Source organism: Capsicum annuum, chromosome 11 (assembly GCF_002878395.1).
Source record: "Capsicum annuum cultivar UCD-10X-F1 chromosome 11, UCD10Xv1.1, whole genome shotgun sequence".
Taxonomy (NCBI): Eukaryota; Viridiplantae; Streptophyta; class Magnoliopsida; order Solanales; family Solanaceae; genus Capsicum; species Capsicum annuum.
The window spans coordinates 61,128,576-61,200,664 of NC_061121.1; the positions used below are offsets into that span (position 1 = coordinate 61,128,576).

Consider the following 72,089-nt stretch of genomic DNA (forward strand, 5'->3'; position numbering starts at 1 on the left):
AATTAGAGACCGAGTAGTTTGCTTTAGAGATTACCCATCCTTGAGTTAAAGTGGGAGTGGGTTACTATGGACTCATGAGTGGGTTGCCTTGTACTTCTTGCGGTTCTTACAATATTTGGGTCATTATGGACCGGTTGACCAAATCATCCCATTTTATACCTATTCATGTTTTCTTTAGTCTAAGAGGTCAGCCCGTATCTATGTTCGTGAGATAGCCATCATGGGGTACCCGTGTCTATTATTTGAGACTAAGGCTCAGCATTTACTTCTAACTTCTGGCAGAATTTTTAGGAGGAGTTGGATACTCAGATTAATCTTAGCGCAACTTTCCACCCCAAGACCAATGGTCAGTCAGAGTTTGACTATTCATGTTTTAAAAGATATGCTCCACACATGTGTTATGGAATTTGGGGGTTAGTGGGAGAAGTATTTGGCATTAGCAAAGTTTGCTTATAATAATAGCAACCATTCAAGTATTGAGATAACACCTTTCGAGGCATTGTAAGTAGACTTTGTCGATCTTTTATTGGTTTGAGACTTCAAAGATTAGACCCCCATGGTACTGTCTTGCTTTGTGGGTCTTTGGATAGAGTTTGTATAATTCGGGATAAGCTTTGAGAAGCCCATAGTAGGCAAAAGTATTATACAGACTGTAGGCTTCGTGCCTTGAAGTTTGGGATTTGTGATTGAGTCTTCCTTCGTGTATTGCCCATGAAAGGCATGATGAGGTTTGGGAAGAGGGGCAAGCTTATCCCAAGGTTCATTGGACCTTTAAAGATTCTTCAGACAGTTGGGGAGGTTGCTTATGAGTTGGCCTTACCTTACATGTTTTAGTCGTCCGTCCAGTTTTTCATGTATCTATGCTCCGGCATTATATTTTGGATGAGTCCCACATGCTCAGTTGGATGAGAGTTTGACCTTTTTTTTAAAAGCTAACCTCTATTTTAGCAGAGATGTTAGACTATTGCATTCTATAAATATTCCTGCAGTTAAGTTTCAGTGGAGACATTGTTCTATTGATGAGACTACTCGGGAGGTCGATTCCAACATGCGTAGTAGTTACCTTGAGCTTTTTGCCAATTAGGTATTTGTAGCCTTTTAGTTTCAGGATGAACTAGAGTTTTAGTGATGGATATTGTAATGATCAGATTTATGAAAACCTTGCCTTTTATGTATCTTGACCATTTTGCCCTTTTTGCAATAGATTTTGAGGTTTAGAAATGGTTGGCACAATTTTTGATACAATAAAAAATGATTTGGATAAGTTTTTGGATAATAAAGGCTTCAAAAGCCATATAGTTGACTTGGGTCAAAATTTGATGATCCGAGTGTTGGATGGCAATTTAAATTGAGCCACCAGATTCAAAATATTAAATTTTTGTTAGTAACATAGTTGGTTCGAGATATTTATTTTTTCATTTCGATCCTTTATTTGGAAAATAGTGAAAAAGGGATCCCGGGGGTTAATTTATTGAAAAAATCTTTTTTAAAAAATTCAACATCTCCATTGAGTCTAGAGCATCAAAAATAGCCTAGTACAATATATGGTTTATTTCTATCAGATTTCAAAAGAATCTCCAGAGTCCATTTGGAGATTTTGGGAACCATGCAAAATCATATGGTTGCTTGAATCCGATGTAGGTGTAAAACTTTCTTCATGAATGCGGGACTCTGGTTGCAAATGCAGGCCTCTAGTTGTGAACGCGGAGAAAAAATTAATCCCTCATTGTGATTGCGATGGTAGTGGACGCAATCACAAAAGGTAGCCAAGTTGAGTCGAGTCTTTGCCTTACTCATGCATACGATAGGGCTGTTACATATGCGAGGGTCTGAGCTATGGACTTTTGCAGAGTAAAGCCTTGACCGTGAATACGAAGGACAAATTAATTATTAGGTTAACATTGAACCTCGTAAATGCGAAGGGTTAACCGCATTCACGAGGCACAATTCACTAAATAGTATAAAAACCCCATTTTTGTGATTTTACTCTTTTTTGGACCTCCAAGTTTCAAAAAAGGCAACAGTTGAGGGTTTCATCATCGATTTTTGTGTTTTCAATTTCTAAACTCATAATTCCACTATTTTCCATTGATAATATCTTCAAAAATACCTTTAAATCATGATTTCAAAATGAAAATTTAGAGTTTTTATCAGTAAAGCTTTAAAATGAGTTTTCTTCATTTTGAACCTCGTTTTCACGTTGATTCTTAATTGTAGACTCCTTTAATCTTGAGAATATATTTCTAAAATAAAATTTTAGTTTTACCCATGTTATTTTAGTACTCATTTTTTGAAATCCAGAAAAGTATGGTCTATATGGTATCATTAACCTTCTTTTAACATGTAGATATTATATTTGAATGTTGTAGTTGATTTTGAGGTCATTCGTAATGGGAAAGCTTCGTATTGAAGTACTTTAAGCCGAAATTTTATCGTTTTGAGGTAAATTTATGGCTTAACTTATTTCAGATTGAGTTGGGTAGTTAAGATATAAATAAAGCATGTTATGGATTGGGGAAAATGACTATCGGGTTTATACTTTGAGAATATTTTTACTGTTGTGTGTCCGCATGGGGACTTATATTATGTTGTTATTGACTTTTGATATTTGATGTTGTGTGTTGCCCATGTAGGAGTTTTATTGATATCATTGACCTTATCTATGCATTTAAATATCTTTATTCTAGATATAATGCTCGTGCGAGGGCTTAAATGATTAATATAGGTCTTACTTGAGCATTGGATTCCTTTTTCATGATAGAAATACCTGAGTTAGGGGTTGATACAATATAAATAATGTCTTATAGACATATTTATTCTGATGGTGCCTAAGGAGAGTTGTAATAATAAATTATGGACATACACGAGCGCGCGCACACACATATGTATGTATGCATGTATATATATATGTGTATGTATGTATGTATTCGTGTTGGATAGATTGGATATTTTCATATTAATTGATAGTGAGCATTACATCCACCTTTCACACGTATACATCTATGAGATACTGGTACCATTGTGGAATACTATTTTTGAAACAAAATGAAAAACTTTTACAAAAAAACCCTTTTCATGAACACAATCCAAAGAGGTGGGATAAGATTGAGATATGAGGTATAGTATATAGGTTTCAAACCCCCCATGGATCCTACTTGAAAGTTGTGAGCTCGGTGGGTGTATACGGAAAGTCATGCGATGACTTTCACCATTCATCCCATCCACATTGCAATGCATTACATTTGCGTATGCATCTTTCATGATTTCTTTAGTTTCCTTGATTGTATTTAGTTTCAGTATATTCTTCATAATTATCTGTGTTATTTTTGTCTCTATGTATATACATTAGAACTGTTAGTGGAGACGGTGTGAGCCATTATTTGAGACTTCTTTGTTTGTAGGTAACGTGATCATAGTGTTGTTTTACTTATATTATTTTTTGCTTTACTCAGTCTGCCTATGCTGCCTACTGAGTATAAATGGACCATACTCATCATTGTTGTGCCCTTTTGGTGCAGATCCTAGCATGAGTACGACACATTTAGGGTGAGATCGTGTTGTTGATTGGGGTATTTGAGGTACTAGATCGTTCTAGTGTTTAGGGTGGATTCCAAATCTCATCCTATCTTAACTTATGTCTTTATTTAATTTGGACCAGAAACAGATTTTTTTGAATTTTCAATTTCAGATTCGTACTTAGATTTCCTTACATTTTGACACCAGATTTTGGGTGGTTTATGTTATTTCTTCAGATTTTCATTTTATTACTATTCTGTGATTGGCCTGACTTCATTCTAAAAGTCTCGTCTTACTATTTTCATTCTTGTTGGGTTTTCTGTACTGTTTGGTGATTGACTTACTTGTCGAGATCGGATCGCGACAAATGCCAAGATGACCCCGTTTTGGATCGTAACAGTAGGTTAGCCATCATTCTATCCTACATTGAGAGAGAAAAGTCATATATTCTCCTTATTTTTTTGTTTTCGATACAAGTTGCTACACAAAAGCAATTGAATATTTCTATGTTAATTTGTATATAATATATTTATAAGTGACATGTTATAAATAAGAAACATTTTGAAATGATCGAAGGACCCTATTCCTTATTCTATCTTAGTTGGAGCCTATGGAGTTTGATGTTGATAGTTTCTCCATGCTTTTTTTCATGTCTAAGACTGTATTATATACTTTGCTCCACTATCATCAAAAAGCACATTTAATGATGGAAACATAAAATAAAAGGAAATGCGTTTATATGTAATAAGTTATGCATGATTGTGATCCACGAATCCTAGTTAATTAATTAGAAGTTCAATTCCACATGAGATTTGGTAAATGATCATTACGTGGAAGTTATGATTTAACCAAAAAAAGGATATAGTGCTTTTTGTTTCTTTTGCACGACAAATGAAGTAATGGAATTGAAAGTGGATAATCCATATTGGAATTGAAAGGGAAGTTCTAAAAATAGACATTCGAACTAACTACCATCAAGGTAACAATTGTTGAAAATATATTAAAGTAAAAAGAAATTCAATCAAGTAAGTAACATTAGGCTGATATTTTTTTTTTAATTTCACATAATTTAAGAGAGCTTTTAACCCTTTCAAACTTTTTTTTTAAGAAGAAAAAAGAAGAAAAAAAGAAGATGATAGTTGAAGGTGAGATCAAGACAGAATACATTGCATTTCTCGAGTAGCATGATATTTGACAGGATAATTAATTGGAACTGAAAGGGAAGAATAAGAAATAGACGTTCAAACTAACAATCATTCAAAATTATGAAAAAATATATAAAGTAGCATACTTAAGTATTAAATTACAAAAAATAGCAACACTTTTATTAAAATTACATTTTGTAGCATATGTATTTGTATGTATTTGTATTTTTGTAGCAACAGTTTGTAAAAATACAAAATACATATCGATCATAAAGACAGAACAAGGTCATTATTTTATTGATGAAGTAGGAGTTACTTTCATTAGGTACTTTATGATAATTTTATGCTATATATTTAAGGAAAAAGCTTATTGAAATAGAAAAAAAAATAAAAATTAAAGCAGCCTTTATTTTCTCCATCTTCATAATGCTCTTACTTTGATTTTCCTTGCCATCACCGGCAAAAGGAAATGCATATAAAAAATTTATTTTCCTTGTGTGTTCTAATAGCACTAGTTAAGAACACTTAATTTTTCATCAGAAGAAATTGGCAAAAGTCAAACGAAAGTATTTTCTAAAATTAACTTTTTTCTTCTTGAATTTGTTGGAAAATGACTATTGATCTTATGGACCAAGTACCACATTTAATTTTTATTGATATTTTCTCTCTTTTACTTTATTTTTCCTTTTCGATATAATTAGTTGTTATACAAATGCCATCGAATATTTCTTTCCTCGTTTGTTTTACACTAACGAAGTAATTAATAATCAACTATCAAAGCTGACTATTAATTTAAACTCAAAAAAATTATAAATATGTAAGTTTACCTACATTCTAATTTTGTTTGCAATATGTGACATTTCTACTAAATTATTTGTTAGGATAATTATTGAAACTGAAAGGAGTATATTATAAATAGACGTACAAACTAACAATCCTCAAATTAGTTTCTCCGTAGACTTATCTGGAGGTAACATCATTGTGTGCTTTAGTGCACCGGACTGTCCTTTTATATTGAAGGAAAAAGTTTGTTGAAAAAAAAAAAAAGAAATTAAATTAGCTTTTATTTTTTTTCATCTTCATAATGCTCTTTTGTTCAATTTCATTGTCATCACCGACAAAAGGGATTGTATATGTATAAAAAAATTATTTTCCTTGTGCGTTGTAATATCACTAATCATAAACACTTAATTCGTAGTACAAGAAATCGGCAAAATTTGGACGTAAATATTTTTTAAAAATAACATTTTTACCGTGAATTTGGTGGGAAGTACTTTGATGAACTAAAAGAAATCACTTTCCGAATTAAAAGAGACGCTAGACACCTGTTTTTCACGCCCCTCTTCCCCGTGCAAGATGAGATATCCCCTCCCCCCACTCCCTCATTGTAAACACGTTTAATTTGGGTCGCTGTTTTTTTGCTCTCTTTTCCTTTTTAACAATTCCCCACTTTCTTAAGCTCTTTATTTATTTTTCTTTTCGATATAAGTTGCTATACAAACGCAATCGAAAATTTCTTTCTTTGTTTCTTTTGTACTAACGAAGGAATAGTCAATTATCAAAGCTGACTAATTCATATAGGAATTAATTAATTGGAAGAAAAGTACTATAATAGACCTTTAGACTAACAGTTATCAAGGTCATAATATTCTGATCAATTACATGAATTTACAATTTACCGAGTAGTGCATTTTGACTATTATTGTACCAAAAACTCCAGAAAATTAAAAGATGTTACAAAATCAAGATATAATTTCTTTTTGGCTACAGTTTAATATAGCTTATTGGCAGATCTCTAATAATCACTTACAATTCAAATAGAAGAATGTAACTCAACAATTATTTTTCTATAAATTGCTTAAAGCTTTTTAAAATTTGAAACTGCTTTTGTAAAAGGGTTTCATATAACTAAAATAAAATTTGCAAGAAACGGCTAAACATTATTAAAGATATTTTCTTTCCAGAGGAACAAACGTCCAAGCTGCTTAAATCTGATTTTCGAAAAATGTTTGAGAATATATGGTCAAACACTAGCTTAATTAGGATGCTCTCTTTGCAGCTACGAGGTTCACTAAATCACTTTCATGTACATCACAATTTCAACTTGAAGGGCCAAACTACTCTTGGAAACATACAATACTTAATTTATGCCCAAGAAGTATTAGAAAATCACTTACTTAATTTTGCGCCAAACACATTTGTCAGCCCTTTAAACTTGGCATGAACTATTATTTTGACACCTTAACTAGTTATTGTTTATTTTAAACACATTAATTAGTGACTTACTGGATTATTTTGATACCTTTTCAACAATCAACAAAAATTACAACGAGAGTGTAATACACTTATGAATGACATCACATAATGACTAATTAAAAGCGAACATGTGGCATTTGAGTGTAAATAATAATTTAAAATATATTATAAGAAAAAACTAATTTTCATCAAAAAATTAATAAAAATACATATTTTTTAAACCCTAGCACTGAATTGATAACAGATGCATTTTTTCCCACATAATTACAAGACTACTTAAAAGATTATATTTTCAGCAACCCTCCCACCCCTCCCCCCCACCCCCCATTCCCCACCCCCACCTTCGGTTGTCTTATCCAACACACCGAAGACTTCATCTTTTGCAGAAACCAACCCGCCACACCAGCCCAACACCGTCTCTCCATGATTTTCCAAATAACTTATTTAAAGTTTTTTTTAGTTTTATTCTTTTGTTTGCAGATGGTGACTACTAGGTCGAACGGAATACGAGCAGCGCCCTCTGCACTGGCAGCTCCAGCTTTGGAGCCAACACTGAGGGCAAAGGGATGAGGAAGGGTATGAGAGAAAGGGAAAGAGCTGCACCCGCAGCTGTGGAGCTCAAGCAGCTGCTGGCCAAGCTCGTGAAAGGTCAGTATCACCTCCCCCACCTCAAGATCATATGGAGGAAATGGTAGCAGCAGAGGAGCAGAGATGGAGCAGGAAGCGAAGGCACTAGTTGGAGGTGCAGTCTTATCCCCATGTCTGTAGAGGTAATTCGGCAAGTGATGGCTATTCTGAGTAGACTGGCTCGAACTAGGACTACTGTACTGGCCGTTCAGGCTATAGGTGCTTATCCTACCGTTGCTATGGCTCCTAGAATGGTTGACGCTTTATGTAAGCTCCCGTAAAATTCTAAGCTTGACTCAGTCCTTTAAAGCGTACTATGGGGTCCTAGACTTAGAAAATTTTAGCTAAGTATCAAGACTTAGAATCAGTTTAGCCTTTCAAATTTGGAGAATTTTATTTCCGACCTTTTCGGCCTTAGTTAGTTTATTTTTAAATTGATTCATGATCAGGGTCACTTGTAGGTCATTCCAGGCAAGTTTCGTATTTTTCAGACTAGCGTAAGGGCGAGTTTGGATGCCCAAAACAGTGAAGGGTCACGACAGCCCCGCGTTACGAGGGCCAGTCAACCCAAGTAAGGGTCGCGCCGCGATGGCTACTTGACCCAAGTAGGGTTCGCATTGCGATGGCTACTTGACCCGAGTAGGGTTCGCATCGTGATGGCTACTTGACCCAAGCAGGGGTCACGACGCGAGGACAGCCCTGTTCAGCATTATTTTTATACGGTTTGTGGGGGGAAAATGGGTCATTTTCTTCACTTTATTCAGCCTTAACACAAAATTAATCAGCCTATAGGGCAAAAATCTCATTCTTTCTCTCAAACTCTCTCAAGAACAAGCATTAGGATTTTCAATTTAAGATTCAAATCTTAAGAATTCTACCATCAATCTTCTCAAAAACAGGCATAAAGGTATGTGAAGTGTTCATCCAAGGGCCCTTTCACCCTTGGAGTTCAAGAAACTCTTTTTAAAATCTTAAATCATGATTTTCATGTTGTGGGTTGTTTGTATTCATGTTAATCTTGTTGTGTGATTTCCAAGATGATGTCTTTAATGAATTGCAAGAATTTATGTTAGCATGTGGGTTGAAATCTTTGAAAATGAAGTGATTAATGAAGCCATGATGTATTGAATTATTATTCATGCCCAAGTATAATGTGATGCCTCCCATCTGTTTGCCAAAAATGCCTAAGTGAAGTAATTATGCAATTTGATCTATTTTTTTATCTTAATTATGAACTCATGAAAGAACTACATGTCTAAAGGACTCCCATGTTAAAGCTATGCCTTGAAGCTGTTTGCTGAAATGCCTATGTAAATTGTTAGTGTACTTATGATATGATAGCATGCGTCCCTATACGTGTACAAGTTCAAGATTTACAAGTGTTTGATGAAATGTCTTAAAAAGTGAATTATGAACATATGGCCATTGTCGTGCCTTTAAGATTTATGTTACGGTTTACTCTTTACGTTATCGAGTCCTGTGGGTATTTAATATCCGAAAATTTAGCTGTATACCTAGAGACAGTGTCAGTTACAAAATAGTCTCAGTCAGGTCACTATCAATGGTACTTTTAGTCAGTTCTAAAATCCAGGAAAACTCAGTAAACTCAGTACTAATCCAGTCCAGTTCAGTAACAGTTCAGTCAAGCCTAGTATGAACTAGGAAATCAGTTCAGTGTCTATTCAGTTGAGAGTAGGATTCAGCACCGAGTGAACCCAATGATAGGGACTCACCTGCCAGTAAAGGGTGTGATTTTTAGAAGCAATCCTTGCATTTCATAACTACGTAGCTAGTGTAGGTTGAGACATCAAACCTGCCAGTTGAGGGTTGATGAGGTATTTTAACCTGTCAGTTGAGGGTTCCACCATTCTCATTAGGGTACCTGCCAGATGAGGGTATCTCTTCAGTTGTCTTTACCCGTGACACGATATTGGCACCCTTCTAACTGGGGGTTACAAGTTGGACCCTGTAGACATGTAATTTTTGACCCTCCTCGAGTTTAATATATATATATATATATATATATATTTCGATATTAAATATTTATATTTGATCTTATATTATTTAAATTTTTATTTTATTTTAATAAATTTTTAGTTAAAAAATAAAGTTAATTTTTGAGATGTTTTATTTTATTTTATTCTAAGTTTTTTAAAAATAATACAAAATTCTTTTTTTGAAAAAACAAATATTTTTCTTTTTAAATTTTAAACAAATAAGTCAGTAGTTTTAGTACTATCTTAATTATATTTGTTTTTAATTATTTTTAAACTTTTATTGTATTATCTGAATTATAAAAATTAATCAGTTGTTATTGTATTATTTTTATTATCATTGTTATTTTATTTGTTATTATTATTGTCTTCTTTAATTGAAAAAGAAAAAGTTTTAAAATTTGAAAATTCTATCTTATCCTAATCTACCCCAACCACCCCCACCTTTTCCTCCAACTCCCTCAACTTCCCAATCCTACACACTATATTACACACACAAACAACACAAGAAACACACGGACAGAAACAAAAAAAAAAAAAGGGTGGAGGCAACAAGAAGGAGAAAATTGAGGAAGTACTAACAAATACGGAGAAGAGAGAAAAACAAGCAAAAAAGTTAAAAAAAAAAAAAAGTGAAAGTAAGAAGAAAAAAAAAGACAGAGTGAGAAAAAAAAAGAGTTAGAAAATTTTTAAAGAAAAATTCGAAATCATATTAAAAAAAAAAAAAGCAAGAGAAGTTCTTTAGGTTTGGCAATTCGAGTTCGGATTTCGTTCGAATTTTCCGGTGACGATATTTGATTTTCATCTTTGGTTAACTTATCACACAGGTTCTACTTGAGATTTTTTTCTATTTATTTTGTAAGTTTTATTATGAATCACATAATGATCAAAGTTATTTTAATAATTTCATAATTTAAGATGTAAAGTTTAATATTTATGTAGAGTTTTTTTTGTTTTATGTTTTTATTTGTAATTTATTTATTGTATTGAATCAAGAAAAAATGTAATCTTAATTAGTTTGTCAGTGATTGTCAATTGCTATGTTGTGACTTGTTTTCTTACTGTTCTTCGTGAATTATTTCGTTAATTATAAACATTAAAATTCTTGGATGATAAAAAGTGTAACGTTTTTCTTTTTGAAAAATGCCAATATATTATTTTATGAATGTTTATTTTTTTATTATTTTTAATTGATTATGAAAGTTTTATATTGTAATTAAAAAGGGATTAAAATAGATAGGCTCATGCACACTAAGTTCCCATGCACGTACAAAGTTAGAAACAAAATAGAGAAAAAAGCAAAAAAAATTGGACAGATGACAAAAATGAAAAAAGATAAAAAGAAAAAAAAAAAAGCTTAGAGAAAACGTGAAACAAAAAAGATAAAGAAAAATTAGAAAAATAAGTGGATAACAGTTTTACATTTGTTAGGTAAATTTTTTTCTTTCTTTCTTTTGGCTTTCTTTTCTTGTCTTATTAACTTCATTGTGATAATTTTGTTTAAAGTAGTTTTATTAATTAACTTTGTTATGAATTATGTTAATTTGTCTTTTAAGTAGTTTTATTAATTTTATATATTAATAATTTGTTCGCAATAGTAGAATTAATCCATTTCTCTTAAAAAGATTTAAAAATATATAAATCATAATTGATAAACTGAAAAGAGAGAAAAATCCCAGTTGTAAGGGAGCGAGGCGAGTTGTGGAATAATTCAAAATTCGTTACAAAATAAAGTGAGAAAAAAATAAAAATGGATAATATAAAATTGTTTCGAGTTTATAAAAGACGAACAAATGCCTTTAACGCTAGGCAGATTTTTAGGCACGTTAAAATATTCGTTTCAATTAAGAATGTGGCGTACGCATCTTTCTGAGACATTTAAAATTCTAAGGATGCAATAATGCACCTTGGCAAATATTTTTTAAAAATTAATTTTCATCTATTTAATACACTAGTTATAGACAACTATTCGACATTAAAATATGAGCGAAATTAGGCCTTAAGATGATATATCAAAATAGTTAAGTTAGTATAAGTTGATAAAGCGACCGTGCTAGAACCACGGGACTCGATGGGTGCCTCACACCTTCCCCTCGGTCAACAGAATTCTTTACCCAATTTTTTGTTTTCGCAGTTCAAATAAGAGTCATTTCCTTTTGATTAGGGATTCAAAAAGGTGACTTGGAACACCATAACTCGATTCCAAATGGTGACTCTGAAAATAAATTAATCCCTATTCAAATCCGTCACTTTAATTGGAAAAATCCTTAGACCTTCGACTCGATCATCTTCGGGAAAAAAAGGGGCGTGAAAGACCCCAAAATCTATTTAGAAAAGAGGCATGTCAGTTAGATGATTACCTCCCACAGTCTCAATTTTAGATTTAGTCTCAGATTAGAACTCAGTACAGTTCTACAGACTTCAGGACTGTCAGATACGGTCATCCAGATAGTCAGTAATACAGTATCAGTAAATTAGTATTCAGACTCGGTATCCGGTATCATCATAATTTCAGTTGCAGTCTACTTATTCATGCCTGCGCTTCCATTTAGTCATATCTATGTTATTCAGTTAGTATTGTTCATGCATCATGACCCCATGCATTTCAGCCTACCTCACTTAAGCATACCAGTACATTTAAAGTACTGATGTATACTTTTTGTGCTATGATGTCTTATATTATAGGTTCAGATGCATGGGCCCCAGAATATCTTTAGTAGTACAGCTTCTCAGCAGATAGCGTAGTGATGAGTCTTCATATTTCGAGAGCATGATTATTTTTAGCATTTCAGTTATTTCAACAGTCAGCAGGAGTTTGTTGTGGACTTGTCCCATCAACTCCATAGTTCAAACAGTTTAGAGGCCTATCAGACTACAGTGTTTTCATACAGTTGTTTTCCAGCATTTAATTTTTCGTGTACAGTAGTGTTTTCAGATTTGAACCTTATGGCAGTTTCCGCATTTACTTCCTTATTTTGTTATTATAGCATCTTTATTATTCAGTGCTCACAGCAGGTACCAGTCATTGGTTAGCTAGTAGTCCTTCAGGATTGTTAGCGTCATGTAGCGTCTAGAGTACAGACTCGGGGCGTTACACTTTAGGGATAGAAGTTTTCCCTCATCCAACACTGGGTTCTGTGATGACTAGTGATGAACATGAGTTGTTAACAAAATTTCTGAAGATAAAACCTCCATTATTCCAGGGTACTAATTCTGAGGATGATTTTGAGTTCATTATTGATTGTTATGAGCAGTTACATAAGAAGATCATTTTGCAGTGCATTAGGAGGAGTTTGTGACCTTTCTATTGGGGAAGGATTTAAAATAATGGTAGAGGGAATATATTGAATGTCAAGCATCAACCTTACCTCTGTTGACTTAGGAACAGTTTCATGCTTTGTTCTTAGAAAAGTTTGTGCCTCGAGCCCTCCATGATAAAAAAAGGGATAAGTTTTTTGCTTTGATATAGAGTTTCATGTCAGTTGTAGCCTATGAGGCTAAGTTCCATTTCTTATCTTGCTATGTGACTCACCTATTGACTACTGAAGAGGCGATGGTTAAACTTTTCATCAAAGGTTTAAATTATGAGTTTTGGATTTTTTCTGTTCATATGACTTCTGCAAGAAAAATGTTTAATGAGATTTTGAATTATGTGAATAAATTGGAAGGGGTCACGCCAGTGGGTCAAGCTAAGATGTCAATTATGAAGCTAGTAATGTTGGGAGCTCAGTGGATCCTACTCCAAGGGCCCTAGTCAGTATTCCTACCCAACCTTCCCTATTTAGTCAGCATTGACAACTTCTACTGTGAGTTCTGCTACGGCCTCTTTTCAATCGCAGGTTATGAGGAGCCAATGGGCATTTTACTCTTCTATCATTTAGTCTTCTCTCGAGTATGGGTGTTTTTATCATGGTGTTGTTAGTTATTTTAAGAGGGAGTATTTATTGAGGTAGTTAGGTAGTCAGATACAGCAGCAAAATCAGGCTATAAGTCTGGAGGGTAGAGGAGGAGGAGGTAATGACATAGGTCGTCCACAGAATGGATAGAGGAGTTAGCAAAGTGTTCAGGGTTGTCGAGAAAATAATAATATAGAGGGATGAATGCAACCAAGAAAAGAGTTGGATCATATTGATAAACAGGTTTACTGTTATGCATTCCCAAGGAAAATCGATGTCAAGGCTTCTGATGCAGTTATCACAGGTACCATTTTATTTCATGATCGGATAGCTTTTGTTCTATTTGATTTGTGGTCTACCTATTCTTATCTATCTGTCAAGTTTTCTATGGGTTTGAATTTGGTTTTTAATGTACATAACTATCTAGTATATGTGTCAACTCTAGTTGGTGAGTTTGTGGTAGTAACTCATGTTTATCGTTCTTATTTTGTGTTGTTTGTGGGTTTCTAGACTTGGGTAGATATGATTATTCTTGATATATTGGACTTTCATGTAGTTTTAGGTATGCCTGGTTATCTCCCTATCATGTTGTATTAAACTATAATGCTAAGACTATGACCCTATCTATGCATGGGATGGATAAACTAGAGTGAGAGGAGTGTATAAGGGCAAATAAGTGAAAATTATATCGTTTGTCCCGGTGAGGGAGTTAGCGGGGAAAGGGCGTTCAACATTTTTAGCTCAAATTTGGGATAGGAGTAATGGGTCTCCTTTGATAGAGTCGGTTCTAGTGGTTCATGAAATTTTGAAAGTGATTTCTTCAAATTTATTAGGTATGCCTCCAGATAGGGATATTGATTTTTTCACTGATTTAGAGCCAGACATAAGCCCGATTTGTATTCCTTCCTATTAAATAGCTCTAATAGAGTTGAGAGAACTGAAAACTCAATTGCAGAAACTACTCAACAAGGGATTTATTCATCTAAGTGCTTCACCTTGGAGTGCTTAGGTCCTATATATTATGAAAAAAGATGGTAGCATGAGGATGTATATTAATTATAGAAGTTGAATAAAGTTACCATCAGGAATAAATATCTTTTGCCTCGCATAGGTGATCTATTTGACCAGTTATAGTGCGCGATGATATTTTCAAAAATTAACTTACGATCAGGTTATCATCAACTAAAAATTAGGCTGGAGGATATACCAAAGATAGCATTTACAACTCGGTACGACCATTACAAGTTTCTGGTGATGCCCTTTGGGTTGACCAATGCACCGACAACTATTATGAGCTTGATAAATTATATCTTTAAGTCATTTTTGAATTCTTTTGTTATTTTGTTTATTAATGAAATTTTAGTTTACTCCAAATGTAAGGAGGAGCATACATGTCATATTTGCATAGTGATGGGGATTTCAAAAGAGAAGTAGTCGGCCTTTCTCATTAAAAAAGTACAGTAAGGCTTCTTGGGGGTTGGAATCGGCATTTTCTGCCAAGGCAGGATGATCAGTAAAAAGTCGTTGAAATTGACAATAGCAAGAGTGTCGCAGCTAAGTTTTCAAAATATGAAATCTGGTGGTCTTTGATTGCTTTCTGGGCATGTTGTTTCAAAAAAGGGTGTGATGGTGGATCCCTAAAAGATTGAGGCAATTAAGAGTTGGGCTAAGCCTAGCTCATTGATCGAACTAAGGAGTTTCGTGGGTTGTGCCATCTACGACCGCAGGTTTTCCATGCACTTTGCATCCATAGCAATGCACTTAACAAGGTTAACTCAGAAAGAAGTACCTTTTATTAGGTTGAATGATTATAAGGAGAGCTTTTAGAGGCTCAAGACATTATAGACTACAGCTCAAAGTAACTAGCCAAAATCAATATCAAGGAGATAGTGAGGCTTCATGGGGTGCCCCTTATTATCATTTCTGATAGAGATGCGAAATCTACTTCTAAATTTTGGGATAGACTGCACGAGGAGTTGGGCACTAAGTTGTCATGACCCAATTTCATGAGTCATAATGGTACCTACTTTAACCCAACAGTAGGTAACCCAAACTGTAGCCTGAAATGACAAGTAATGGGCTAGTTGGTAGAAAGCATAGTAGATAACGAAAATACACAAGTAATTAGATTACAAATAATATAACATAAGAACGATATCACAACTAGAGATAAATAAGAAAAAGAGTAAAAGTATTCCATGACCTAGTAAGGTCGATATAAGAACCTCCACTAAAAGAATAAGAGTACTAATTGTAGCAAATAGACAATAGTCTCAAATAGAAAGACCATCCAAAATAAAATAAGGAGAGAAAGTCAGCTCCAGCTTCGAAAGCTCACCCAATCTCCAAACTTTGACTTGCACGAGCACAGATTTCAATGATGATAGATAGTACTCATATATACATCAAAAAAGATGTAGAAGTGTAGCATGAGTACCAAAACAATGGGTACTCAGTATGCATCATCGATCGACTGAGCTAAGTCATAATAAAGGACAATAAGATGTGATTTATTAAACTAAGATCAAGAAAAATAAGACAACACTAGAATAATCCTTTAAATACTGAAAATAAGTAACCGAGTAAATAATGTCAAAAAAATGTAACTAAATATAGCCTAACTAGGCCCCATTAGTACAGAAAGTGCGAACAAGAGTAAATAATCCAATCGAGCCCCCATAAGCCCGATGGATGCAACCAAGAAGTAATATCGACAATAATAATCCCAAAGTATCAAAATATCAAAACCATAATCGTAGATCCGCCCATACAATAAACACCGAACTCAAATCGATTCCTTAACCATCATAAGTAACTCATCACTGTCGGACTCAAATCAAAATTAGTACATAGGTGTAGGACTCTGATAACGCTCAATCTACAGCTCTCGTGGGAGTGTAAAGCGGTCGTTAGCAAATATAGAACCCAACCTGGGTTGGGTATCGATCCCACAGAGAATAGCTTGGCCAACAAGCAAGAGAAATTACTAGACTTTTAGTGCAAGTCTCGTAGGAAAGGGGGGATTGTAGTATGTAACCAAAACAAGAAGGTAAGAACTGAAAATAGCAAAATAAAGAGAGATTGTCACGTGTGTTGTAAACAATGAGAATTGAGGCGTTGGGGTTATGTCCACCTTCTGAGGTATACGTCTCTATTGGCTATGAGTGTGTAGAGTCTTGACATGTAATTGCTTATAGAGAATTGTAGTCGATGGTAAATCCAAGCGTCTCTCGACCTAAACAAGGACTATTTCACTTTAACTCTCTCGAGCTTAAAGCGTGACTAACGGTACGAATTCTCCAAGAAGTTAGTCCAGGTACGGCACTAGCTTTTTAATAGGAAAGGGTGTCCTACTACCTTGACATTATCTCTTTTCCAGACAAATAACTTTTCTCTCGAACAAGTCAGATGTTAGACTGGCGTTGGTCTATGCGTCTTCTTTTCTAGACAAATAACCTTTCTCTCGAACAGGTTAGATGTTAGAATGGCGTGTTCTTGTGTTTGAACCGCAAAGAATGTAGATTTAAGATGAAGAGAATAATGATATAAGCAATATACTTGTCTTGAACTCACAAACTCATAGCTATAGATAGTAACTCATTCGGCTTCCATAACCCCAACTAAGAGATTTAGTTACCCATGAATGCGAAGGATATCACGTTTTGCATGGTGGATGGCGTGAATAGTAGGTGTTTGGCGTGTGGTTTTAGTGATTCCGTAGTAAGTAACGATTCTCTTGTTGTGGAATTTAAGAGTAGAAGAATGAAGAATTGAGAATGGGTTGTAGGAAGATGTCTTAATTGTAAGGAGATGAATGAATTGTCAGAATGTCTCCCCTCCTCTCTTTAAAATCTCTAACATGATAGGGTATTTATAATACTCCTATCCTACTCCTACTAAACTAATAAAATAAATAACCAAATCCTAATATACTAATGAAATCCTTGACCCAATTGTACTAGGGTAAGGTTACAAAATTATAATCCAAATAGAATGATGAAACACATAACCTAATTGCACTAGGTTAATGTATTATGGCAAAAATCCAGCTTTGTGTCTGTAAGTCCCAAAGTCTTCAGAAATGCTGTTTTAGCCCGGGACAGATTTTCCATGCAGCAGATTTAGTCCTTTATGCGTCCAGCTCCTTTCCATCTCGTTTGTGAGCTTTCTTTTGCGTCAAGTAAGCCATAAATTGCTGTATTTTGCATCATTTATACCTGAAACTTTCCTAATCACATTTGTTAGCTCATTTACAGGAAAAAGGACTAAAAGTGTACGAAATAGATAATTAGTTCTCGAAACTAGGCTAAAATATGGGCAAAATATATTGATATAGGCGCGTAATTTCGCCTATCATCAGACTCTAATTGGTCTTAGTATCATAATTGTCAGACTCAAATCGATCTTTAAATAAATCCAAGGTACAAGTCTGGTGAAAGTCGAAAAATGTCTAAATCTTCCTTGGGATTAAGAATATAACTAAGATGACGGAAGATAGCCTCTTAGGTATACAAGGAGCTAATTATAATATTGACCTAAAGAGGACTAGGGTGGCTCGCTTCTAACCCCAAAAGTTCATTCTAAAGAAATTTCTATCCCAAGTTAGACTAAGGTTCCAAGTACCGCTACAAGGAGCTAAATAATTCTTATTGAGTCCTAAGGTAGAAATTCAACCCAAGGAACAGATAGTTAGGTCAAATCCACCTAAATACGGCTTACTAACCGGCTAAATAACTCAAGTTTCTCTAAATATACAATCAAGTTGTAGTTTTCTGACCCAAGAATAACATAATATCATACCAATTCCATAATAAGCTCAATCTATGAGGAGAGTAAGACAAGCCTACCTAGACATCGAAAAATTCCCAATAATGTTTGCTAATTAGAAATTTTCCATTCTAAGAAGCCTCTGCACGATGCCACACTATCAAAATAGTAATCTATACATTAGTATGATAATATTGATACCCATATTGCATTTTAATGCTTTGGGTCCAAATTGAGCCAAAATTCTATATAGGGTTTGCTTGCAAAATCACAATATTGAAATTGTCAACACACCCTTCAATGATCAAAGATAATTTACCCTTAAGAATAAGTAAATTTTGAGATCAAATGGAAATACAATCAACCTATCAAGAAGCTAGGAATTTAAGACTAAATTGAGTGTAAAATAAAGAATTGGATAGAAACTTCTAAGGATTACGATGAGAAAATGACTTTCCCTAGCACACCAACCCCCCCCCCCCTCTCCTACGATCAATCTCCTAATTTTTTTAAGCTCTCTAAGGTTTAATAGCTTTGGGGACTTGAAGGAAAAGAGAGAAAAATGGGTGAAGGGTAAAATAAATTCCCCTGCATTTATCCCTTAAGCGGTCATCCAATCACTTAAGCGATTGTCACTTAAGCGGCATATGGTCGCTTAAGCGGCTCATGCCCCAAATGACCTCCACTAAAGAGGACAATACAAAGTTTTATCCACTAAAGCGGCTGAGCCTCTTCTAAATCGACTGGGTAGGAACCCAACTTTCCCGCTTATGTGACCACTGCTTAAGCAGCTATACCAGTTGAAACTTAATTTTTGCCAATTTTCCAAAAGCCCCTCGGGATTTATTTAGAATCTGGTGAACATACATGAACTATGCCATCTTTTCAAATTGGCATTCCAGACTCAATGGAACCATCAAAATTTTCATTCGGGGTTGTTTTGATAAAATATGGGCCCTCACCCAAAGGCTTTTTTTAATCAAAATCCACTCAATAGCCCAAAATGAGTCTGGAAGCCTTGGGACCTAAACCAAAGGTCCCTCTAGCCTAAAATTGGTGTTCTGAAGCTGATAGAAATGTCAAAATTTGTATACAAGATTGTTAACCTAAAGTTTATGCCCAATAGCCAATCCTTATTAGTGAAAACTTTAAAATAAAGAATTGGCTCTAAAAAGTAACTGAATTGCCGATTATTGAACTGTCAGCTACAACAAGTCATAAATAACTTAGGGCAACTATAGGAAAGCTCTAAATGAAGAAAGAGTGTGAAAATACAGAAAATCACATAGAGGGTTATTACAATATCCACTACTAAAAGGACTTTTTTCTACAAAATTAAAGGATTAAGATGTACCTAAACGCTCGAATAGGTGGGGATATTGGGGTTGCATCTCACTCTTAGTCTTCTAGTATCCTTCTCTACTAAGTAGGGTCTCCACTGAACCTTAACCACTGGAATCCCCCTTGAGTGCAATCGTCTGACATTCTTGACTAATATGAGAACTAACTCATCTACAAAAGTCATTCTCTCATCCAATTGAACTGAATCCTACCAAAGCACATATGACTTATTAGGATATAATAATGCAGTATAGAAACATGAAAAATTAGATAAATAGTGGCAAAATTTAGGGGCAAGGCTAGCTCATAAGTCACCTCTCCAACTGTGTGAAGTATCTCAAAGGCTATGTATATATGAGGCGGAGCTTGTCTTTCCTCTAGAATCTCATCACACTCTTCATGGGAGATACTTAAAGGAACACTCGATCCCCAACTCTAAACATCAAGGCATGAAATATACAATCTATAAAAGCCTTCTTCCAACTCTGAGTTGCCTTCGGCCCATCCTGAATCACTCGACCTCTATACAACGACTCCCAAAGTAATTCAGTACCATAGGGGCCTAACCTCAGAGATCTCAAACTACCCTATAAGAGAAAGACAATGCCTACTATACAATGCTTTAAATAGTGCCATCTCAATGCTCGAATGGTAGATATTATTATATGAGAACTCCATCGATATTAAGTGTTGCTCCCACTAATCTCCAAAGTCCATAACACAAGCCCAAAGCATATTCTCAAGAACCTAAATAGTCCGCTCCGGATGCATGTTGGTCTGTGGGTGAAAATAAATGCTAAGGTTTACCTGAGTACCAAATTCCTCCTAAAAAGTCCTCCAAAAGGTAGAACTAAATACTGAGTCTTTGTTTAAAATAATAGATATATGTACTCCATGATGCAAACTATCTCATGAACATAGATACAGGTGAACCTCTCAGCACTGAAATACATCTGAATAGGAAAAAAATATATTGATTTCGTCAATAATCTACAATGACCCAAATTCCAACTCCAAATTATGAATGGGTTAGTTACGCTTATGAACCATCTGTTGCCTTGATGCATAAATGATAACACGGCCCCATTATATCATAACAAAACCCAAACCAACACCAAAAGTATCACAATATATGATAAACCCCTCATCCACGATAGAAAGATTTTATATAGGAGTTGAAGTAAGAAAATCCTTGAGCTTTCAAAAGCTTAACTCACACTTTTTAGACCACTAGAAAGGGACTTTTTTCTTGGTTAATCTAGTCATCAACACTGCAATAATAGCAAAACCCTCAGCAAACCATCTGTACTAACCTATAAAACTAATAAAAATATGAATCTCAGTCTGAGATATAGGCCTATCCCAATCATGAATAGACTCAATCTTTATTGGATCCACCATAATCCTATCCTAAGACACCACATTTCCTAGGAATGTAACAAACTTGATCCAGAACTCATAGTTTGAGAATTTAAAAAAAAAACCTATGATCTCTCAAAGTATGGAGCACAATTCTCAAATCCCAATCATGCTCTTCCCTACTCCTCTAATACACAAGAATGGCATCAATGCACATAATAGTGAAGGAGTTTAAATAAGGTTTGAACACGAGGATCATCACATCCATGAAAGCGATTGAGGCATTGGTCAATCCAAAAGACATCACCAGCAACTCATAATGGTCATAGAATATCCTGAAGATTGTCTTTGGAATGTTCTCATCCTGAGTTCTCAATTAATAATAACTGGATCTCAAGTCAACCTTAGAGAACACCACCACTCCCTAAAGCTGGTCAAATAAGTTATCAATATAAGGCATAGGATACCTATTCTTCACTGTCACCTTATTAAGTTATTTGTAATCAATGCACATACATATAAAACTATCTTTTTTCTTCATGAATAACACAGAAGCACCCTACGACGACATACTCAGCTTAATAAAATCCTTACCCAGAAGATCATAAAGTTGTGAATTCATCTTCTTAAGCTCAGTAGAAACCACATGATACGATGCCATAAAAATAGATTGGGTTCTTGGCCCCAGATCAATAATAAACTCAATATCATACTTAGGATAAAGGCCAGTTAGATTGATAGAAAAGACATCAAAAATATCACAAGCTATAGGAACAGAATCAAGCGAAGGGCTATCCATACTAATATTACAAATATAAGCTAGATAGCACTCGCAATACCTCAAATAAGTCTCCTAGATCATACATAAGAAATAATCCCCATTGGCACGTGGCTAATAAATTCTAGCCATAAGACTAGGGATAAGTCGAGCAAGGCTATGATAACAGTCTTGGTAAAATAATCCAAGACCATATGATAGGGGGATAACCAATACATGCCCAAAATCATATAAAATTCCACCATATCAAACATAATAAGATCAATTTGGGTATTAAACTCTTAAAAATCACAATACATGGTCTATAAACCCAATCCTCTACTAAAGAATCACCCATGGGAGTAGATACACATAATGGAATAGATAAAGACTCCCAATACAACTCTAACTATGGTGCACAATAAGTAGACACATATGAATAAGTGAATTCTAGATTAAATAAAGTAAAATTCAACTTATGGCACACTAAGATCATATCTGTAATAGCAGTGTTAGGAGGCTCTATCTCCAATACACAAAGCATAGCATATAAATAACCTTGCTGCCACTATCCTGGCTACCTGATTAACCACCTACCCTAACTACCTAAGGACCTCCGTGAGAACCCTAGGAACCATCCTAACGAACCTGCATACCATTTATGGCTGGAGACAATACTTCCCTAATTGATGGAACACTCTGCGCTGCAGGTACAATTATTCTATGCTGAGGACACTCTTTAAAATAATGGCCAAGGGATCCATAATAATAACACGCCCCAGAGGCTGCATGTTCCTAGAAGATACGAGTGACCCTAAGTATCCACCTTGGCTAAAAAAAAACAAAATGTGCATCTCTCAAAGACTGGTCGCTGCTCTGGCCTGAATGATTACTATAGCTGGGTTGGCCTTTATCGATAATCTAAAGTGAAGCATGAATAGGTCCATTAAACTAACCTTGATGCTGATAAGGCCAATATGGAGGGTACCTACCTTAATAACTACTACCTCTAAACTGTGAGCCGCTCTAGCTCCCACTGAAACTACCCTGGCAATGGGATCTCTTATAGTTTCCCCTTTGGGCCTCATTATGGATTTTCTCTATGGTCTAAGAATAATTACAGACCATAATAAAAGGCTTTTCGAGTAGACATTCAAAGAGAAAGTCTTAGTCCCCAAACAAAACACTAAATCTACTCATACTCGATCGGTAAGATAGTTGTAGCATGTTTGGCTAACTCAGAGAACTGAGCCTCATACTCCAGGATGGTCATAGAACACAGCTTTGATCGTAAGAAGTTATCTTCCAAATGCTCTCTAAGGCTATGAGGCATATATATCTCCAAGAAAAACTTAGAGAACTTAGTCCATGTCAAAGAAAAAGATCTAGCTGGCATGGAATCAAGATAACTACTCCAATAATCTCTAGCTTCTAGGTCCATCTTAAAAGTAGTGTATTCAACCTCACGAGTCTCATCTAGGCCTAAATTATGGATCCTATCTTCACAAGCAGTCAAGAATTTGAATGCATTCTCACCTAGTGCCCCAGAAAACCTAGGCGAAGTCAATCTCAGAAATCTGCCTAATATTTCCTGCTCCTTAATGGACATAGCAGGTTGGCGACTACTCATTGAACAACTATTGATGCTGGAGGGATCTCAGCTCTGGGGGACACTGCTACATGATGCGCCCCTACATCTGTACCACTCTGATCTGCATACTAAGCACTATTAGATGGTTCACTACCAACAAAACCCAACAACTAAACTAAATCTTCTCTGAGCAGCGATGAAGGATAAAACCTAATAGATCCTTAGATACCTTTGCCCACCACTGGCTAGGGTGGAGGAATCTTTGGTATGGGAGTAGGAATAGCATATGGTAAAGTCTCCCTATTTGGACCGCAACTCTTGCTTGCCCTCGATCTTTAGGTCAGCCAGACCTCTAATAGGATCCCTAATTATGAACTTGAGGTCTTCATCTCCAGTAGCAGTAGCTCGCGTCTTGGCTATATATAAAATAATAAAATAAAGTAAATTTTAGAAACTGACTCAGACTCATATCATAAAATGAATGGAGAAGTGAAGATCTCCTAAGGATGTCCTGTAGCCTCCCAAAGATAAAAAAAAATGTCATTTTTATGATCCGCTAGTCTCTACTAGACACTTGCTCTTGTACCAACAATATCATGAACCTATCTCTGATACTAATTTATCACGGCCCAATTTCACAAGTCGTGATGGCACCTTCTTTAACTCAGTAATAGGTGAGCCAAACCATACCCCAAAATGACAAGTAATGGGCTAGTTGGTAGAAAGTAGAGTAGATATCAAAATTATGCAAGTAAGTAGATTTCAAGCAATAAAACATAAGAACAGTATCAAAAGTAGAGATAAATGAGAAAAAGAATAAAAGTATCCCATGACCTAGTAATATCGATACAAGAGCATTTAGCAAAATAATAAGAGTACTAGCAGTATCAAATATACAATAGTCTCAAACAGGAAGACCATCCAAAATAAAAAAAAAAAGAATAGAAAGTAAGCTCCAGCTCTAAAAGCTTACCCTATCTCCAAACTTTGACCTGTACTAGAATAGACGTTAGCAACCACAGTTATTACTTGGATCTACATCAGAAAAAGATACAGAAGTGTAGCATGAGTATCAAAATAATGGATACTTAGTAGGCATCATCGACTGACTAAGCTAAATCTTAATAAAGCACAATATTATGCGAGATAATAAACTAAGGTCAAGCAAAAAAAGGCAACCCTAGAATAATGCTCCAAATACTAAACATAAGTAACCAAGCAAATAATGTTAAAAAAATATAACTACTTATACCCTAACTGGGTCCCCATAATCCCAGAAGGTTGCAAGAGTAAATAATATAAACGAGGCCCCATAAGCTCAATGGATGCAACCAAGAAGAAATACCAACAACAATAATCCCAAAGTATCCAAACCCCAAAAATCATAATCGTGGATCCTCCCATACCATAAAAACCAAACTCAAAAAGATTTCTTAATCATCATAAGTAATTCATCAATTACAGACTTGAATGAAAAATAGTATCATATCACTAGGCCCAAACCAAAATTAGGATCATAGGTGATTGACTCGAAACGGTCTTAATATCATAATTATCGGACTCGAATCAATATTTATTTAAATCCAAGGTACACGTCTAGTCAAAGTCAAAAAAAATCTAAATCCTCCTCGGGATAAAAAATATAGCTAGGTTGATGGAAGAAGGCCTCTAAGGTCTACAAGGAGCTAATTATAATAGTGACCGAAGAGGGACGGAGGTGCTGCTTCTAACCTCAAAATTCCATTCTAAATAAATTTCTATCCCATGATAGACTAAGGTTCTTAGTCCCCCTACAAGGTGCTAAATAAGTCTCATTGAGTCCTAAAGTAGAAATTCAACCCAAGGAATTGATAGTTAGGTCAAATCCACCAAAATATAGCTCATTGACTGGCTAAATAAATCAAACTCCATAAAATATACAATTAAATTGTTGTTTTCCAATCCAATACTAATATAATATCATACCTATACCATAATAAAGCTTAATCTATGAGGAGATTGAGCCTAGCCTACCTGAATGCCGAAGAATGGCCGATAAAGTCCATAAATTAAAAATTTTCCCTTCCGAGAAGACTCTACATGATTCCATGATTTCAATATAGTTACCTATATATTAATATGAGAATAATTATACCCATATTTTATTTTAATTCTTTGGATCCAAAATCGAGTCAAAATCCCACGGGGGGTTCGCTTGTAGAGTCATAATTTTGAAATCTTAAACCCACCCCTCTATGGTAAGAAAAAACCATCTCCCCACAAATTTTGATATCAACTCATATCATTAATTTTATTTTACATCTAGAGATTAATTGAACATCAACACCAGTAAAACCATACTTACACCACCTAAAATTCAAAATTTTTCAAAAGAAAAAAAAACTAGAATCTTTTTCTTACCATTAATCGATTCTTACTATAAAAAAAAGCTTTATTTATGACCAACATATTGAGACGAGCTGACAATCCCTTCTCTAAAAGTATAGCTATTGAGACAAAATTATATTATGGTCCTTATTTGTGTATGTTATTGTGAAGGTACTAAATATGGTCCCAAAAAATATTAATATATGGTCCCAAATACTACTATATAATTGAAGGCATCAGTGGGGAAATTTTTGCTAAAGCGCCATTTTTTTTTAATAAGCGCCAAATCAAATTATTGAACATTTAATTATATGTTGAAAATAAAAAACCACTTCCTTTTCTGAAATTAAGCAAGAATCGCAAAACCCTAGCTAGTGATCTATCGCTCTTTCTTTTCCACCATTAGCTCTGCCTAATCTCAGCGATGCTCACAGCACTACCCTAATTTCAAGAAATTCTGGGTATGCCTAAAGTCCAAATTTCAATCTTTAGGGTTTGTTCAGAATTCTTATTTGTGGGTCTTATGAGCTCTTTCGTTGTTTATCTTCTTCTCTTCATTTACAAGTTTGCGGGTGAGCTACTATTTCAATTTTTCAACTCATGTACTTCTACTTTTTTTTGGATTTGTTTGTATAATCTTTTGATCTGATTTTATTTTTTAATGTATCATTTGATTGAAGGCATGACTTTTAATTGTATTTTGTGGTATAATTAAAAATCTTTTGCCTATCAACTGTTCGACAGAAATACAAGTTAGAGAGAAAGTACTTGAATCAACATTGAGAATTTCTGAAAAGAGTCGAGATACGATTTTTGGCTTGTGTGAGTTATATAGGATACAACAGATAAATGTTTATCTATGAAATGAAAGATTTGATTTTTTTAGTTAAATATGTTGTTTGATAATTTGGTATATTTGTTAAGATTTTGCTGGAGTGATGGTAAACTTATTTGTTGCTAATTGCTATTGTAATTAACAAAATCGACAACAATAGCAAATCAACATAATTATACAACTGGAGTATGAGGAATTAACAAACTAAGCATATTGAAAAATACAAACCTCTTATAGCGGTTGTTAACTATATTGAGGATATGAAGGATTTCCTTGCAGAAAGTAGAACTAAATACAAGAGTCGATCACAACTACTATCGATTCACAACTAAATCTTTTTTCTTTAAAAGTTAATATGGGTTAAGTTAAGATATCTGTCCCGTTAAGACAACATTATCACATTGTAGAAAATAGAATATCCCTGTTTAGTGTTGTGTTAACATCTTGTTATTCACTTATTGGTATTATTTAAGTCTTTTGTTGTAGTGCAGGCATTTTGCAAATGTGGAATTGCTTGTGTTTTACTTCCTACTTCCTATGGTGATTTGCTCAAAATTGATTTGAAGAAGCATCGTCTGGATGTTACTAGCATAAATGGTGCAAGAGTAGCCAGACTACGCAAGATAGATATGGAAAGCATGTGAATGACTTAGAAAAGAAATTGGGTGACTCAGATTTGGATAAAGTCACCTTAAAGAAACACTTGAATGCCCAATACTATGGAGAAATTGGTATTGGTTCACTTCCTATGAAATTCAAAATTATCTTTAATACAGGGAGTTCTAACCTCTGTGTTTCGCCGTTAAGATACTATTTTTCTGTAAGTTATGCTCTTTATTATATTAAGTTATTTACCCCTTCACTGGTTTATCAAAATTTCTTTCTCACATTTGAGATGCTCACAGATTTCATATTGGTTTCGCTTCAAGTACAAAGCGGTCGAGTCCAGCACATATACAAAAAATGCTGATCATAGTGTTCCTTTGTACTAAGCATCTTTGTTTCATTTAATGTTTCTTCTGATTGTGTTTTTTCAGTTTTTTATAATCAAGGAAACCTTGGGCAATTCGTTATGGAACTGAAAGAGTCTCTGGCTGTTTCAATCAACACAATATTAAATTGGTGATCTTGTAGTCAAAGATCTGGTGAATTCTTACTTAACAACTGGTTTTTCATAGAGCCTCTGTGGTACAATGAATGAAATAATAAAGTTATTGGCTTATCCCCCACTATACAGAAGTATACAGTTCATTTTCTCACGAGAATAGAATTTTACTAATTTGTATGTGCGATAATTATAAATTCATCTTTTAGTTGTATTTATATCACAAATTACTGCTTAATTGGAAGAACTTGGATAATCTCTTGATCCTTTTAAAGATATGAAATACAACTTCACTTGCACCTGGAGAGTGTTCGAAGATTGATTTGAGGAGAAAGGTTTTGTTATAGCCAACATGATGGATCCAAAAGATAAAGTGATTCATATCGAGACTTCATCTACAAATTATGTCAAGGTATATGTTCTATTAGTTTGGTATAACAATCTATTTCATCAAATTGTATAAGATTTAAGAGTTTATATATTTTGTATCCTAATTTTGTTTACGTTAGATGTTTTCATTTAAAACATATCAAACTCTAATCTTTCCTACAAGAACAACACAGTCTTACCAGCTCATCGTTAGCAGAAGCTAACCACTTGAAAAATGCACTACAAAACATTACTTTTGTTGCCTTTTCTATTCAACAGCCCACCAGTAGCAGAGATTGATTCTGTCACCTTTTAAATTAATTAAATTCTGTGCATTTATCAACCCCTTATCAGAGGTGTGCCTACCGATACCTGTCGAAGTCTTCGACTTGCAAAAAAGATAGGTGCAACACTTGATTCTCTTCTACCTAAAGGCATCGTTCTTCAAAGCTACAGTTCAATTAACTGGACACAGATCGTTACTGTTAGTTCTTTATTCAACCACTAAGCTTCTTCTTCATTTTAGGTGAGCTTTGAATTTGTTACTACTATTTTGAAAGTTCTTATTTTTCAGTTGGAGAACACTTAGTTACTTTCCGTAGTAGGATAGTCAAGACTCAGATTGACTTTATGCTGCTTAGGAAGGGGGATAGAGCATTGTGTAGAGATTGTAAGGTAATCCCGAGTGAGAATCTTGTGACCCAGCATAGACTCTTGGTGATGGACTTGGTTATCAAGAAGGGCAAGATGAGGCGGGGTGGGAAGGGTCGACCTAGGATTAGGTAGGGCAACCTGACTTCGGTTAGTGCTTTGGAGATAGGGGCAAAGTTAGAGGGGGTGAGGGTGTGGGAGTGTAGGGGGGACGTGGATAGTATGTGAGATAGGGCTGCTAGTTGCATCAAGGAGTCTGCTAGAGAGGTGTTGGGTGTTTCAAGGGGTGGGTCTAGCCAGTATCAGGGGGATTGATGGTGGAATGAAGATGTTAAGAAAAAGGTCGAGAAGAAGAAGGCGTCTTAAGGGATTTTTCAGTTGGAATATTTAAGGGATCCTTACTTATATCGTGAGATCATGTAGGAATATTGTATTAGTAACTTGCATCATCTCTCTACCTCTAAAAGGTAATGATAAGGACTACATACACTTTACCCTCCCCATACCTCACTTTGTGGGATTTCACTAGGCATGTTGTTGGTGATAAACACTATGTCTTTTAGTGGATATCCTGAACATATGACTGTCTTTCTGAACTTTTGAGAATGAAACTAAAAAATAGCTAAAAGTCATCTCAACTTTGCTCAAGCGACAAATATTTTGGACCATGATTCTTTTCATTGGTAAATGGTCGATAAAAGGATCAAGAGAGTATACTATATATTAAGATGTGAAATTTAATACTCTTTTCTATTTCATTTTATGTAACTCTTTTCTGTCAATAAGAAGGTTAACAAGGTCCTGGTTAATTGGGAAGAAGAGGTATATCATGTTGCTTGGTGTGCCCCAACTATCTTAGAAAGATGTATTTCAAACTACTCTAAAAGTCATTGCTAATAATCTTTTTTTTTTTTAGCATTGCAGTGTGGTTTTCAGGCTCCAGACACTTTGTCCCTTAAATGCAGTTCTTTTTCAAACACATCTGACATTTTTGGCAAGGTACATTGTTGTTATATTGTTTCAGCTGCTAAATAATGTGTCTCTGCGTGCTTAATCTACTAATGATTTCTCCTAATTGGAACTCTGCTTTGACAGGAATTGCTAATGCAATACGACCTCTAGATTTGCACCCGTGTCAGACACCTGCACCGAGTATGAGCAACTTCAGTTCTTACCATGTTAATACAGTTTTTGTCAAGTTTATATGCTATAGTCTCAGAGTTGAGTTCGCCTTGTATCTCTACTATTTAGTTATAGATTTCTGAAAAGCATTTTCTATTTTCACATTTTTTCTAGTCACATGATGGTCCTGTAGTTTAAAGTTTTTTTTTTAAATTTTGAGTAGGCATGTTCAACCCATGTATTTGTTTATGAAATCTTTTCTTAATGGATCATTAAAGTGCATTATCGAACTATTACCTTTCTCAACTTTTGAAAGTTATTAACGAAGATTGGGCCTCAAAATAACATTTTATGTTATAGGAAGTCATGAAGCACAGAGATGCTGCACAGATAGCAGCCATTGAGGCTATGCAGGTTGCTTCGGCTACTGAAAGCTTACTCAGATGTGAGTTTAGAGTCTTTGTGAGTTTCACTATCCGTCTTTATTTTGATTTGAATCTGCTAGACTTTAATGCAAAGCTTTCTGGCTTTGGACTTGCAAAAGTTGAGCCAATCGAAGATACGTCCTACGCTTTACTATCCATCTTGGTGTTTTGTGTGTGTATTATATTGGTGCTTCAGAACTTATTCGGGTACTTGAGCAAGCAGTTTTTCTTTCTCAAGAGATACTGCTGCAATGTTTTGGTCATTGCTACCTCACACATTTCCCCACTCTTAGACCTTACTATCTTGAGAGATCCTAACTCATTTTCCCACTCTTATTATCACTTTCCCACACCTCTCTTAAAGTTTAATTAAATGTATATGATTATTTGACGTGTCCTCGTCCTTAGAATTTGTTTAAGTGCTCTTTTTTGTTTACATTTTTATCATGCTTATCATTTTTTTGCAGCAATCAAGAAATTATGCCACTGCCCAGCAAAAGGGCAATTTTGAAGGTTAGTAATCGTGTGAGGTTCTGGTTTCTTTATGCATGTGATATTTATTTTCGTGGGAGATTGTGGTTTCTTTCTACGTTGATATTTATTTTTGTATGATGCTGTAGGTTTCTTTGTGCGTGTGATGTTTATTATGTTTATTTCTAGGAGAGGTCCTCTTTATAGTGATGATTTGTTCTGAAGTACTAAACTAGATCATTCCATTTGCTAATTACTTGTGAAAACTTCCTCAATTACAGGTTTTGATGTTTTGAAGATACAAGTTTTAAAGATTTCATGCTAGCTATTCAAAGTTGATTATCGTCATTGCTAAGACTTTACAATACAAGCTAGGAATGTTAGATTTGGGATTATGTAACCAGTTCTGTGATATTTAATCATGTCTTGACGATAATTGAAGTGTAAATACATTTGTTTATAATATATTCAAAATTTTTCTTTATATATTTTTATATGCATCTCGTTCTCTATATTGTATTTTATAATAATTTTAAGAAACTGGACAAAGAAAATTATATATTTAGTTAGAGATCATAATTTATGGTCTATAAAACATAGTTCAGGGATTATGTATTTCTTAGGACGAGCAGATAATGGTCGCTAAAGGTCTATAGGGACCAAAAGAACATACGTGTAATATTAAATTAAGGACTAGAAAGTTGGTCACTAAAATATTTTTAGGGAACGGATTTGTGTTGGTCGCTAAAAATCTTTATGGACCAGTAAAAAAAGCTCGTCAATATTAACTTTTAGCGACGAAGCCTATAAGGACGGGCGGCGACTGAATTTTTCTGGTCGCTATTGACTTTTAAGGACCAGAAATAGGTTTTTAGGGACCAGATTTTCCTTCGTTAATAGTCATTTTTCTTGTAGTGTCTTTCATTCAACATTAGTAAATCTTTATTTTAAATTCTTAAAAAATGCTCACAGGGGTAACATTCATATATCTTTATAAATTTATCTATTTTTATATAAAATTTTAAACTACTAAGTCCATAAACATACAATTCAAGAATAAGTTGTCCAGCCCGAATGGAGGCGTTTTGCTGTTTTACCTCAAGAAATGATTAATTTTGCCATCATCTTGAGTAAAAATATTGTTGCAATTGTTGGACATGTTTAGCAATGCTCAAAAAGAAAAAAGAGATAAAAAAAAAAAATAAAGGAAAATTTTATTAATTAATGACTCTATAACATAAAAATACGAAGAGAAGTCCCACAAATTTCAATTTTCTTTTCGGTGAAGAATTAATGTTGATGTAAAATATAATATTTTTGATACTTGGGGATCATTAATGTAGTGATGCTTAGTTGATGTTTGGAGGTAAAAAAATGAATTATAAAATAAAATTATTAATGATGTTTATGGTTATCAAAATTGGTGGAGAAACAATTTTTTTTAACCTTAATTAGAGTATTTTTTCAAAATCTATTCTTCTAACTATGGTTAAGATACTAATTAAATTAAACTAATCTAGACCTTTAATAATTAAATATGACACATGTCACTCATCCAACCATGTACTTGAGGAAATGGAGAGAAGGTGTAATTGAGAGAAGCCAAATCATTGGTGAGAAGGTGTAATGGAGAGGAGCCAAATCCCATATTAACTATCTTCCAATTCAATGTATCCGCCACTATATTAGCCTTATTCGAGTGATAAAGAAACGTCATTTCATAGTCCGTAACTAACTCCAACCACCTACATTATCTCAAATTGAGATCCTTTGGTCAAAGATGTATGTAGGTTATAATGATTTATGAAAATCTCACACACGGGTGGATTCAGGATCTTAAACTTGGAGATTCTTAGTAAAATAAATTAATATGTATTATTAGTTGGATAAAAAATAAACTAATATTTTATTAATTGATTTCCTGATTTTGTTACTTTAGAAAGAAAAAGAAAAAAAAGAGGGAAAAACATGCAATATTACATGTTTCAGAATTTTAGAATTAAAAAGCAAGTTTAACTTAAACATTAGTGTGCCCGACAGGAACTGCTCCTGTGTGCAAGCTGGACAAAAGCGCTTTAGGAGTCCCTTTTCAGCCAAAGAGCTAGTCCTTTATTTCGTTATGGGTTTCCAGTCATTATTTATAGCTCTTAAAATAATTTTTAATAGAATTATCAAATCTATCTTAAATAGCCTCTCTACTTCATCTAAGGTAGTGGTATGGACTGTATACATCTTACCCACCCCAAACTCCACTTTATGAAAATATACCGGATATGTTGTTGTACCTTAAAGAGTAGGGTTTCTCAAAAACCCCATCATCTACTATATATGCGCTTCTGAATTCTCACAATGAATTTCATAGCAGTAATGCTTCCAAATCTTCAAAGAAAAGACTATTGTTGCAACGCCAAGTCATGAGTCGGGTAGTTTTTCTTGTGCAACTTTAGGCACCTAGAATTATACGCAATAACCTTGCCACCGTGCATCAATACATACCCAGAATGAATCTTAAAAGCATCATAATATCAGTAAGGCCCTCACCCTCTACTGGTAAGATCAAAACTGAAGTTGAATTAATAAGGACTTGAGCTTTTGGAAGCTCATTTTGTACTCTTTGGATCACTTAAAAGCTACACTCTTTTGAGTCAACTTGATCAAGAAGATGTTATTAAAGAAAACCTTTCCACCAACCGTCTGTAATAACATGCTAACCTAAGAAACTTTCAGATACTCATAGGTGAAATGGGCCTAGACCAATCTCAATTTGCCTTTAATCTTCTTCAGATCCACCATAATTTCCTCCTTAGTCACTACGTTCCCCAAGAATTCTAGTGTCTCAAATGAAAGCTCAAGCCTGGAGATCATTTCATACAATTGTATTATGTTTCAATGTTTGAAGCACATTCCTCAAATATTGCTCGTATTCCTCCCTACTTATGGAGTAGATCAAGATGTCCTTAATGAACACTATCATGAATGAATGTACGTAGTGTTAAAATACCATATTCATCAATTCTATAATTATTATCGGGGAATTAGTCGACCCAGAGGACATGATAAAAAACTCATAGTGGACATACTAATTAGTCCTAAAAGTGATGTTAGTAATGTCTGAAGCCCTGATTTTAAATTTATAGGAGCCTGATTCCCTTAATTTCTCCAACTCGACTAGTGTCATATACTATAGGGTGGAATGGGATAGGTTGAGTGCCTAGCTCTAGATTAATACAAAAATTAATATCACAGTCTGATGAAAACTAGGCAAAAATCGTAGGGAAAACCTTCATAAACTCATTCACCACATGAACTGACTCAACTGAAGGGAGTATTAGTACTAGTATACTGAATGTGTGTTAAGTAAGTTAAACACCATATTTGTATCATTCCTTTTGCTTTCAGAAATGAAATCATCTTTTTAGTGTGTGACTACCGTACCCTTCCACAACAAATGTGAAATACCAGGCATAATTAAAGTAAAAATCTTGGCATGGAAATTCAAGATAGCTGATAAAGAAATGGACATTGGACCTAATTCAACCTCAAAAGCTAGCTTATGAGGGGAGATTGTCCAAGACCATATTAGGAGACCAAGGACCCTTTAACCCACTAATGTGGGACTCCAACAATAGCATGATAAGAAGACAACCGATTCATATCCAAAATTGCATCAAAATTTGTCTTATCAAAAATAATAAGATCCATTCAAGTATTATACCCTATCAAAATCACAACACTTGATCGACTACTAACAAATCACCTACAATGGTAGAAAGATGAATATGTACAGTCAGAGAATCAGACATCATATCTAAGTGTATAGCAAAGTAGGCAGACACATAAGAATACGTAAATACTAAATAGAATAACACTAAAGCTGGTTGGTAACAAGTGAAATAATATCTACAATAACTGAATATGAAGCCCAGCCTCTAGTCTTTCGAAAAAAGTAGAACACGCCCACGTCCACCCCAAGATTATGTGCCTCTAAGACCAATTCATGCCCATCTGTGCTTCATCCCTAGAAACTTGAGAACCACATCTACAACTTTGTGCACCTTCTCTAGCTGGTGGTATTGGTGTCTTAGGGGCCTTAACTTGAGAACCCTTTTATGTTCCTATCTTCCCGAATCAAAGGTACCACATAAAAATATGACCCAACTCTCTACAGTCATTGCATCCCCTTCCAGACATAGAATGATGAGATGGTTCGCATAAACTAGAACGTACACCACAACCTGAGAACCCATAGACTTCTCTTTTAAACTCTGGCTACCCTAACTATTAGACTAAGAATAACCACCATTAGAAGTCTACAATGCCGCCTGAATAGACCTGATAGTCTGGTAATGATGACTCATACATTAGAAGTTCCTGCTCCAAGATAATGAACCATTGAATCTATCATTTTTGAGAACCTTTTTGGAATTGCCTCCATAGTCACAATGATGAATCTGTTTAATACTCATAGCATGATATCACCTACTAAAAGTAGACCCAGTAGTCAGCTAAGTAGAGAGGAAAATGAACTCTTTGCAAACCTCCTGATTCACTCTTCCTCCGCAAGTAAAATCATCAACATTTGCCGAGTCAAGGCATGAAACCTAATTTCATACTCAAGAACAGTAATAGTACCCTGGTCAAGATCATCAAACTTCTCTAATAAGACCTCAGAGAATATGTCCAAGTCATAATAAGTGACCTAGTTTGCATGTAATCAAGATAAATCCTCTAGCACTACTTAGCTGGTCCTACCCACTGAAAAGTAGCACAAGATACACTATGTGACTCGACCAAATAAACTCATAATCATCATCATCAAGAGCACTAATGGAATGGGGAGGATCAATCCTAATAAAACAAACAAACATTTTTAAAGTAAAAATGTCAAAATTGAAATACAAATTTGTTTGTAAAGTAAAGAGGACATAAATAACGTAGAAGAAACTGGGTCTAAGTCTCCAAAAGTCAAGAGTTCACCACAGCTTCAAATAAGTACTATCGTAAGATCAGGAACTGCGCTAGAGATTTATATCAAGATTTGCATCAGAAAAGATGTAGAAGAGTAGAGTAAGTACGAATCAATAGTACTCAATAGATATCATAGACCGACTATCATATCACATAAAGAATAATGTTTAATAATTTTGTATGCTGAAAAATTCCAACAGTTCAACATTAATATAATAACAAAGAGAAGTACGTGACAATAGATGATGAGATGCAATGAAATGCAGTCACCAAATATGCTATAATGATATACACTCCTTTCACAGTGACATGTTGTGATGTGGAATCCATAGAAGAATCTTTATGTCCATATAACCGCCCAAATTAATTTTTATCGGGCATGCAAATGAATTCGCCGAGAACAATTTCCCTTAAGCATGTAAGTAAATCTAATCGGAACAGTTTTCCTTTGCCATGCAAGTAAATCCACCTAGAATAATTTCCTCGGACATGCAAACTGCCTTTAATTAAAAACGTTATTTCCACACCACAAAATTAGAGATCCGTGAAAATGAATAATTATGCATGATCACATTAATAATTATGCATGTTACATGTATATATATATATATATACACACACACTCGCGCGCAAAGAATTTCATTTTTTTTTGTTTCCCAAGGTATCCCCACAACCGGCAGCCGTAAGATTAATCTTCCGTTCCTCGATTAGCGCATTTTGTTGTAGGAAACTGGCCACAGAGTTTGCTTCATTCGCCAAAGGCGGGGATCGAACCCCCAACCTCTTGCTTAAGGGACATAGCGCTGAACCACTATTCCAACTCTGGTGGTTAAAGAATTTCATTATTTATAAGCATAGGATATAACCTACAAACATAAATATCGATGAATTTCTCAATCTAGTTCATAGGCCACACTTCCTTCATTAAAACACAGTTACCTTCCATATTGTGTCCATCATGGCAATTCAATCCTTGATCAAATGAGCTAGTAATAATGTAAGGAAACAATGAATAATGCAATGTACATCTCTCCAAGTTTCAAGCCATTTATGGACAAGGATCCCAATTTGAATGTCACAATTTCTATCATTATAATAATTACTTCAAACTAATATTTTTCCCAATTCATGGCATGTTTTACACAAGAAGTTCTCAGCCAAGCTTTTATATTTTAATCCTCTTTGATATAAGTTCTCACTCATTCGAAAGAATATAACAACAAACCCAATTTTTCTAGAAAAAAACAGAAAGAGATATTATTTTCTTGCACGTTTATATTACGAGACAAACATATCTTACAATATAATGATGTGTCGTTATTGCTACGATGTTCACTTTCACGTTTAAGGAAATTTCAACTTGAATGGCAAACTACTTATTGTTCTCCATGAAGCATTTACATAATAGAATTTTCAATAATTTGGTTATGAAAGGTAGAAATGATCACTTAAGTCTATGACTACCATGTGACCAGCTTGGCTAGGTGAGTCATTTTCCAATATATAGTCAGAAGACACTTCATTTTCCACTATGTATTTTAAGAGTAGACTTCAATTGTAGCTTTATAACTAGCTATTGGAACAAAAGGAAAATATCATGTTCATTTGTCTTTGAATATTAGGTATACGCACATGAAAAAAATGATAAGAGAGAGCTAGAGACCCCAAAACTTCTATTGAAGTGCATTGTTCTGTGTTCGCTGTAAACTTGATTAGCTTTTGTCCTTTGAATTTGGAGTAATAATGAGTGGTTTCTTGACCTATTAAATTTGGAGGACAATTGATATGCATGTCTTTCAACTTAAATATTGCTGCACTCTCTGCACTCCCATTTCTGTGTAGTCATTATGGGTGATTGTCATAGGTCCTTCTCTTTTTAAAACTAAAAATAAAAAATCACCCGATGCCTTAGGTCCCGACTAATTCAAAATTGATTCTTGTATCACTCATTTAAAGGGGAATGCACCCACCAAATTTTTTCATAATCAGGGTTCAAATCAGAAACCTTTGAGTGAAATGGAGAGATTCTATATATTTATCCCATCACAATTTTTGATCGTCATTAGAAGCAAACAAAATCCAATCAAATCGCAAATCGAGTCAAATAAAAAAAAAAATTCGACTAATGATTTCATTTGACTTGATTTGATTTTGAAGAAAAAAATCTGACCGTAATAGGTTTGGTTTGGTTTTAACTAAAAAAAGCCAAACCAACCCAATATTATATTTATACAATGTTTAAAAATATTTACTATGATGTAATTTTAAAATTTTTCAAATATTTACTATGATGTAATTTTAAAAATTTTCAAACTCATTATTTCAAATTTAAACTTAAAATTGTGAATGATCCAGTAAGTTTTATAACTCATAGATATTAGCAACTCAAATCAATACTAGTTCTAACAAAAATATTCAATTAAAACTCTAGGAATGATAATAATGTTGGATATCTATTCTTTAGTTTTGCATAAATACATAACCTACATCTATTTTTCTATTTAATATTTATTCATGTAATTTATACTATTAGACATATTTTAGCATGACGAACCCCCTTCGTCGGAAAATTATACTATTTTTATTTGGTCAAAAATATTTATATGTATATATAGTAGATGTTGAACCCCCTTCGACTAGTTTGTATATTTACTTTTGAACCCCTCAGTGAAAATTCTGGCTCCGCCGCTGAGCATGACTTAATATTTTAAATTATGATTATTTTTATAACTTATTAATATGTAATATTTATTTTATAAGATTATATTACTATTATTTTATTAAAAATTTTTTAGTCATAACTCATTCATGTTGTTATTTTCTTAAGGAACACTTAAGGTAAGAGTATCTTGCTAGAACTAAAGAAATATTTTAAGCACAAGTTAATTATATGTTTGTATGAAACCTTTAACGGAAAAAAAATCTAAAAAAATCAATAAAAAACCTGAGGATAAAAAATCTGAATTTTATTGATTTGATTTATATATTTTAAAACTCGATAGACATAATTTAGTTGACATTTAAAAAATCTGAATCCATCAGATCCGATCATGTACACCCCTAGTCGTCACTGTCTCCTTCTTTGTATTAGAATCAACTATAACTATGGCTTATCTCCATCAAAAAGACATGCAAATCATACACATTTAATTTAGTCCAATATGTATCAACCTTTAACACACTCCTCCCTTTAAGCCTATTAATTTTTCATGGGCCCTTTTAAGAAATAATCATAAATCCTTCTTAAGGGATAATTTCATAGACTTCCCTCAAGATTTTGACTTATAACACATTCCTCCCTTGTGTAACAAAGTATTATACATACCTCCCTTCTTTGATACTTTCCTCCGTACCATTTTATATGATATAATTTGATTAGACACGGAGTTTAAAAAATAAGAAAAGAATTGATAATGTTTATCAAAATTATCTTTTATTAAAAAAAAAATATTACTATTATCTTTAATTAAGTGAAGCCTTACAAGTGAGACCAATACGGATAAAAGTGGAAGCATGTTTTTAAATATTTACCAAATAAGCAAAGGTGATATTCTTTTTAGGACGGATCAAAAAAGAAAATAACGACACATAAAATGGAACGGGGGGAATAGTAGGTACAACAAAACTGTTTTGTAATCTATTTGATATACACTGATTATATATTAAGTATACACTTTACGCACGTAGATATTTTTAGCCGCCGAGCCAGCACTGTAAAGTGTTGATTGTATTGTTTCATTTGAAAACTAAGATTGTTTCGATAGATCTTCACATTCTTATTAACAAATTTTATCCAAAGTAATAAATGCATTCATTACTCGAATAAAACCTAAAGAAATACTATTATATAGGTACTCAGTACGAGATGGAATTATTGCGCCAAAGATGATTATTAATGTCTATAAAATGTTTGTTGGTGGTTCGTTTTTGCTTTCATTGCTGGAATCATCATTTGCACAAAGTGGGTGAATATACTTAAATGATGTCCACAAAAATGGACCTAATTTAATTTTTTGTTGATGGATTCATGTCAGTTTTTGGAACCCAGGACCACATATAATAATTATTAAATGCAATATGCATGTTTTTTAGTTCTTGCTCAAAAGTTTTTGAATTCCATGTGCTAATTCTTGATAAAAACAGGACAGTGATAAATGACCACAATTTTTTTGCCTAAATTTGGTCATAATTGTGAAAAGATTTACATAGTCTTGTGAGTCTTTTCTCAAATAAATTTTTACACATGTTAAAAATATCAAAAGATTAACTAATTTATAGTATGAACCTAACTTTTTTCTATTGTGGATAAATTGTGGTAAAAAAATTGTGGCCAAAAGGATTTTTTCGATTAAAAATAGGCTAGAGTTGGGATTTAAAATGGGAAGTGTTAAATGACCACAATTTTTTGGCCCAAAAAATGACCACAAATGTATAAAGACAATTCTAACCTTTTACTATCCTCTAGATTTGAAACTTTAATGCAACTAAAATTTATGTTGGATAAATTATGACTATCATTAAATGTGGAAAAAAATATTTATTTAACTTTAAAATAGGAGATTCACCAAACTTCACCTTGTACTCATTCTCACCGTTCCTTTTTTCGTGCTTCTCCCTCTATTTCTCTTGAATCTTTTTTTTCATCAAATTCTAAAACTAATTTTATTATATATTAATCATAATTCTTTAAAATGTTTTTGAGTAAAGGTCGTCAATGATTAACTAAATTTTGAACTTATCACATAAATTTATTTATTTATTTATTTATTTATTTATTTGTCATATAAAAATCATTCAATTCTAAAGTTTATCACAAAAGTATTTTTCTTAAAATATTAACTAGGCTAGGCTTAACAAATATGAAAAATATTATTTTTATAATGTGTCACCATTTATCATGTCTAAAATATTTTGAATTTTGATTATCATTATTGAAATATTTTTAAATTAGAATTATAAATTATTTAAATATAGTTTAAATTTATTAAAATATAATAATTAATTAAAACTGTTTAATTAGAGGTCATATTAATAATGAATATAAGTAATATTCATAAGTTATCAAATTATTGTAACATAGAGGTACAAAACTACAACAATAATATGTCTTGATATCTTTAATTGTTGTTAACTAAGGTCCACACATGTGAACTTTGTGATGTTCATGATTTCTATAATGTGTCAATATCTATTATGTATATAATGATTTAATTTTTGACTGCCGCTAGTGAAATATATTAAATTATATTTATAATTTATTTAATATACAATTTTAATTTTATTTGAATATAATATTACTTAATTAGAGATCATATTAATAAAAAATATAAATTATGATTTACAAATTATAAAATAGGCGTAACATAAGGACGTAAGACGACAACATTAATGCATAACTGTCATGAGTTGTTGTTAACTAGGATCAAAATACATGAACTATATGATTTTTATAATATATCAATGTCTATCATGTTTAAAGTATTTTGAATTTTGACTGACGATATTGAAATATTTTGAAATTATATTTAAATTATTTAAATAGAATTTAAATTTATTTAAATGTAATATTTAATAAAATTGCTTAATTAAAGAACATATTCATAACAAATATCAGTAATGATTCACAAATTATCAAATCAGCATAATATAGGGGTCCAAGACTATACATTAATGCGTCTTGATATCTTTTAGTTGTTGTTAACTGGGGTTAACATATGTGAACTGTATAATTTTTAGGAGTCTAATTTAGTTCTTCGTCGCGTAGTAAATAGAAGAGAAAATCGAATTTGATTCTTTGTTTTTAAAAAAAAAAAAAAATAGGAGTAAGCTTGTGACACGTTCACTAAAAAGAATATGTTATAATGTGTCGAAGTTTATTTTGTCTAAAAGTGTTTTGAAATTTTAATTGTTGTTATTATTCAAATTATTTAAATATGTAGTTTAAATTTATTAAAAGTTGGCTCGGACATCATGATTATAAAAGAAATAATTTAAACATAATTAATAATTAGAGGTCGTATTAGTAACATATATAAATAATAATTGACAAGTTATCAAATCAGCGTAACACGGGAGCATAAGCCTCTCCACAATATTAGCGGACGACTTTTTAGGATTGTTGTTAACCAAATTGACACACATGAACTATATATGAGTTTTATAATTTTTATAATGTATTGATGTCCACCATGTCTAAAATAAGACTCGTATTTGATAGCAACTAACCCTTATAAAAGATACTAAATTGATATTTAAGGTATATTAATAAATAAATATATATTTATAACTAATATTATAAAAATAATTAATTCATATTTTTTGATAACTTTCCACGACCCACATAATTTAATCAAAAGAAAAAAAAAATATGAGTCTATAAACTTGTTCAACAATAAAATTCTACTTTAATTCAAAAATTAAAATAGTAATGTAGTTAATAAGTTATGCTAGATGAAGAAAATAATTGGATAAATATCATTTTTTTTCTTTTAATGCTAAGTGAAGAAATTTAGAAATATTAAATAACTTATGATAATTTGTATGATTGAATGACTTTGGTTAATATTAATTTATCTTTCTAATTATATTTGAAGTTTTATTTAAATATGTACTAATTTTACATCTATATTTTTTGTAAATATGATCTCTTATTAGGTAATTTTACTAATTATTATGGCTAACTAAATTTGAACTACACATTTAAATACTTTCAAATATAATTTTAAAATACTTTAATAATGACAATCAAAATTCAAAATATTTTAGACATGATATATATCGACATATTATAAAAATCATAAAATTATATAGTTGATATGTGTCAACTATTGCTATTTGCTAGCAACAACCCAAGAGAGTCACGTCATAATGTTGTAGTTTTTCTCCCTTATGTTACGTAGATTTTGATAATTTTCTATCATTACTTATATTTGTTATTAGAAAAATATGAACATAATCAAGAAAAAAAATGGCATTTATCCAATTATTTTAGTTCATTGTGGCCATTGTGGCCAAAAGAATTTTTTCTTCAAGTTCTTAATTACAAAAAAAAGGGCCAAGAATACCCTTAACATATTAGAAATAGTTTAAAATGTATTCCTTCCAAATTCCATCCACTAGATTAAATTTTTCCTTCTTCCGCCTATTGAATAAAAAAATATTAATTTCACCAAAATATTGATTTATAGGTCATTAAAATGTGTCAGGTAAGGGTGTCAATTTAAGGAGAAGGAGGACTGCCGGGGTGGGGGGGGGATCAAATTATTAAACTATATATTTAAAGAATATTTAAGTATAATTTGTGAAATATTTCAATAACGATAACTCTACACGCTTTAGAACTGGTAAATATTTCATTAACGACAACTCAACACACTTTTACATACAAATTAAAATCTCTAGATAACTTATTTACTTTAGTGATATTATTTTCTTATAAAAATAACTGATCTTTGTAGGCAATTATATATAAAAACCTGAATGCTCATCTCAAAAAATAGTATGAGAATTTCTTCTTAATAAATTAATATATATATTTTTTTAAAATAAAATTATTTATTTTGGTTAAATGAGTTTGCTGAGTTAATATGTTTATTATTTTTTTAAAAAAATGATGATTTACTGATATAACATGCTACTTAGAAGAGAAGGGAACTTTTGAGGTATTTAGTAATTTTTTTGAGAAAAATATTAATAACTGAGTGACATTATTATATTAGCAAAAACGAAAAGTGATTTTTATAAGCGACTCTAGAAACATTGATAATAATCCAAGAAAATGACTTTAGAAAAAACTGAAAGTTTAAGTAATGATAAAAGATTTCTAAGCATGAAAATTTCTTCGTAATAAATTAATATATTTTTTAAAATAAAAGAATAAGAAAATAATTTTGACTAAATAAGTTTGATAATTTAAATAGATCTACTATTAAAAAATAATTTAATAACATGGCCTACCAATTCAAATCAATGATTCTTAAGTTTAGCTCCATTGTTCATTCTCATGCATTGTTAAAGGGATTGTTTTCAATGTATTGGAAAGTGGCTATTAAATAAAGTAATATTAGAAATTCAAATTTAAGATGAAAAGGGCAAAAATATCTAAAAACTAACTAGTTTATAGTGTGAATAGGACTTTTTACTATTGTGGTCAAATTGTGGCCAAAAATTTGTTTCCTTAAAATTTATAGATTTGGATTCTAGTAATTCTTTTTAAGCTATTGAGTTTTGAATTAATATAGAATAATATGTATGTATTTAGAAGTCAAATACAAAGTAAACCGTATTGGGTTCAGTCAATATGAATTTGAGGGAAGAGGCGGATTCAAGGTGAAACTTTACCAGTTCAATTTCAAAATTTTATCTCATCTCCGATCCCGTCTAATTTACTTATCCCAAACCCAACGGCAGCAAGAGTAACTATACAAATTATCTTACATAATTACCTTTAACAACAGGTCATAAGCTAATTAATAAAAGCAATCGGCAATTATAATTTGATCTATTTGCTTTTAAAGTTATTAGTGGATTTAGACACTAACATTTGCATTAAAATAGGATGTTTATATCATTGAAATCCTTGGGGTGCAGCTCCTTTTCGAATCCTATTAATGCGAATTTTTTGATATTTTCAGCTTCTTTTTAACTAGAAAAGAAAAGAAAAGTAATCAATTTTTGTTTCATTTTCTTAAATTTCTGCATTTTGGCTTTTTCTTTGTTCTTTTTAGGGTTTCTTCTTTTATTATTCACCCTATTCTATCTTTATGTATTTTTTTTTACTTTATTTATTCTCTTTTCTTTGTCCAACTTTTTCCTTTTTATTTCTTTCATTCAATAAAAGGAAAATCGAATCAAGAGTAAATGTCAATATGTCTGGGCCTTCTTATCCTAGAAGTTCTAGGATCGAACCTCTCCATAGTTATATTTTAAAATAATATTAAATGTGTAACTAGACGTTCCCCGAATTAAGTGAGAGAAGTTTCACCTTCTCTCTAAGAAACAAACAGACCAATGAAGGATAATTCTCATTTCAAACAGACCCCACCGGAGCCACCTAATAAGGGAGACTGCCAAATGGCAATCGACACCTAAAATAAACCATCTTATAGTGATACCGTGAAGGGAAGCAACACCATATCAGTAGATTACACTTTCAATATCCAAACCAAAATAGCATCGACAATACCAAATAACCCCAATGACTCGATATAACTCTCCATAGAAGGCACGCTCAGAATCTACAACCTTTAGAGATATTCAATTATAATAAAGGCGGTGGGAAGAGGATTCAATCACCAATATCTAACAACCAAATTTACTAATATTCAAGAAGGCTTCACCCTTATAGATCTGGGGATGAAATTCTTTACTGTAGAATTTTCCAATGAAGAATATCAAAAGAAGGCACTACAAAAGGGGCCTTGGTTCTTAGCAGGGGCATACTTATCAGTTCGAATCTGGGAACCAAATTTCGTGCCCATGGAGTCAAATATTCAAAGCACAACCATATGGATTCATTTACCTCGAATGCCGAAAGAGTTCTACGATGTGGGAATTTTGGAAAAAATTGGGAAAAAACTTGGGACATTAGTAAAAATCGATGCATGCACATCCTCCAGATTGAAGGGACGCTATGCATGAATTTGTGTCCATATCCCTTTTGAAACAATACTAAGAACTTCAATAACTATAAAAAGCCATCACCAATAGATCTAGTATGAAGGCAAAGGATTCTTCTGTAAAACGTGCGGATTTTTAGGACACACAGCCACCAGATGTAAACTCAGACTCAATGTTATAAGCCCTACAAATGGACAATCACAAGAGAGGAATAGACACCACTTGAATCTAAATAGGAATTGCAGATGGTGGCTTTTGAAAGAAGGAAAAGGAGAAAATATGGTGTCAATAGAACCAACATGAGCAAGGAGAGCCCAGGTAAGTCCTCTACTCAAACTAAAACCCAAATCGGAACCACCACATCACCACCAGAATCAAGTGGCAGCGGCAACAGCAAAGCACCAATTCAGATGCTTCAATTGGATTTGGGCTGACCCAACACACAAGTAGGCCATTATTCTTCTCGATCTAGGAACATGGAGTCTCCAAAGCCTTCTAAGGCAAACTATCTCTGATGCTGTAGTTAAAAATAGACGAATTAGCCCAAACCCCCAGCCTAATGAAACTTTAGTAAAAAGTCAATTTGGAATAAAAAAAATAGACTACATCCAGTTCTAACAAAGAGGTCTCAACAGAGAAGGAAAAAGTCTCCACACCTCAAAATTTGGAACTCTCTACTTCTACCAATAGTCCTTTGTTGGCACCTAATCCAACATAAAATATCCCTACTAACTATCAAATCAATGATCTTGATATGACTGAGGAAAGAGATACTAATGAGAAGGGCATTACTAACATATTCTCCAAAACCATTGATAATTTGATCCCCTTCATTAAGATTCTTCCCCAAAATAACATCACTATTCTCAGTACTTGCTAGAATAACGAAAATAGGCACACCACCAAACCTCTCTCGAACTACAATCTGAAACCAATAACCTTTATAATATCTCCTCTACCAACAGACCACTAACCAACCTCCTGGTTGGAGATGGGTCTTTTAGAACAGGTGGTTTTTCTACACCTGAGATGAGGGGGAGATGAGGTTTAAAATCATCATCTAGAACCCCCACTATCTAGATCAAGTGATATGGAAGGATTGAGTCGGGGGATGCAATTATTTAGTTAGAACATATGGATGACAACCCTTATGAATATGATCAACCAAACACTTCCAGGTCTACTTACACTAGAGATAATGAATGGAGAGATGAAAACAATAAGTCAGTCTCTTCCCTTCTTCCCCCTGAAGAAGACAAACTTATTGGTTCAAGGCCCTTCTTTTGTGTAAGTCTTTGGGGAGAACCCACAATTGTTAGCACCAACAATTCCAGTTATGAGTCCAACCCCGGCCAGGGGGTTTCTTGAAAGGGAAAAAACCTTGGAGGCATTAAGGGAAGGGAACCATGAGCTAAAGACAATACTGGCTTCACTAAGGGTACCACAAATAGAATTAATAACACTAGGAAAGCCAGTCCACCTCACATTCAAAGAGGTAACAAGTGAGATAGCTATTCTCCTTGTCCCTAAAGAGATCAACCTCCTTAACCTAGAGATAGTCCCTTTAAGCCCAGCTATAGAACATTTTTACAAGATAAAAATATCCCCATTGTTAAGAAAGAGAAAGAGACAAGACACCCCGATGGGGGAAAGGCAAGGAGATCTTGAGGGATGCTCCAGACTGGGAAATACCAATAATGCCAGTGATGAATTGCATTATCTAGAACACTAGAGGTGCCAATAATGCTGAGTTTAGGAGGCATTATAAAGCCATGATAGAGATGCACAAGCCAATCATCTTAGCACTCTTAGAGACTAGGATGAGTGATCATAACAGCCTCACTAAAGACCTAGGGTGCTCTAAGAAGATCCAGTACCCTATAATTAGAAGCTCTGGGGGTCTTGTCATCATGTGGAATGAAGACAATCTCAATATTAATGATATCAACATCTCCCCTCAAGGCATCTATGTTACAGTCCAGGTTAGTAACCCTTATTTTATAGGTACTTCAGTGCCATCTATGCTAACAATCACTTTTAGGATAGAAAAAACTTATGGCATTAGCTTATTGATTTCTCTAACTCCATTTGAGGGTGTGTAGATAATGCTTGGCTGGTGGGTGGGGATTTCAATGAGATACTCACTTCCTTTGATAAATTGGAGAAAATAGTATCAACCCTAATAGAGCAGGCCATTTTTTGGACTGCATTAACCATAGTGTCTTATAGACCTAGGGTTCAGGGGTAGCAAATTTACTTGGATTAATAAGAGGTACAAAAAAAAACTCCCTTATTTTAGAGCGACTTGATAGATGCCTAGCAAATAAGTCTTGGGTCAACTTGTTCCCTGATGCCAGTATCACTTACCTTCCTAGAACTTATTCAAATCATTCTCCTCTGCTAATATGCTTAAAAAAACACCATTCTATTTTCTCTAAACCCTTTAGAATGAAAATAATGTGGTGTTCTCATCCTTTCTTCTCTCATATGGTTTGGCAGTCTTTTTACCTCAACTCTAATCTCACTCAAGTCGTAGCCCACTTCCAAACCAACATCATAAAATAGAATAGGGATATTATTGGCAACATTTTTTTATAGAGAAAAACATCTTCTAGATAGAATAAATGGCATCCAAAGGTCTAAAACCTATCCCCATAGTTCCTTTTTCCAAAAGTTGGAGGTTGGCCTGACTAAGGATTACAGTCTCATCTTTGAGCAGGAGCAATAGTTCTGGAGATTAAAATCCAGAATAAACTGGCTCACTGAATGATATTGCAACACTCGTTTCTTCCATACTTCAACCTTGAATAGAAGAAGAAGAAGAAACAGAATCAACTCCTTCAAAGATGATTTAGGCAGCTGGAGCTACACCTATGAGGAAATCAGAGACTCTGCTTAGCACTTCTACTTTAGTATCTACTCCTCTGAGAAATAAGCTGCTCCTCTTGCTTTTTAGAATAACCCATCCTCAAGGAGATCTATTAGTAATGATGACCACCCTTAGATAGTAGCTACTTCTGAGTTGAGGAGATAAAAAAAACTTATTTTTTCTTTAAACCTGATAAAGCTTCTGGGCCTGATGACATTCATCCTCTCCATTATCAAAAATACTAAGACAAATTGGGCCCCTCTATAGTTAAATTTTGTAGATACACCTATGGAAAATGTACTATAGAGAAAAAGGTGAACACTACTTACCTTTGCCTAATCCCCAAATGCAATAATGCTATAAACCTTAGGAACTTCAGACCCAATGGTCTTTGCAACACCCAGTATAAAATCATTACCAAGATCATTGCTAACAGGCTGAACCACCACCTTCCTACCCTAATCAGCCATAGCCAATCTAGCTTCCTTGCTAATAGAAGGACAACTGACAATGCTATCATTTTCCAAGAACACATAACCCACTTTAAAAAAATGAAAGGGAAAAAGGCCAACATAATTCTCAAAATTGATCTAGAAAAGTCTTTTGATAGGTTAGAATGGTCCTTCATCCGATAAGCTCTTGACTTTTTCAACATTTCTATTAGGATGATAAAGCTCATAATGTCATATATCTCAGCTTCTAACATTTTCATCCTGATTAATAGGGGTAGGACTAACTTCTTTAATACTACCAGGGGGATTAGCCAGGGGGACCCCCTTTATCCATACTTGTTCATCATGTGCATGGAACTCTTATCTAAAAGGAAGATCATGAAGTTGGTATCCTAAACTGGATTCCCATATCCATCAGCACCAAGGGCCCCAAGATTTCTCATTTTTTTTATGTTGATGACCTTACCTTATTTGCTAGAGCTGATAAGAAGAAATGACAAGCTATCATGAACACCCTTATAAGTTTCAACCACCACTCTGGGCAAATAGTTAGTACCTCTAAGTCCAAGGTTATATTTTCTAATAACTATTCTAAAGAGGATAGAGAGCTTCTGGCTCATGAGCTCAAGATCAAGGCTATATATGACTTTGGTAACAACTTAGGGTTTTCTATTTTCCACCAAAAGCCTTTGACCAGGGATTATCAATTCATATTGGACAATCTTAGGCATAAGATAGGGGGATGGAAAACTAAATTCCTTAACATGACTGGAAGAACTACTCAAGCCAGGGCCTTCCTAGGCAGGATCCCTAATCATTTGATGTAATTCATTGACATCCCTAGAAGAACCCACAAGCTTATAGACAAGACTTTTAGAGACTTTATTTGGGGTTCCACCACTGAGAAAATGAAAATGCATCTTATCTCTTGAAATACAGTCACTCTTCCTAAAAAGGAAAGGGAATAGGTATCCAGAAGGCCAGAATAAAAAATAAGTCTATGCTCATGAGTCTAGCCTGGAGATTCGTGCACAATTCTACCAACCTCTAGATCAGGGTATTGTATGAAAAATATAATTTCAAAGGAATGGCCCATTCTAAAACTGGTTCCAGAAATTGGAAAAACATCCTCAAAGGTTGTCATACTTGTAGTTATGCCAGTGCTTAGAGTGTAAAAAATTGCCATAATATTAGGTTTTCGCTGGACAGATAGATCCCTAACAATCCATCCCTTAGAAACACAATCCTTGGTCCTCTCACTAGAGATGAGAAAAATATTAAGCTGTCTGATGTATGAAACAACAATACCTGGAATTTTAATAACCTCTCTTTAGCCATTCCTCCTTAAATCAAGCACCACATCACTAATACCTTCTTCCCCAATACCAGGATAAAAAATAGCACTCCTCTGTGGAGACTTCAAGGAGATGGTAGATTCTCTAGTGGTACTACTTACCATTACTTAGCCACCAGAAATAGGAAAGAAGAATAGTGCCACGACAAAAATTGGACCTGGTTATGGAAGCATCAAATTTCTAATAAAATTAAGTTTTTCTTATGGTAACTCTTCCATGATAAACTTCCCTCTAATTTGCATCTTACAAAAATGGACCTCCACATCAGCTCCCAATGCAGTCACTGCAGCAATCAGTTTAAAGATTCTACACATGTATTCTTTGAATGCAATACTTTAAAAGAATTATGGAGGAATCTCGTTGCTAAATCAAGACAACCATTAAAGCTGAAGCTTAATGATTTCTCTCCTTGTAACTGGTTAAACACCTGGAAGGCAGTCCAAAACAAAAGCTATGATAAGCTTATACTTTGGACTAAAATCCTCCCTCACTGTCTTTCGATAATTTGGAAAATAAGAAACGACAACAGATTCAATAATAGGGCCAGTAATGCTTCCTTCGACTAAGCTTACGTTCAAGTCATTGAGTTCTCTCACCTCCATACTAATAACAAGGCTCCAAAAATCATTAGTTCTATTACTATTAAATGGAACCCTCCCCTAAGAGAAATCTTCAAACTAAATATAGATGGGTCGTACCTTGACAACCTAGAGAAAGGGGAGTTAGAGAAGTGATATGAAACCATAATGGTGAGTGGATGCTCGGGTACACAAAAAGCTTCCTTAATGCAACCAACAATCAAATGGAGCTGTTAGCATTACATGAAGAACTGAAAACTATTAAGGAATATTTGTTTTTACCTATTGAAATTAGCACTGATTCTATGGAAATAATTAAAATGCTTACTGACAGTAATCCTCTCTATGATGGTATTGTTGATAACTGCAGATCCAGGTTACGGAGGTTGGGAAATCCAATCATACCTCACAACTATAGGAAAGAAAATATAGTGGCGGATGCACTAGCAAAGATGGGAGCAAACTCATCAATTTTTAAAAAGGCAAAATTTTTGAAAGTTCCTCCAGTGAGTGCCCAACATGCTTTATGGGCAGAGACGATAGGAAATACTTTTGAAAGAAGTGTAAGAACTATTGGTGGTGGTAGAATAGATCATAGCTATCAAGTTTTTAACATCAATTCGGGTTGATCACACTGGAAGCATGTAAACTATTAATATTATGCTACATTCTCTAGTTAATTAATCATTATCTACTATTAAAAAAAAAATCAATATGTCTTGTCTTCTTTCTATCTTTCCATCCTTTTTTTCTTTTTTCTTTTTTTCTTTTTAAATATATCAACAACTACAATTATGATAAATTATATTGCATACTATTATTTATGCAAGTCGAAGATGAAAAGATAGTTATGACCTATTTTGAAAAAAAGAAAAATGTAAAAGCAGCACTGTCATCATGCGCTATTATTTTACTTCGAAAGTTAATTAATTTTTATCTTCAATAAAAAAGGAGTATATTAATTGAATAGAGGACTCACTTGGAGTTATAGTCCACGACTGTCTTAATTAGGTTGTTTTGAGTTGAATCTATCTTCCATATTGTGGTGTGTTATACATCTTCTATAACAATATTTAGTTATAGCAGTTAAAAATATCAAGACAAAAAATGTAGCTATAAAGAAGTAAAACTATATTATTAGTAGTACTACACTTTCTCGTCTTCATTAATCCTTATTAAAATGGTATCAATGCTTTAGTCATTACCACTTTAATTTATTTATTCTCTAACAAGTCCACTTTTATTTTCTATTATTGTTACCTATTAAGTGCAGACAACTCTTTTGGAGTTTTCACCAAATATCTTTTTTAAAAGTAAGAGAGGAAGAAAGAAAGAAATGTTTAAATTGGGATTTTCTTTGCAAGTTCTGTTCATCACAACCTGCAAAAGAAGTACCAAATAATAATGGTTCTTTGTTTCATGATTTAATATGTAGTCTTTTATTGCTACTCTCCATGACTACTGCAAAGTTTGTAAATTTGCATATGCTAAACTGTAAAATGTCACTATAAAAAATTGGGCCTATGACAACAGATTTTTTTGCGATGATTGCAAAAGTGGTGCTATAGAACCATTTCAATAGGTATATGTAGAGAAACATTTTTAAAAATCATTACCATAGAAGCATCTATGGAAACATTTAATGAAAAAAAATTATCTATTGCATCACTTTTTAATTTTCCTCCACAATATTTCACATAAGTCCGCCCAAAAAATATTTCTCAATTGAAAATATCAAAAACTCGTCTTTATTTCTTAAAAAAAATGTAACTCCATTCCTCAATTGTAAATCCATTTCTCAATCGTAAAATTACTCTTTCTTTCTAAAAAAAGAAAAGTAGCCCCAGATAAATCGCTCTTTCTTCTCAAAAGTGGATTGAAAATCCTCTCTCTTTAAATCATAAAATTCCTCTTTCTTTTTCAAAACTGGATTGAAAACCCATTTCTCCTCATGTGCAAATTTAGATAAATTTAATTTGAGGGTGATTTTGTAGATCATTTCTCAATCAATCAAAAATTTATTTCTCCTTAATTGTAAATCCAGATAAATTAAATTTTAGGGGTAATTTTGTAGCTCTAATTGCATGGGTAGTAGTTTCAATTGACTGAAAATGGTGTAAAGGAGATGGATAAAAAATCTATTGCCTAGAAATGAAAATGCTATAAGTATCTCCAATCAAAAATCCATTTCTCCTCAATCTATTAGGCTTGCTGTAATTTCCATTATTGTTGTTCGGTTGCGGTAAAAGTTAATTGTTGAGCTTCTACAGAATACATGTATTTTAAATGTTTGTATCCCTCTCTCTTTCTATGGTGCCTCAATCTCTTTCTCTATTAAACAAGAAGTCCAAATTCAAGATGTTTCTCTTTTGTGTGTTGGGTATGTTTCATGTTGATGATTTCATATTATACCAATTTAGCTTTTACTTATCTATTTTTTTTTCTTTTTGGGTTATATTTTTGACTTTTACTTGGATTTTTTATTCTAATGGAAGAAGAATACTCTTAATTTGATTCTTCTATTTCTAGGCAAATTAGATGATTTTACGTATGTTTTCTGCTCATTCTCGATTTTAATAGAAGAAAATAAACCAATTTAATTTTTTGATTTTTCGGATCTATAGAGATGTATAAATTTAGTGTTTTGATAGTGTATTTCACTGTTATATCATAAGATTTGTGCAACGTTTTCCTTGAAAATCATGAAATTATGGGCAAAAATGATGCGGGAAGCTGGAGGGTAGTCGTAGAGTAGTATTTCAGTATTTTCAATCTTTTTGATTCTTTATTTCTTTTTCTATATCCAAGTACATAAGTTGAACCCCATTGAGTTGTATATTCTATTTGGCTTTACTAAATTTTCTCATCTTTGAACTACAACATCAACGTAGCTGTTCTATATGTAGTCTATAATATTTAATTGAACTTCTAAGTTGTAGTTTTTGTTTCAGGTAAATGGTTCTAATTCTCTACAATTGGGTGATGTTGCACCAAGGTTATTGACATAGAATGACAATAGGTTCTCACGTTGCTCGCCTACATTTAGGGGTAATTCAGAGTGGTTAGACTCAAGAGAAGTGTTCTTGACTGACTTTTGAAATCATATTCTCCTGCTCAACCAAATAGGAAAGCGTTTCATTATAATTTAGTCTATTCACCCGGAACAATAGGTATTGTATATATTATATGATGGTAGAAGAATAGAAAAAATTCAGATGTGATAGGCTTACTTTAGTTACACCAGCCAGGTATGTTATTAGTATTTTTGTCACCGAGTAATGTGGGACTGCACTTGGTTTGTTGTTGTTTCTGCCGAGTAATGTAGATTCTTGAAAAATGCATGGTTATCTTTACTTTCATGAGTTTGATCATATTTTGCCATCCGTTTTAGTATGAAACATATTTGAAAAGATAGGTCTTTATTTCATTATTTTGATCATTCTTGTTTTTCAAAATTTACTTGTGTAGCATCACTATAGTTATTTATTCATTCTTTGATTATATGATTAACATCTGCCTTTCTTTTTTGTTTTTGAGACAAAATTATAAGTTGATTTTGGGACATGATAAGATTAGCTTCAAATCATTCGGAAGCTAACTAGGAAGAAGAAAGGCCATGTACAATCAAAGTCCAATGCTAGAAATATGAAGCATGATAAAGCTATCACAGAGCATAAATCCAAAGTAGTTGATGAGGACACAACTATTTTCATCAAGATGTATAAAGAATTGAAGGAAGAAGGGAAAAAGTTCTTTCAAAAGTGTGATCAATTGTTCTTTGTATACTTATTTTTACAATTATAGGCACTTCTCGATAAAAATATAGATTAGTCGGGTTCAAAGTAGATACCATACACTAAGTAGGAAGTATAATTTTCTTGCAATGAATAGTTTATTATTTTCATACTAGTAATTTGATAATACCTTATGTTTAACTATTTACAGATTAATAAAATTGCGCAACATCAACTCCCAGTTTCTTGAGAGCAAGACCATTTTCATCAAAGAGTACTTTTCCTATCTTACTCCTTTAGGTTGCACAATAATTCTTTATGAATAATCTTAGTGTTGCTATTACTTCTATTGTAAATTCTTGTAGTTCTATCTGAAAAGATACTCAAGAGTCCAGCAAAATGTGAAAAAGCTCTACTTTATAATTAGAGCTCCAAATACAAATTCTGCTAAACATTTTAACAATGAGGTACTAGCAAACTTTTACAACTACTGTTAATGGCTAGCACATTTGACTATATGTCTCGATTATCATGTATTACCGCATGATAATTTAAGATTATCATAGTTCACTACTCGATATGATGTTTCAACTGTAGGTTTAAAAAAATAGATCTATTCAGAGGTTTAAGAGAGAAATTAAAAGCCAACCTACACAGCTTTGGATGGTGGATCTTCCCCTGCTCTTTCTTCCCTAAGGAAGTATTATAGGTTTAATATAAAGCCTCATCTAATATTTGATAGTACTAAAGATTTACTCCAAATTGGAAATACTACAATATTTTAGATTTCATATTTTGTGATATCTGGATATGTGTTTCTCAGTGGTGGAGATGATCAAAATTTAAAACTTTGATCCATTGGTAAACCAAGTTTAAATTCCTTAATATCTTTTGTAGTTTACTTGCCTAAGTAATGTTGTTTTGCTTAATGGGATATTTGATTTTGTTTCACAATTGAATCTTTCTTTTCTATGAATGTTTAATTCGAATGCAAAGTGCATTAAATGAGTCATCTATTATGACCAAGACTTCTATGTTGGAAGAGATGCTGTGGCTTTTACTGCTGGAGCCTTGTCTAGATAATTAGAGTGGGTGAAGATTGAGGAATGAGGTGTGATGTAAATTTTAGGATGGAGCATAGATCTTGTAAAATTGTTAATGCTGCCACTTAGATACAAGTGAGGTTATATTAACATTGTTTCTTTATTAATGCCTTATAAGAATCTTACCTGTTGAATTTGGATCCACTACTTGAAAATATTAGTGTTGTGATTTTTTGAATGATCCAAGACAGGTAACATGTGGATCACATATTTGCAAATTTTATCATTTATTGATCTAACTATGTGTTGAGTTGCAATCTATGGTATAACAAAGAATACAAACATATGAAAAGTGTAAACCTTTTAAGATCAAGTGATGGGTTATTCATGCAACTATGAATGCTAAAATTAGTTATTGCCTCACTGTATTTGGAGAACATTGTTAAAGTACGTAATAAGAACTAAAAAATTGTGGCCTTCTATATCTGTTTTTTGAGAATTGGTAATTTGTATTCTTCAGCATTAAGAAAATTTTGGCCACCCTGAAAAAAAATTTTATTCATATAAAAATAGATTGGTATCCGAGCAAGTATAGCTTGCATCTAATCCATCAATTTTTTGCTTCAACAATGTAGTATTAAATGAAGCTTATCTTTGTTGTGTATCTGTTGAGTTTTTATGGTTATAGGTATCCCATATTCTTGACTATGTTGCTTGTGATTGCATGTGGTACTTATAGTTTAGTTGCTATTAAGTGTCTTGAAGTTGATCCTTTTAAGAAGAAACATAGCAGGAAACAGTTCTTCAAGATTTTTGCATTTAACTAAAGATAGGTGCTACTACGCCATTTTTAACTGCTATATTTGCTTTTCTGATTACTTGTAAGAAAGAAATTGTTGTGGCTCTTAGTATTGTATTGGCTAGAATTAGTGAGCCATTTTTCTGTTTGGTTTGGGTTCTTGATGGCATTATTTTATTTTTTGTTTCATTATTTCATTAGTAATTAGAGAGTATGCTACTCCTTAATATACAATCGTTGTGGTATTATATGATAATAAGTTATGCTCTTTTGAAGTTTTTTGTGGATTGAAGATCTATGTTTATTTTTTTTTTTGCTTCCTTGCTCGTTATGGTATTATACATAATCGCCAACTTGCCCTCTCTAAATATGTTGTCATTTAAGTGCTAATTGAGATTATTTACTCTCTTTTTATAGGTTTCCAAAATGAAGGAGATGAAGAAAGAAGTGATGAAGAAATTGACCTTACTTGAGGAGATTTTAAATTTTTTAATAGATGCTTTAATAGCGATCTTTTTGATATTAAATTTCGTGAAACTTATCGCCGATCGAATTTGATATTATATGAGAAACTAATGATCATTTGACTTTAACATTTTGCTTTTCGATTTAGATTACTAGTTTGTTGCATATTTTAATTTGGATTATTATTAATGAAAGATTTTATTGTGAAGAGTATATATATATTACAATTGGTATTTGAATTGACAATTTGTATTTTAAGTAGTTGGAATAGGTGAAAAAAACTGTTGGAATAGCTAATTAAAATAGTTGCAATAAATCACAAAAAAAATTGCAAAAGACCCAAAAACCCTTGCAACAGGTGTCAAAAAAAAGTTGCAATAGGTAGTTAAAAACCGTTGTAAAAGACTAATAAGTGTTTCAGTAGATATCCAAAAATTATTGCAATAGGATTATTCCAATGCTTTTCTGTCATTGCAATATAGTCTATGGCAATGATTCTTAACCGTTGCTATAGAAAATATGAAGCATCCAAATAAAAAGTAAAAAAAACTATTGCAATAAGTCAATATATTGCAATAGTTGTTGTAACCGTCGCAATAACCATTGTGTTAGACCTATCTCTACACTCACATACGCAATGCATGTCTAACTGTTGCGGTACATCTATGGCAGTGGTTTTCTTATCCATCGTAATGATTTCTGAATCGTTGCCATAGGAGTAATTTATAGTAATGTGTTGGTAAAACTTGGATCATTAATTTCAAGAAAAGTGATGGTAATCATGATGATTTTGAAATTTTGTGGGGGATATGTAAAAAGTGGACATTCTTATATATGAAAGATATAATAAGGTAACTTACATAAATTCCATAAATTTGAAGTTAATTATACTCCCATCTACAATATTGACATATTATATAAAGTTTCGTAAAATATGAAATGGTGATACATTTTGAAAAAACAAATATATCAATTTTGTAATGCATTAACAACTAACCTAAAAAACTAAATCTCTTAATATAAGTCAAAAATTAAGGAATTCCTAATATATTAAGGCAGAAATGAAATAATATATCTTTTTTGATATGATATATGTGTACATAACTATATTCATATGTATAAATAAGAATACAGTTGCACACACACACACACACACATATATATAAATATTTATGTGTATCACGAACATATACTAACATACTAGACACATAAAAATAAATTGAATTATTTTGATCCATGAGCATGCAGCTGCATTATTCATATGTATCATGAATAAAAAATTACATTCTTTTTAAACTATGGTACATACGTGCAGAGATACATTTGTATGTATCATGAAAAAACACTAAGTTTCATATTACATAGGAATTAGTATACTATGATAATTGACATGCAGGTACATTCATTTGTATCATGAACAAAAAGTTATATTTTTTTACTATGTTGCGTATGGACAAAACTACGTTCATATGTATCAAGAAAAAATAATATTATTCCCCATTAATTCTGATCAAACTGGTCAAACTCCTCCCTCAAACATCAATTGACCAATAATGGTACCATTAGCAACCATCTTTTCAGAATCATCGAACTTAAAACTATGGTCAATTCTAATTGTGAAATCTAACTTTTCGCAAAAGATGCAACTTTAGGGAGAGATGAAATTTACGTCATCAAAATCATGAAATCAAATTTGATTGTCCAAACTAAACTTTGGGAGAGAGATCAAATCAAATCATGTCCAATCATAATTTTTCAAATCAAACTTTAAAGGAGAAATCCAATCTACTATTTTTTAAAGATTTTTGGTGGAGATTGGTGGTACGGAGATTGTGAATTTACTGTCTAGCAGTGGCCAATGGTATTAATGGTGGAACAGAGGAGAAGAGAGTGAAGAGGAAGATGGAAGTAAGTTTGGTAGTTTTTGTTGGTTTTTGATGAAACAAAAAACATGAGGTTATGGAGATTTTTTGTAAAAAAGTATTTGCAAGATAAAGATGTATTATAAGTGAGATGCATTATGTATAAGTTTTGAGAAGAGAGAAAACCTAATTATAAGATTATATGTAATTACTTTAAAGATGTAGGATTGTTTGGGGAATTATGTTATAGATTTTTTTGGGTGATTATAACATGCTCATTAATTAACGATAAAGATAGTTCAGAGCCTTAGTTTAGCTCAAGCACAAAAACCAAGGGAATAAGCCCATTATTATTTGAAATAGGAACACTTTGAATGACACCTAGACCTTCAATATCTACCCAAATATTTTGGGATACAAGGGAGGGGGGGTTACAAAGGTATGACAGGCTTCAAAAACATTTCGTTTAGCTCCTTCCTGAGCCCTGATATCTGCAAACTTGTTTTTCTCCCTATAGATATGGTGAACGAGTGGACTTTCTAGTCTTGCGATCAACAACCTGCAATTATTAATAATAGGATTATACAGAAGATTCCCTTTTTTAAGCATTAGTATGACCTCCATGGAGTCGACATGAATTTGGATGGGGCATAAGTTATATTCTAAGATGAGTTTGAGGCCTAATCTAAGGTCTATAAGTTCCATAAGGTTGTTAGTAGATGTATAAAACTCCGATAAAAACCCAACACCTAATCCCCACTAGAGTTCCTGATGACACCACCTATTTCACCTTTTTTGGGGTTACCCAAATTGGGTCTATCTGTATTTAGCTTAAAAAAGCCTTTAGGAAGAGGGTCTATTTCAGCAAGATAGGACAAGTAGAGGGGGTGCCAGACTTTTCATTCAGTTGATAGAACTCCACAGCTTAACATAGGCTATTTTAAAGTTAGGAGGGACTGTTATATTATTAAAAACATTAGAGTTTATGGCTTTCTAGATAGTCCAAAGGTAGAAGAGGTGGAGGGTTGTCCAATCTACCTTATTGTTAAAATTAGTATGACACAGGGATTTCCAAGTGTGTTCCTAGTTGGTAGGGGAAAAGAGATAGGGTTAAATAATGAAATCATTATTAAAGGATCAAGTTAGCTCCATCCAGGAGGATTGGGCATGTTTACACTCAAAAAAAAATATGGGAAGATCTTTGTAAAGGGTGATTACAAATACTCCAAGAAAGGGAGACATTAATACCTCTATGGGATAGAGTAGACTTGATGGGGAGGCTGCTATGGTACAGAAGCCAAAGGAAGAAATGAATCTTATTTAGGATGGTGGATTTCCAAATCCAACTAAGAAAAAGAGTATTGGGGTTGGAGTTAGATCTCTTCATAGCAATATGCTTGTAGGCACTTTTGTAAGAGGAAAAACTATTCCCAGTGAAGAGCCAGAGGGGGGTATCAACTTGGTTTCTCTTGTTTAGGAAGAAGGCATTGAGGATGGAATGTTGAATATACAAAGGGATGTCAAAAGGGATAGGAGAGAGGTCCCATTAACCATGTTGCCAGATTATAGAGAGCTTGAGAGGGAAATAAGTATTTAGGATGGGGCCCTTAATATGCTTCCCAGAGAGGAGGGATGTTGGGGGCCCACCTATTAATCCAGACATTTACTCTTTATCCATCATGGGCAGACCACTGGATAGCATCATGATAGAGGTTCCATCACTTTAGGGTGTTCCTCCAAGTCCTGTAGGTTGGAGATTTAGAGTTGGAGGAATTGGTGTTGAATTTTTTAGTAAGAGTACTAGCCCACGGAGAGGAAGGATTTACATGGAGTCTCCAAGCTAGACTGCATAACAAGAAGTCATTTTTTAGGCTAGCTTTTTGCATCCCAAGGCCTCCCATGTTCTTAAGATTGGTAAGGGTGTTCCAATTAACCATATAGATTTTATTCCTAGAGTGAGTAGTGCCCCAAATTAAGTTTCTTTGGGCCCTATCAATCAATTTGTGGACATTGCTAGGGAAAAGGATGTACTGCATGACATGATTTAACATACTGCTTAGGCAAGCTTTTGTAAGAGTGGTTCTTCCAGCCATGTTGAGTAAATTATTTTTTCATCCTCCAGCTTTGTGTGTGTATTATCCAAAATGAATTAAAAGTTGGTAGGGGGAGGTTTGTTATGGAATATGGGAAAACCTAGGTACTTCCCAAAGGAGGTACTGGTTTTAATGTTAAGGATAGAAGAAAGGTTTTCTTGGGTGGCAAGGTCACAGTTACCGGAGAAAATCACTTTGGATTTTTGGACACTAATTTTCTGGCCAGAGTGGATACTAAAATTCTCCAGAGTTCTTTGATAGACTGACAATTTGAACTATCAGATCTAGCAAATAGAGTTAGGTCATCCGCAAAGAAAAGGTAGGAAACGGAGGGGCCTTTTCTGCTTATTTTAATAGCGGTCCGCTGGAGAGTGTCTATTTCATAATTGATTCTTCTAAAAAGTAGCTCCATTCAAATAATAAAGATATAGAGGGACATAGGGTCCCCTTTCTTAATACCTCTAGAAGGGTGGAAGCTGTGGGTTTTGTTACCATTGATAAGGACAAACATAGAAGAGGAGGAGACACAGGATATGATAAGCTTGGATAGAGGGGAAGGGGGAATTAAATAAGGTTAAAGCTTGCCTAACGAAGGACCACTCAAATCTGTCAAAAGCCTTTTCTATGTCAATTTTAAGGAGCATGTTAGGGAATTTGCCTTTCATTCTCTTAAAATGACTTATGTAATCCTAGACAATGATAACATTATCATAAGATCTCTTATTGGATAGGAAGCTAGCTTTATTAGGCCAAATGATAGATTCTAGAAGGGGTTTTATTCTATTGGCACTGATTTTGGTAATTATTTTGTATTGGGAGTTGCATCGCCCAATCGACCTAAAATTCTTCAAAGAGGTAGCATTCCTATATTTGGGGATAGGACACAGATAAGTAAAGTTGACCCTATCTATAACACCCCGTATTTTCCTAGCATAAACTAAGTCTCAGTGCCTGAATATTCATATATAAATTTTTCAAAACACTTATTATTTTTCTGTTTAAAGACTGAAATTATGTGTAAAATTCAATTAGCTTTCCAACGATATAAAATTCACTAAAATCCGATAATCGGGTAAGAAGTTATGACGATTTTAAGTTTCAATCGTTAAACATCGTCATTTTAACCCTTAGCGAGTCGCGGAGATAGTCCAAATGCCAATTGTACATTTCCAGTGTGACTCCACAATGTTGGCGCATCACGGAGCAGGCTAATTTCCAGTTTGGCAATTTTCAGTGGGCCTCCGCAATGGTGGCGCATCGCAAAGGTGGCCAAATTTGCATTCTAAAGGCCTACCGTGATAGCTCCACATCGCGATGTTTGTACAAGTCCCAATTGTCCATTTCTAGTGGCTTGGCGTGATAGTTGCGCATCGCGCCAAGGCCAAAAATTAGGATGATCAGTTTTCAGCTTATGTTTTAAATCCGTTTTAGGATATTTGGATCTTTTTCCTAAGCCCTAAAATCGTCCTAAAACACGAAATTTTGCCCCAATTGAACTAAATAATCATTCATTATTCAATTTACTCTCAAATTAAAGATCCCTTTATCCAAGAATAATAAACCCTAGTTCTCAAATTCAAGATCAGTCCTCTAGAAATCACCAAGAACCTCAGGAAATTCATAATCCCAGGTATGTTAGATGTTCATCCATGGATTCCTTTCATCCATGGAGTCCAAATATCCTATTTTAATTACCAAGTTATAATTTTTTCAAGCTATTTGATTTTAAATTCTAATTTTATCTATGAACCTCCATGTACTATTGATTTTATACCATGTTACCATGAAATTATTGATATCATTCGATCCTCCCTGTTTTTATATTATTATTTATTAAATTAAACCATGATTTATATCTATTATGTTGAATTTATGCTATTTTTATAAGTTCCATGGCATTCCTATGATTGTTTTAAACCATGATCTACAAGAGTTTGATAAAATGCCTACAAGTGTGATTGATTTAAATAAAAGCCTTCATGTTTTGTCCTTCAAGTTTTAGTGTCATTTCACTATTATTGTTTTTAAGTCTTGGGGTATTGAATACCCAAAATCCACAGCTATTTACTTAGTCTAGTATCAGTACATTACAGAATAGTCTTTAGAACATACTAAGAGCATTATCTGAATAGTCAGATATCAGTCAGTTAAACTTGGAACAGTCTAGTATTTTAGTGTCTTTCAGTTGGAATTAGGATTTAGCACCGACTGAGTATAGGGATGTCGGCTTACTCGTCAGATAGGCAGAGTCATTATAGCAGTCCCTGTACTCCAGAACTACGTAGCCAGCATAGGATATGAGAAGTCACCCATCAGATTAGGCTTGACTATCTCGCAGGGGTTACCCATCAGTTCAGGCTTGACACCCTTAGTCCTTTGGACATTATATCAATTTAATGGATCCACACCACCAGCGTTTGTACCAGTGGCATGGAATTAATATTCTTCGAACTGAGGTTATAGGTTGGACCCCGATTAGCTTAAATTGGGGAATGTCGATTAGATGATACCTCCCACAATCTCAGATATAGTCTTAGTTACAGTTCCAGATCAGTTATGCAATCTTAGGGTTGTTTGATCAAAGCATATAGATATCAGTATTTTGTTAGTATTTTAGTTTATAGATTTTACTCAGTCCATGTTATATGTTTGGTAATGCATCCCAGTGTCTACAAATTTTCACATATCTTCAGTATTTACAGACTATCATGCATACTCGATATTTATAGATTCTCCATATTTTCAGTACCTACAGATTCTATGTTCTCTACTCAGTACTCCATGATTTACATGAATATTCCGTTAATTATTAGTTTTGTTCATCAAACCATGCATATCAACCTACCTTATTTAGCATACCAGTATATTCAAAGTACTGATCGCATACCTTTTTTTGTGCTATGATGTATTATCTTATAGATGCTGATGCTCAGTTCCCGAATCACGCTTAGACTTTACTTATTAGGCTATCAGTAGTACAGTAGCAGTGGTGAGTCTGCATTATTTGAGGATAAATTATTTTACTTCATACCTCTATTTCAGTAGTTAGTAGAGTTAGTTGAGGGCCTATCTCATCAACTCATATTTAGTCAGTCAGTTTTTAGAGGCTTTTCTGACATTATAGTCAGTTATTCAGTATTCAGATTTTTAGTTGACATGTCAATTTATCAGTATTTAGTCAGATTTAGTCAGTTTTTCTATAGATTCATATTTTAGTATTGATTCAGTGATAAAACCTTATAGAAATATCAGATATTTTTTGCAATTATGATATTATTATTTAGTTCTTACAACAGGTACCATCTTGTAGGTTAGCTTGTGGTCCCTCGGGACTATAAGCACTGTGTGACACCCAGGGTGTATTCTAGAGGAGTTACACTATCATTCATGGTGTCTTGGGCAAAGGTAGAAAAACAGAAGTCTAGAAAGAAGGGACTAAAAGTATCTCAATACTTTTGGTAAAGAAAGAGGTGTATTCCATCTGGTCCAGGGCTTTAAAAGGTTTGAAGAAGAACAAAGCCTTCTTAATTTCATCTAATCCTGGCATGGAGTCAAGAGTGGAGTGCATCAAAGTGGGGATGGATCTAAATCTGGAAGGGTTGGACTGATTGTGGATCTTGGCACTCATGTGTTCAATGGTGAACAAGGACTTATAGTAGGAAGTAATGGCTTATTTGATGTAAAAGACCCCCTCCTTGTATAGAGAAGTAATGTTATTTCTCCTTCTCCTATTAATAGTGGAAGTGTGGAAGAATTTGGTATTCCTATCCCCTTATATAAACTAATTAATTCTAGAATTGAGCATCCAAAAGTCATTGTCATTTTTAAAGATAAAGCTAAACTGAAAGAGTAGGTGTTGCTCTAGATTTTAGAGAAAAGAGCTGATGGGATGGCTGGGGGTATTATTAGATTCCCCTAATCCCATCCAAGATATGCTTTTTCTTTTGAAAAATATTCCTAAAAACATTTTTATTCCAGGCTTTAGCATTATTTTAAAAGTCTATAGTAGCTCTAGTCAAATTAGAGTCAGGCTAGAAACAGTGGTTTATTAGGTGAGAAAAATCCTCATGATTACACGACATAGATTCAACCCTAATAGGTCCGAGGTTAGTAGGCATGGAACTAGTGAGGGTGAGGATAAGGGGAGTGATCATAGTAGATCCTAGGAAGATGAAGGATAGAAGCCTCCGAATATAGATAAAGCCAATGATCATTAGCCAAAAATCTATCCAACCTTTCAAGGATAATACTATGTCTATTCCTATATCTTATGTTAAACCAAGTATACTTACTACCTCTAAATCATACGTCAATAAACTTACAGTGGCTTATGCAGTCCCAAAAGATAGAAGACCTACACAAGTTAATACTATTTCCACCAAATTTCTCAGAGGCATTGAGAATTTCATTGAAGTCCCCTCCCACTAACCAACTATCACAGCCTAAAGTATCTAAGGCATCAGAAATAAGCATTAGTTGGTCCCAAAGTTATCTCCTAGTATGGAAGTTAGTACTAGCATAAACAATATTAAAAAGTCAACTTGAAGAAGGAAAGTGTAACAGTGACATGAATGGCTTAAGGGTTAATGGAGATATCATTGATAGTCACCACATCATCCTTCCATATAATTACAATTCTCCCAAAGTTATTAGAGGCACTAGATTGGAGCCGACAGTGGTAACCCATCTCCCCTGCCAACTTCTTATGGTTAGATATCCTGGTTTTAAGTATAGCCAGGATGAAGGGTTTGTGAATGTTGATAATAGAAGTGTAGTGTCTTCTAAATTTTGCATTATTTACACCCCTAGCATTCTATATGAGGCAATTTGCATCATTTGTTTTGGGTGGGAGGGTTATCTATTGCTACTACCTTTCCTTTCCACTGAGGGTTGGATGGTTCTGTTAGCTCCCTATCTTTCCTCTTCCTGGATAGAGAGAAAATATTGCACGGAAATAATTCCCTATCATAAGGTATGGAAGGCTTACTTCTAATTATAGCTTGGCAAGATCTTAAGGCAGAAACACAATTACTACATCATTTATGGCTTCCATGAACTCCAGGCTTACATACTTTTCCATGATGAGAACATCGGTCTTGGGTATCCTTAGTTGTTCCAGAATATCCTTTATCTCTCTCTTACTCTCTCTTAAAACTTCTAAGTTTTTTTCTCTTTCTATAAATACCAGGGGAGGAGAGAGTTAGGGATAGAGAGAGAGTAGGAGCTTAGTTTAGCTATTTGTACCCATAAAGATGCACAAAAATTAGACCCTAATCCAGAAGGATGGGATTTGGGGGTGGGAAGAATGGGAGGCTCCTACTGAGTTAATTCATTAGTTCTGAAAGAGATGTCAGAGTTAAGTCCTTTTGGAAGGAGGATCTTATCACATGGAACAAGGTTGTCATCCATATATTTTGGTTGTAGGTCTGAAGGCCTTGATGGAGGCACTCTATTGACAACTATGCTAGATGATGGTGGTCCTAAATATAGAGAGTAAACTATCTCCCCCCACCTTACCTATTGGATGTGGAGAGGGACTATTTTGTTGGAAAAACATATCTCCAACGATGACACTGGTGAATGAGTGGGAGGAGGAGGTTCTGTGACTAGAGCAACCGAGTTAAGAGGAGAGGAGATGGGGAGCTCATTATGAATATTCAAATTAGTTTGTATGGGAGAAGAGTGCAGATTTAAGCTGAGAAAATTCTGGAAAGGTGAAGAGTTTCCTTGTGGGAAGACTCATCAGCATTTAATTTGGAGTATGTCTGTATAGAGGTGTCCATCATATATCCCTAGGAAGTGAAAAGGCTTTTTGTCGGTGTAAGAAAAGTAAAAACTTAGGGCTTCGAGAAATCAATGATTACTTGTTTACTGTAGGCCCTATGCTTGTGGACATTCTTATTGTTATTTTTTAAATAAGAGAAAGTATTTAATAAGCTATAAAAAGGGAGGTTATATTAGATATAGTGGATTCGGGTTTAGAAGTAGTTGGGGTAACCCAGATATTAGCTGTATTAGTCCCATAGCAGACCTAGGCTGAGGGATATTGGGTAGGGGTAGCTTTATGGGCCCATAACTGACCTTTATTAACCTTAGGGCTTTGGGAAATAGAAGTGGGCTCTTGAGAAGATAAGAGGGGGAGTTCCCCAATTTAGGCTTCGGTGTGGCCCAAAATCGCTTTGCCTCGATTAGGCTTAAACTTGATAGCGTGCCCTTGTTAGGCACCTCCACTGTCGCCTACCGAATAATGGGATGGGAAAAAAGGTTTTTGGGTACTTACTTAGTGTAACCATTTAAAGCTTACTGTTATGTTCCATGCGTCCGACTTCTTAGGGGATACCAATCCTCGATGGGGTCTTTGCCTTTTTGGGAATGAGACTGTCTGCCAGTCAGATTTGCCACTTACCGGTGGAATTGGGGATGAAGCGGATGGATCCATAGGTTCTGTAGGAGGAGCAAGCTTCCGATTGGAATTCTAAAATTTATGACTTAAAACCCCACAGGATTTATAGAGAATTTATTCTCCCTCGTAGATGAGAGACTGCTTGTGGCTTTCGATTGTAATCGAAGTCTTGACCTGTACTTCTAAATCAATTTGTATAGAAATCGTGGCATATATGCCCCACAGTGTGGAGGAGGTGCAAGCATCAACTTTTAAAAGACGCCCAATTCTTCTACCAACTCATTCTAAGATACTACAATCATAAAACTCGATGGGTAACTATGGGAGACGAACCCTGATAGAAGTTGAGTCAATTAGTGATTTGCTTCGGTCAAAGTTGGGTTCCCAACATCTAACCAATAGGAAGCTTCCTGCTACAAAGTAGGGACCTCCTTTTAGTGCTTTGATTTGACTGTCTACTGCTTAGAATTTGAGGATGAAGAATTCAAAAGCCAAATCTATTAGACAGATTGGTTCTGACAGCTTCCACATGGTTTTCAGTTTAGATTTGAGGAATTGGTGAGGGAATCTGCTCCAAAATGCTTTGATGATAATAGACAATCACCGCAGGGCATAGAGTGACTGTTTATCTTCTAGTGACAAGATACTTAGATCATCATCCAAATTGTCCATCCCAACCTCAGGGGAGGATTGAATCCGAGATGGAGGTTCTGATGTGATAGACTTTACAGTCACATCTTTATGTGAATTTTTTACTTTCCCCATTTGGACATCCTCAATGAGATCTGGGGAACTAGGTAATTGTAAAGGATGGATCTGTGTCATTATCTCTGGAAAGGTTGAAAATGGGAGCTATGGATCATGGGGAACAAGAATGAAAATGGTGGGTTTAAAGAGGTGAGACTTTTTCACTCTTACCCATGTTATATTTTAATAGGTGTTTATCTTGTTTAATAATTTAATCAATTAAGGAAAACATAATTTTAATTAGAAAAAAGGCTTAAATATGTCATTGAACAATTAGAAATGATTGACTCATCTATGTCACCACTATGAAAAGTTTTGCTCATTCGTGTCATTACCGTTATAGAAAGATTCATTCGTGACATTATTTTTAATGATAATTTTACAAATCTATTTTATCAATGTGACCTTCTATTAGAGGCTCACATCACCAAATCTAAATCAACTAATATTATTTAAGATCAAAAATAAAAACTGAACCCATTAAAATTAAATCCAACACACATTGTTAAAATAAAAATTAGACTCTTCAAAAATAAAAGGCGAACCTATTAATTGTGTCAAACTTTATTTTACTGAGTTCAGTTTTTAATTTTGATTTTAAGTAATATTGGTTGATTTAGATTTTGTGACATGAACTAATAAGAGCTCATGTCGCAAAAATAGTTTTTGAAAATCATCGTTAAAAAATAGTCACACACCTGAACCTTTCTATAATGACAACGACATATATGAGCCAAATTTGTAATGATTATAACATAAATGAGCCACACTTTTTATGAATGGCGTGAATGATCCATTTATAAAAAATTAATGATAAATTTGATCCTTTTCCTTTTTAATTATATTACATTTACATCTTAGTTGCCCTTCACATTTGGGAATTATTTTCACATATGGGCTTGGGTTTCTTTCCGGGGGAAAAATGTGATTATTAATAGTTTTTACTCATAACGAAATTTGAAATCATGACCTATACCTACTTTGATGTATTTGATATTTGTAATCTCATCTAATAGTAGCTAGGGATAGATCTAGAAGTAGGTCATAAGTTCACGTGAATCGATAACTTTTATCTAAATCATGTATATGAGTATTCCCATTATTTCATATTATTTGGTATTTTAATATTTTAATCTAATTCAAAATAAGTGGTATTTTACATAATCGCAAATGTATTTATTTTATTTTCAAAATTTGCCCTTATTTACACGTTTAGAAGAAGTCTTTCTCTGTTACAATTTTGGGAGTACATTCAGACCTTCCTACAACGTTATCTCGTTATAATGATATTTCACCATAGTAGCCTAATTTTCTCCGAAATTAATTTTTCATGTTATATTTTAGTTCTCTGTAACAATATTCTACCTAGATGTAATGACCTTGGTTTGTAAATTTTTTATCTCTATGTGTTGTGACTATTTTTTCCTTTTTTGTAGTTCATACATGTTGATATTGAGGTTCTAAGATGGTTGACATGGTTCTCGAGGTAATCGAAAATGAGTTGTGCGAGTTTGTGATTTTTAGAAACTTGAAAATCCATATAGTTTATTTTAGTCGAAACTTATTATTATGAATGTCGGATGGTAAAATGGACTGTGCCAGTTGATCAGGAATGTCGAATTTGGATTGGTAGTGGCGTTGGATCATTTCGGGACCTTTATATATCATTTTGATCCTTCGTTTGGAAAATAGTAACATAGGGTTCGGAGGATTAATTTTGTAAAAATGACTTTTTTTCAAAAATTTAATGTCTTCATTGATCTATAAATATCAAAATTAACGTGGTAGCGTATATGATTTCTATCAACGGGATCCGATCAAATCCCGAGCGTCCGATCGAAGCTTGGTAAGCTTACACCAAAATCAACATCAACTGATATCTGGTGTAGTCTCTTCAGTTGTCAAGGTCCACTTTTGCATCCCAAAACCGCTTAAGCGATAGCTACTTTAATTTCCAGGCATATCTTAAGCGGCAGTTGCTTTAGCAGCCTGGCACTGCTTAAGCAACAACCATTATATATAACCCCCTTTTTCTCGATTTTCCTCCATTTTGGACCTCCAATCTTAGGGATGGAAATTTTGAGGGTTTCAATGTTGATTTTCGTATGGGTAAGTTATAAATTATAATCCCACTACTTTTCCTTGATTTTATCTTTAAATTATGATTTCAAAGAGAAAATTGGGGATTTTATCGGTAAAGTTTAAAAAGCATTTTTCTTTATTTTGGACCTCAATTTTAATGCATTTTTTCATAGGTTTTCTCCTGTAGACTCCTTGGAGAATGTGTTTGTGAAATTAAATTTCGTTCTTACCCCTTTCATTTTCAAATTCATTTATTGAACCCATTTTGGATCCTACCTAAATATGGGCAATATGAATATCGTTAGCGTATTTAATGTGTAGATGTTATATTTGAATGTTATAGTTAATTTTGAGGCCATTCAAAAAAGGAAGTCTCCATATTGAGGATCTTTAGATTGGAATTGTATTATTTAGAGGTAGGTTCTGGCTTAACTTCTTTCAAATTGAGTTTTGGTAGTTAATATAAAAGTAAAGTATGTTATGAGTTGGGAAATTAACTAGGGGCTTTTTAATCATGCCTGTGTGGGGGATTATATGCTATTGTGTTTACTTGCTGTATTTGATATTATGCGTTGCTCGTGTGGGGGCTTTACCTGAAATCATTTATCTTATCTATGCTTCTTTTTTTATTAACAGATTGCTCATTCAGTAATAAAAAAAGTGAACCATTATAAAACCAAGTAAAAGCTAATCATCTACCTCTTCAACAAATACTACCAGTAGACTATACTATCTAAACATACAGTAGTGCAATACCCAGTATTGCTAATAAAGCAGAAACCAGAAACAAAGCAAATAAAATCCCAAGGATAGTGATTTAACATGTTCAACTTGTTCTTCCATGATTCATTATTCCTCCATTGAATGTGTAAGTGCAAAGATATACCATGACAGGTTCTTGTGACTGCACCTTGTCCCTTCTCGAATGTCAAAGTATTTCTACCTCTCCAGACATTCTAGATAGCCATTACAAAAGTCCAACCGAGCATTTCAGCAGGAACAACTTTCTTTTTTGGTATTGTGCATATCTAGTCCAGTTGTTATTTACATGTACCAATAAATCTATTAAATCCCATACTTTGGAGCCTAGATCAAACCTGATTACAATAAGCAGATCTGAAGAATAAATATTTAAATGATTCCACCTACTGATCACAGAAAATATAATGTATAGGAATTTGAATACTCGATTTTTGGAGCCTTTATACCATGGCTAATCTATGTTGTATCTCAAGCCACAGATTGAATTTGTATCAAGGATTCACCAGCTTATGTAATGTGATATTCGTCTATGACACCCTAGGAATCAAAGGCTAAAGAGCTATATAAGCTTTCTTGATCAATAACTTGCCACATTGTACCATTGTTGCCCAAAGTTTGGTGAATAGACCCTTGGAATAGTTGTTATGTCATGATAAACTTCTTCTTATCAATGATTTATTCAAAACCTAAGATACATTCTTAGGGCTTATCATGATGCCCAATTTGCTATGCTTAATATAAATATAGTGCACCTACCTAATCCACAAAGTGCCTTTCTTTGTAGACATAGCCTACAAATGTTTCAAAATTTCTAATTTGTTCACACATTGAGATCAATGACACTTAAACCACTTGTCGATCCTGGATGACAAATATTTTCCTATGCCACTAATGACATTTTGGAAAGCTCACCTTGACCTATCCAGAGATATGATCTACATACGGCCTTCCATATCTTAATTACCCTCTTAGGCAAGATAAAAATCAAAGCCCAATAACATTACAAACCAAATAAGACAGCCTTTATAAGTTGTAACCTACCAGAGTAAGACAATAAATTTACTGATCAACAAATAATTTTAGCGGTAAACTTTTCAACTAGAGATAGGCATTGAGAGATAGTCAATTCTTTGTGAAAAGAGGCAGTCCCAAGTTCTTAAATAGAATATTTCCCTTGTAAGACCCCTTAAAATTTTGATCATTTTATTATTGACCACCCCACTTGAGTAATGTCAATTTTTGACATGAATTATGTTCAAAAATATTGAAAGGGTTTTCAGGAAAGTTTTGGATTTTTTGAAAGGGGTTTAGGATTATTTTGGGACTCCGAGATAGTAAGCCTCTATGATAAGACCGTGTCCAAGAGGTTAACCTCCACGATATTGGTGTGGTACCGAGGCTAACCTATGTGATATTAGCATGCCACGCCAGTGTTTTAATTTCATCCAGTTTTATTTTTTTAGCTTGGGATAAGGGGCTTTTGGTTTTTTACCCTTTGTACAACCTTATAACATAAACTAACCCAATTTACTTCAGTTTTCAAAGATCAAAACATCCTCTTTCTCTCTTAAACTCAAAACCCAAAAGCATTCTAGGATTGTACAAAGAATTCATCATCCGGTCTCCAAACTTTAAATTATCTTCAATTTCTCATGTATTTCAGGC

At 33.6% G+C, this 72,089-nt stretch overlaps 1 long non-coding RNA gene across 1 annotated transcript; it reads left to right on the forward strand.

Annotated features, from left to right (window-relative positions):
* The first annotated feature begins 26,951 nt into the window (after positions 1-26,951).
* LOC107847302 lies at positions 26,952-29,790 on the forward strand. Its single transcript, XR_001667409.2, has 3 exons — positions 26,952-27,968; positions 29,493-29,575; positions 29,672-29,790. It is a non-coding gene; the product is annotated as an uncharacterized LOC107847302 (long non-coding RNA).
* Positions 29,791-72,089: the final 42,299 nt, after the last annotated feature.